Source organism: Anastrepha obliqua, chromosome 5, assembly GCF_027943255.1.
Source record: "Anastrepha obliqua isolate idAnaObli1 chromosome 5, idAnaObli1_1.0, whole genome shotgun sequence".
NCBI lineage: Eukaryota > Metazoa > Arthropoda > Insecta > Diptera > Tephritidae > Anastrepha > Anastrepha obliqua.
Window position 1 is genome coordinate 108,364,147 of NC_072896.1, and position 72,089 is coordinate 108,436,235.

The following is a 72,089-nucleotide window of genomic DNA, read 5'->3' on the forward strand; positions in this document are numbered from 1 at the left end:
AATGTGAAAATCCCGATACCCCAATCGTTGACGACAGGACTGTCGTTTCGCTATCCGACCATGGCGAGGTGAGAATAGCGATAACGTGGCTAAAGAACAACAAAGCCGCGGGAGCCGACGGACTGCCGGCTGAGCTCTTCAAACATGGCGGCGAGGAGCTGGTAAAGTGCACACATCAGCTCCTATGCAAAATATGGTGGGATGAAAGAAGGGTGATCCTGAAATCTGGGCCAATTACGCAGGATTTTAAATATCGTCCATAAGGTTCTAGCGAGCGTATTGTGCGAAATGCTGAAGCCCACCATCAACAAACTGATTAGACCTTATTAGTGTGGCTTTAGACCTAGGAAGTCTTTCTTTACCATCGACGAAATATTCACAACATGCCAAGCCTTGGAAAAGACCCTTGAAATAAGAATCGATACACATAATCTTTTTGTCGATTTTAAAGCTGAACTCCACAGCACGAAAAGGAGTTGCATATATACCGCGATGCCGATATGCCGCGGCCGCCGTAGCTGAATGGGTTGGTGCGTGACTACCATTCGGAATTCACAGAGAGAACGTAGGTTAAAATCTCGGTGAAACACCAAAATTAAGGAAAAGTTCATTTCTAAAAGCGGTCGCCCCTCGGCAGGCAATGGCAAACCTCCCTGTGTATTTCTGCCATGAAAAATCTGCTCATAAAAAATATTTGCCGTTCGGAGTCGGCTTGAAACTGTTTGTGGAACAACATCAAGACGCACCCCACAAATAGGGGAGGAGCTCGGCCAAATACCCAAAATACCCGTACACGCGCCAATTATATATATATGTATATATATGCCGCGATGTCTATGCAAGATGACGTTTTTCAACACCGGCAACGCCGTCAGAATGGGAAGGACTTCTCCAAGCCGTTTCATACCAAACGAGGTTTCAGACAGGGTGACTCGCTGTTATGTGATTTCTTTAAACTGATGCTGGAGAAGATCGGGCCAGAGCCGCAGATTTTAATCACTCAGGCACAATCTTTTATAAGAGCATACAATTCGCATACGTCGATATTGGCATCATCAGCCTCAACAACCGCGCTGTTAGTTCAGCCTTTTCCAAACTCGATAAAGAAGCAACGCGAATGGGTTTGGTGGTGAACGAGGACAAAACGAAGTACCTCCTGTCATCAAACAAACAGTCGGCGCACTCGCGCATTGGCATCCACATCACTGTTGACTGTTATGATTTCGAGGTTGTAAGAGACTTCGTTTATCTAGGAATCAGCATTGATACCGACAACAATAAAATACGCATTCCAGCGCCACCTAGCAGTAAAATATTTTCCGGAGTATTTCTATTTCTATTACAAAAACATATTCCGAATATGAATAAAATCGAACTATAGATACTGGTTATAGCAACAAATCTCCTCCAACGCTACCTAGAATTAAAATTTAAGTGTCACATACCGGACCCAATTATGAATATAAATCATATACGGATTAATCCAAACACACACGCAGAATTCAGCAATCTGTTCAGATTTTTACGGGAAGTAAAGTGACAAAGGTTCGAACAGAATAATTTAATATGTATAAATAATTGGTGCGTACACCCTTTTTAGGTGTTTGGCCGAGCTCCTTCTCCTATTTATCGTGGGCGTCTTGATGTTGTTTCACAAATGGAGGGATCTACAACTTTAAGCCGACTCCGGCCGCAGATATTTTTTATAATGAGATTTTTCATGGCGGAAATACCCTCGGAGGTTTGCCATTGTCTGCCGAGAAGCGACCGCCATTCGAAAGAACTTTCCTGGAGATTCGAGCCTATGCATTTCCGAATGGTAGCCATGCACCAATTCATTCGGCTACTGCAACCGCCTGTATATAAATACTTTATACCTATACATAAATTTAGTTTACTGACAAAAAATCAAACAGAGGGGAGCTACAGTATGAGTACGTGGTTTATATTTGTAAAGGCTGGTTAAGTTTCAAGGGCCGGTGTTGATTTTGGATAAAATACAATTTTTTACGAAATTATTGTCATTTCTCTTTATTATGATAATATTGGTATGGCACACCTCCATCCGATGATCCAAATTTTCGAAGACGCTGAGGCATAATTGAGGTTCTATGCCGTTAATGTGCCGAATTATCTCATCCTTTAGCTCTTGAATTGTTGCTGGCTTATCGGTGTACACCTTTTCTTTCAAATAACCCCAAAGAAAGAAGTCCAACGGTGTCAAATCACATGATCTTGGCGGTCAATTGACATTGCCGCGACGTGAGATTATTGGGCCATCAAATTTTTCGCGCAAAAGAACCATTGTTTCGTTAGCTGTGTGACAGGTGGCACCATCCTGTTGAAACCACGTATCGTCCACATCCATATATTCCAATTCGGGCCATAAAAAGTTCGTTATCATCTCAAGATTACGAACACCATTCACAGTAACTGCCTGACCGGCCTCACCGCACCAAACAGTCACTCTTTGTGGGTGCATTGGTTTTTCGGTAATCACTCAGCAATTCTGCTTATTGACGAATCCACTGAGGTGAAAATGTGCCTCATCACTGAAATCACGAAGTGCGCGATATGCATTTTTATTTGAACGCCCGTTTTCATACAATAATAAACCTGAATAACTTTAACGCGTTGCTCGATTGTGTATCTTTCCATGGTTCAAATTGAGTTAATCTGAAACTGAAAAATGTCATGAAATGTAGAAAAAAAAACTTGACGTTTAGCTGTGGTTCACATTTAATATCGGCCCTTGAAATTTAACCACACTTTATAAGAATGCCCAATATTCATACGAAGTCTCTATATTTCTCGCAACTGCATTCATAAAACATTTTTTTTTCTGTATGCTACTGCGATCAAATTTAAAATGGCTTTCCAATTTGAACTTTTCAATTTGAAAAAGGAAATGGCAATTTATTAATTCGATTGTTAGAAGATCTGTATTATATCATCATCATCATCATTCATAGCTTTACAATGCGGAGTGCGTTAAAGGTTCATTCAAAATGTTCCTCCAAAACCGCCGATCTTGAGCTTTTGCTTCGTAGTTACGAATTCCCAAATCTTTGAGATCGTTTTTCACTGCGTCTGGGTCTATCCATCGGTTCCTCAGTCTGCCTTTGGCCTTCACGCCCATTAGCGTCCCTGTCATGACTTGGCTTTCTTACGGTACAATCAGCAGGCATACGAGTAACTTGACCTAGTCATCTTATGCGCTGTGCTTTAACAAATCGTACAGCCTCGTTCTGAGTAAGATCGTTTAGTTCCGAATTCTACCGGACTCTATAGGTCATCATCATCTTTTGGCTCTACAGCTCTTTGTGAGCTTTGGCCTGCTGCACGTGGGACCTCCATACGTCTCGAACGCTTGCGACTTTTTTCCAGTTCGTTATCCTAAGGACTCTATAGGTACCGTCATCCGTTCTTATTGGACCAACAATGTTTGTCTAAATTTGTCTCTCCATGTTTGAAATTTGTGCGCAGTCAGCAACCTTCGGATTCGCTAAAATTCGTCGGAAAGGGTTTTGTACATAGTTAAATCTGTATTATGTAAACTATGAAAGATAAAGCAAAACTGTTCACTCGTTCTCACCAGCTATCAAGTCCAGTATCAAGTCCATTATAAATATACTACGTAATTATCGTTCATCGAAATCACAACTCGAATGCTCGTGCCATATTTTTTGCCCTTCATTCCTACTCGTATGAATTTGTCTTTATTTTAAAAATCGTAGGAAACGTTGATTTGGCCGAAGCCAAGAACAAAATACCTAACAATTGTATCTAAAAAACGACACAAACAATGACACTAATAGCGCTTTCGTTTCTACCAAAAAAATGTTGCCTTTTCATTGCGCTCTACTTTTTTCGTGTTCGATTTTAAAATAACTGTAATACGGGGAGAAAAATCTGTATTCGATTCTAAAAATGGTACCCTTTACAAAGGTAAAGGGGGCAAATTTTATGCCTTCAGAAGCTTTGTCAAGAGAGTAGGTTGCCCTGAAACTACTTAAAACTACAAAAACTTGCCCCAGATGACTACTTAAAACATTAATTTTAAGAAATGCGTGTGCCAGACAAAGTTAGAAACATACTCGCAGTGTTTTGTGCCCCTTTCTGAGTAGGCGAAAATATGATTTTTTACAAGGTTGAGTGCAACATTGTGCAATTTGCATACCGTGAAAGAGCAACATTTTTTCGTAGAAACGAGAACGCCATAGGAAATAGCCCACAAACAAAAAAAGATACTAATATTCGTATATTACAACTGTAGCAAGCCGAAAAAGCACAAATGGTAAATTAGAAATGATTATAAATAATAATAATAATAACTGTATGACAAAAATTGTTATTTGCACACAATACAAATAAATAAAATAGAAATCAAAAGCCGAAACTTCAATAATCAGAATGAGTTCATTGACATGCGTTTTCTTTGAAAATATTTTTTTAAGTTAATTCCAGCCGATTGGCATAAAAACTAACTAAAAATTAATATTAAAAGTGTTAAGCATTAAAAATTGTTTGATAAAATTAAAAATTTAAGCAGAAAATGCTAAAAGAGCGGTAGGTAGGTAGGTTTGGCAGCCGTATCGCGCATAGAGACAACGATGCCACTTAGACCACGGAATGGGTCCGTTGTGAGCCGCGGGGGCTGGGCTACATTTCCCTTTTCATATTGAACCATCCTGAGCTTTTGACAAAGCGTAAAAGGTTGTTGATACCTAAAGTGTATAGATTATCTATATTCGTTAAGAAATAGGACTTTAAAAATCGGTTTCTGCTTCTGGCTAGAGCCGGGCATGTGCAAAAAAGGTGTTGAATTGTTTCCAATTCCTCCTCATTTCTGCAGCTACGACAGAAATCATGCGTGTAAACGCCTAATCTCCTTGCATGATTTCCTATGAGACAATGTCCTGTGAGGGCCCCTACTAAGGTCCTGATTGTAAGTCTACTCAGTTTTATAATACTCTTGGACAGACGTAAATTTAGCCTTGGCCATGTTTGCCTAGCAATTTCACAGGTGTTAGCGCTAATCCATCTTTGATTTGCAGAACTGATTAGTGCGTCCTTAATGAGAAGCTTACAAGTTGCGAGAGCTATCTCCATAAAATTACTTATGTCTGGCATACAGGTACCTTCTCTTGCAAGTTGGTCTACCCTACAGTTCCCTGGTATATCTCTGTGGCCTGGGACCCAGCATAATATTATACGATATTGTTTGGCCATCTCATTTAGAGATTGGCGTCAACGTAAGACACTCCTTGATGTTGTTTGGAATGCATCCAGGGCTCGTAGGGCAGCTTGGCTGTCTGATAGAATGCAGATATCCGTTGATGATATTCTGTTTATCTTTAGCCACTTTAAGGCTTCATGAATAGCGTTTATTTCCGCTTGAAAAACGCTACAGTGATCCGGTAATTTAAAGGATTCACTAATAGAAAGCTCTTCGCAAAATAACCCTGATCCCACACCGGTGTCCATTTTGGATCCGTCCGTGTAGATCTTAACGGGTGTGTTGGGTGTTGGATCTTCTTCAAGCCATTCCAGTCTAGAAGGGATTTTCATTAGGAAATTCCTTTTGAAGCAAAGAATGGTAGGGTGATAATCACAGTCACCGGGTATATCCGTGTAGGAGTCTAAAATGGTTGAATGTCCATGTGTGACAGTTCTCCATTGTGAGCTCGCTTTGAGCCTTAAAGCGGAGCAGGCCGCTGAGTATTTGCAGAAGAGATCTAGGGGTGGCAGATGTAGCATGATGTCCAAAGCCATGGATGGCGTGGTTTTCATGGCGTCACATATTGCTAGTTCCGCTGATCTCTGCACCTTATTCAATAAATTAGAATAGGTTTTTTTCTGCATAGCACACCACCAGACAACATTTCCATATAGAAGAATGGGTCTGACGACAGCAGTGTAGAGCCAATGAGCAACCTTAGGTTTAATTCCCCAGGCCTTACCTAAAGCTCTCTTACAGGCATAAAAAACTAGGTTCGCTTTCCTGACTCTTTCTAAGGTGTTTGACTTCCAAGTCAGTTTCCTATCTATGTTTAGTCCCAAGTACTTGGTTTCTTCCGAAATCACAAGAGCTTCCCCTTTGAGCATAATTAGACTTAGCTGAGGGATTCTGTGTTTCCTAGTGAACAATATGTGTTGTGTTTTGTCTGGGTTGACTCCTAGACCACACTTTCCTGCCCACCTAGAAAGTATATCTAGAGCATTTTGTATTACGTCTCTTAATGTAGATACAAATTTACCAGAGACAGCAATGACAACATCATCGGCGTAAGCTATCACCTTACAGCCCACCGATTCCAGTATTAACAGAAGTTTATTTACAACTGTGTTCCATAAAAACGGTGAGAGGACTCCACCTTGCGGTGTACCTCTACTTACCAATCTCCTGAGCACCGATTCTCCTAGTTCCGCTTCAATGATTCTGCTATTTAGCATTTTGCCAATGAAGCCTACCAAGCCCGGTTCTACCCTAAGATCAGTGAGTGCTGCAGTAATTGCCCCCCCCTTCAACATTGTTAAAGGCCCCTTCAATATCTTCAAAAGAGCGGTAAGTAAACTTAAAGTTTTGGCTGCACTGAAGGCCCTGGAGAACGCGAAGCAAACCTCGAAGATTGTTCAAGAATGTAAGAAGAAGCTTAATTCTGTCGCAAGACAGAACAGGCTTGTACTTATATGGGTTCCAGGCCACTCCGGTGTTCAAGGAGCCGGGGATCAGCGGTTCCCTCACAAGGGCCAGAGCCAATAATCGGAATCAGTTTCGCAGGAATCATAAATTGGATCAGCGATTATGTATACAATTTACATAAAGAGCGATGGTCCGGTGTAGAACGCTGCAGAACTGCAAAGAGTTTTGTGACAAGTCCGAACTGTCTACTAAAATTTGGAAGGAAAGACATTCGGTTAATGGTCGGTATTATTACAGGATACAACCCATGGGGTCAGTGCCTGTCTTTCTTGGAGGTGACGGATAGCACTGAGCACTTTCTCTATGAGTGTCCTGCCTTTGCTAGAGCACGGCTACGAGTTTTGGGTTCCGATGTCGTGAGAATGAGTAATACTCGTTCTCTAAAACTGGAGGATATTTACAGGGATACCAAAGAATCTGGAAAATTCTCACATGACTAACTATCTCTATCCCATCGAATGTCCGGGGTTGACGCATAGAAGGAAAAGGTTTTTAAACAAGTTCGTGCTTACAGATGAAGACCTTCAATCACTCCCTCAGAAGGAGCTGGTACAATTCATAAGCATAGCAATAGATCAATATGGTCGCAGTGCTAAAGGGCCATACCTTAACCCTTTACAACCATTAACTATCTCTATGTCTATCTCTATACTTTCCTATCTCGTTCTCTGATACTTTTCTTCTTTTCTCCTTGACTATCTACCCTCTTTCCAGAGCTCTACGTACAATGAGCTTTTTAGCCTGAGTGTTTTGGGAGCCACCGAATGGTTGGTGCATGATTACCATTTGGAATTCACAGAGAGAATGCAGGTTCGAATCTCGGCGAAACACCAAAATTAAGAAAAACATTTTTCTAATAACGGTCGCCCCTCGGCAGGCAATGGCAAACCGCCGAGTGTATTTCTGCCATGAAAAAAGCGCCTCATAAAAATATCTGCCGTTCGGAGTCGGCTTGAAACTGTAGGTCCGCCCATTTGTGGAACAACACCAAGACGCACACCACAAATAGGAGGAGAATCTCGGCCAAATACCCAAAAAGGGTGTACGCGCCAATTATATATATATATATATATTCTGGAGGTTGCTTTGAAGTCGTAGACAGGCAAACATTTCGGTGGCAGACCATGAACGTTTCAACAGGACTCGGCACCAACTCACAAAGCTCGAGTGAACCAAGAATGGCTAAAAAACAACGTTCTGAACTTCATAACGTCCACACAATGGCTCTCAAATTCAGCAAGGTCCGAACTAAAAGATTCACTAGTCTCGAGGCGCTGAAAAAAGCCATTTTCCGCGAGTGGGCCAACACCTGTAAGTCACATTCGGGCAGCTTGCAATTCGTTTCTGGACCGCCTCAAGATCATAGTCAAGGCGAAAGGTGGTCACATCGAGCAAAAGAAAATTAATTCTTATTTTTGTATTATTTTCACACATTTTTTACTTTGAATTGAATAAAAGTAATTTTCCAAACTAAATTTATGGACTTTTTAATTGCTTACACTTCGAGTGCCGGACCCTGTAGCTAAAATATCTTACCTCTTACAGATGCAAATATAAAGAATCTTTCAAAAGTGACGCCTAGATGTCAGTAGTGAACAATTCCTTGACGGTACCTTCTTTTTATGTCATCTTTGACATTTTTCAAGTAGACAGATGCACAATTTTACACATTTGAACACGCGTTAAAAATATTGAAACTTATTAAGAACAACACATCGCAAAATTCGTGATTTTTTTGGTGGAAATAATCGTCCGAATGAGTCGACAATTCCAAGCTTGGTGAAAAAATTTCAGGAAACTGGTTCAGTCAAGGATAGAAAAAGCACTGGCAGACGAAAAACTAGGCGTTCTATTGATAATATAGCTGCTGTTGCGCAAAGTGTTGCTGAACAACCTTTAACATGGATGTATCGACGTTCACAAAAATTGGGCATGCATTAATCGACTTTTTGGCGGATCTTACCTGTAGATCACCTGTGCCATGGTGGACATTTCAATGATGCCATTTTTCAGTATTAGGTACTTATATACTTATAATTACAGTAGAAGCCCGATAAGTGCAATACCGATAACTGCAATTTCGCGGAAAGTACAATTCGATTTTGAGTCCATAGAAAACTCGAAAAGAGCAGTAAAAAATTGCAATTTTCGGGCGCAAAAGAATTCTTGTTCGAAGAAATTTTTTACTTAATACGGCAATATATTTGCGTTCATCACGCGCGAAGACACAGCTTTATAGCTATGCACAGTTATGGTTCTCGGAATTATTGCGACCAAAAACACTGTTCTCACGCTTTGCGATTTTTGATTTTTACAAATAACTGTACAATGGTAGCGCTGATATCATAAAATATGGCATCGAATCGTTTGTGACATTCAACACGCGCTAGTTTCAAGCTGGTTCTTGAGAGTAAAACAATCGTTCGGAGTTTGAATCATTTTTTTTTGCTTTCATCAAATCAAATCATGGGAAAAGTGAAAAAGAATCTACATTTTCTTACATTGAAAGAAAGAGATGAGATTCTCCAAAAAATTGAAATAGGCGTTAAACAATGAGATCTTGCATTCGAATACAAAGTTGATTGCGCAACGATTTGCCGAAAAAAAAAACAATCCCGTTCATTAAAAGAAAATGCATACAATTCATTTTCACTTGGAAATAAACGGAAAACTTTGCGGGTTGGCAATCATCCAGAGCTCGAGAAGCGTTTGTACCAGTTTTTCATGAATCAGCGGCGACGAAATGCTCCTGTTTCTAGCTTGATATTGAAAATCAAAGCATTAAAAATATTATATTTGATGAAATAAAAAGGGATGGAGAACAATTCATTGCAAGTGATGGATGGTTTTCGCGATTCAAGAAACGCTTCGGACTTCGCTATTTGACTGTGACTGGTGAATCATTATCTTGTGATCCAGAAGCCATCGAGCCATTTAAGGAAAAATTGACGGCGAAAATCGCTGAAAAAGGATATGTAACATCACAAATATATAATGCTGATGAAACGGGGCTCTTTTGCAAACTTTTGCCAAATAAAACCTACGTTTCGAAAGATGAAAAGAGTGCTCCAGGCAACAAAGTTTCAAAATATCGAATCAGTGTTCTTTTGTGTGCAAATGGTGATGGCAGCCACAAAATAAAACGATTAACGATCGGCAAATCTATGAATCCGCGTTGTTTTAAAAATTTTCGTCTACCGGTGAATTATGCTAGCAACAAGACTGCTTGGATGACGCGGGATATTTTCAAAAAGTGGTTCTTTGATAATTTTGTCGAAGAAGTGAAAAAATTCGCCAAAGAAAATGATGTTCCATCCAACGCATTACTCTTGCTGGATCAAGCCCCATCTCATCCGCCCGAAGAAGAATTAGTTAGTGGTGAGATCGAAGTGATGTATTTTCCGGCCAATTGCACAGCGATTTTACAGCCAATGGATCAAGGTGTTATTATTATAACTTGACAAAAATTCAATACAAAACATTGCTAATGGAAACCATAATTAGTGAAAAATTAATTAAAATCATTACATGAACTATTGAAGAAAATTGATTGGAAAACCGCCGTGATCATGTTGAGCCAAGCATGTGGGAAATTGCTCCCTGAAACGATCGCTAAATGCTGGAAAAACGTATTGGGTACAAGCGCAAAAGTTGACGCGATTATTGAATCTAAACCAGACGATATGCCATTGGATATCGAAATTGACGACCCCCTTCTTGTTGGAGGATTACAACGGCTAAATGAGATGGTCGAAAACTATGTGGGTGAAGCAGACACAGATAAAATCCGCAATTGGGTTTTGGAATTAGGAATAGATGAAGGTGATAGTGAAGCCCGTGAACCCGAAGATACTACTCAAAAAGAAACAACCGAAAAAGTCCAGCATGCATCCATTTTTGGCTGTGTCAATACAATTTTGAAATGGGGTGAACAGAACGATGTACTGTCATTCAATCAGATCGCTTGTTTGCATGATATCCGATCAAAAGCACTTGAAAAGTGTTACGAGAAAACGCAATCGAAAATAACAAAGTTTTTCCAAAAAAAATAATTGAATTTTGGAGCACACACTCATATGTCCTTCCGCATTGATCTCTTTGTATTAATTAAATATGTGTTCATTTTTCTTGAATATCGACCTTTTGAGCTCATTAATTGCATTGAATAGAGTTAAAATATTTTTCCTTAGGTATTCCTCGATCCACAGGAGAAATTCGCAAAAGTGCAATTTTTCGCTAAGTGCAATCATTGCTGAAATCTTCCAATTGTACTTATCGGGCTTCTACTGTATCTAGACTGTCACTCCAGCACTTGTATGCAATACATACCAAATATTTCCATAAGTTCCTTAAACCTCTTTGCAGAGTTTTATCAATTTTTTTCTTGATATTTTTCCCAAGTTCACCCTGCGCTCCTGGAATAGTTGTAACACTTATTCAGCCAAAGATTTTTGTCGTTCTAATTATTTAGAATATTTGCAAGCAATGCTTCCAAGTGAGCATTAATACAAGGTGGCGCAAAATTAATCACTCAATCAGAAGATTTCTAACTTGTGCAACTTGTGCCGTACGTCAATAATATTATGTTTGACACTTGAGAATTAGGCAGCTCCAGTATATGGTTCGTAGGTTAGGTTAGGTTATGGTGATAGTCAGTCCGTATGACCAACTCACTTAGACCTCACAGGTCCGTTGTGATACCACCGTGCGACACGTGAACCTTGTTTATTTACTTTCATGAAACTATTTGGAGGCTCTTATGAAGCGCAGGATTGTTCTAATCCCCGCGCCAGATAGTTCTGTAAGAGAACTGAAAAAGTGTTTACCTAGACAACCTGCTCTGATTTTAGCTAAGGCTGGACAATTGCTCTACAGTGCTCTACTGTTTCTTTCTCCTCCTCATCTCTACAGCTTCTACAATATTCATGGGAGAATATCTACTCCTAAACTCAAGGAATGCCTGCCAAATAGCCAGTGGCCGGTGACACTAGCTACGACCTTCAAGATATCTTCTCTTGAGAGGCTAAACAATTCCTTTGTCCTTTTCTTGTTTATTTGCGGCCATAGTAGCCTGGCTGTTACGCATATATCTTCTTCTTCCCATGACCTACTGGCCTCTTGGGTAATGTTGTTTTTTATTATTAATTTAGTCGTGGCCAAAGGTATTCCAATGGTACTTTTATCACGGAACAGTTGAAGAGCAGTACCTTTTCTGGATAGCTCATTAGCTTTACAGTTTCCCTCAATATCTCTGTGTCCCGGAACCCAAATAAGGCTGACCTTGAATACGACGCTAATATCATTTAGGGCTGCTCGGCATTCCTGTGCAACCTTTGATCTTAGTACAGTCGCATTCATTGACTTAATGGCCGCTTGGCTATCCGAGAATATATTTATAGTCGTTTTTGTTACGGCATGCATATTTAGGTATGTAGCCACTTCTTTTATGGCTGGAACCTCTGCCTGATAGATGCTGCAATAGTCTGGTAGTCGAACGAATAGTTCCAGTCTTAATTCTTTCGAAAATACTACATAGCCAACTTTATCGTCTAGCTTGGAACCATCCGTATAAAAGTTTAATTCCCCCCTTCTCCATAGCCTTGGTGTTTGGCCACTCCCTTCTTGACGGTATACTTGTCTTGAAGAGCTTGTCGAAGGTATGTCTAGGAGTAGAATAGTCTATTTCTTGTTTGTGAATATTCAGAGTTCAAAATAGAAGCGTGGCCAAACCACCGGTCTTTCCATAGCGCCATACTTTTGAGTCTACGCGCCGAGGTGGCGGCCACGTTTTTCCCTTCTAGCCCTTTGTTTGGGGTAGTCCTTAAAGCACCAGAAATGCATAAAAGAGCTGTTCTTTGGACCTTACTCATGATATTACCGTAACTCGGCTTTAGAGTAGATGGCCACCATAAAATTATTCCATATTGTATGTATTAAGATTGGTCTAACTACCGAAATATTATATATAGCCAATGAATAACGCGAGGTGTTAACCCCCATTTAATACCGACCGCTCTTTTGCAAGTATATAATGCAACATTGGCCTTTTTTACGTTTTCCCTCAATATTAGGTTTCCATGTGAGTTTTCTATCTAATATGAGTCCTAAGTACTTGACATTCTAGAAAACCAGCGGGGAGTTTATAGGAAGCCTATGTTTCCTTGTGAAGAGAATTATTTCAGTTTTTGCGGGACTTACAGCTCCTAAGCGTGGCCATGTTAGATCGCAGACTGTCCGTGAGGGTGTTAGGATATCTGCCTTTAACAGCAATTGCTAGGTCATCTGCGTATGCAGTGACGTGGTAACCCCCTCTACCCAGGGTCAGCAACAGAGACCTGTAAGCGGTTGTATTTTTCTGACTTGCGATCCACTCACAAAAAAAGCGGTATCAATATGTACGACCAACGCAAACTAAGCGGTGTTTGCGCTGAGCGGAACCGCAACAGAGCAGTAAATGTTCTATGTATATCGTTTGTACATCCGAGTCTTTCTTTGTTCAGTCTTTGCTTCGTTTATAACTACCGCTTGTGCGATCACTTCGGCTATGCGGTGCTGCATATGACCGCTACCGAATGACAAAAATACTGAAAACACCGCCTGCACAAATAGATCATAACACACAAGCAAAAGAGTACCGCTAAAAAATATCTATGCCATCGCGCGTTCACTCAATACATAAATGATTAGCACTCGAAGGAGTCCACTTTCTTATTTATGTTTTTTTATCTTTATTTTCGTCGGCAGTGCATTAACAAAGGGCACGAATCACTCTACTTGCAGATATGTATATTAATGTGTGCATGTGATTATATGTTTATTTTTAAAAGATTTATAATGGCGGAGAATTCAAATTTTATTGCTGAGAAAATTTCTATATATGTGTCTTTATACTTAAGTATCTTTAGAAGTAAGTTAAAAGAAAAATTATTATTTGTTTTTGTACGATAAGTAATTTGTAAAAGAATGAATTTGGTTTTCAATTTTTATTTTAAAGTTCATTTTATTTTCTGTCATAATTAATAGTAATATACAATAATATAATAAAATAATATCACTGCTTCAATAAAGAAAAAACTTTTCATTTAAAAATACTGCTACATACATATGTATAAAAATCCTTTTTTTCCGTGCGCTGCTATGAATTATAATATACTGCAGACAATCTCACTATTTGCAAGGGATGACGACGCGGTGTTTGCGGTGTTTTCCTCATTTGACAGATTTCACACGTCACACCGCTTAGCCGAAGTTGAATATACGATTGCTTTCAAATCTAACACCCGAGTATACGAGATATTAATACACTCAACAATCGCGGTAATAGCGGTATTGATCAGCACACACACCGCTCTTTTGCTTTCCGCTCAAATGCGTGGAGTTTTTCTGAAAATGTACTGTGAAGATCGAACAAAAAGAGAGCAGGTTTTGCATTTGACCGTCATGGAAATGAATGCTTGAGCTCAAATCACTTGGCGTTTGAGTATGAGTAGTGGTCTTGAAATTTTATTTGTGGAATTTTTGCGTTTCAGTTATAGAAAAACAGAGTATTGAAGCGGTGTGCAAGCAATAACATTACACCGCTGCAGTTCTCTGGTCAACAATAGCGAGTTTACCGCCAAAATCCAGAGGAGAGGAGAGACAACACCACCTTGAGGTGTACCTCTGCAGACCTGTCTGCTTAGGGTAGTACTGCCTAAATTTTCCGTTACCTTCCTTCTGACGAGTGTTGCTTCTATCTATGGCACGTAAAGCTCAAAATAAAGCTATGTTCCTATAACTGGCAAAAAACATGTAAATGCATAGAAATCCGGGCCCTAGTCATAAACTGAAACGGCACAAATTCATAGTAGGTCTCTTTTTTCGCCAAGACTTATGTCGGCAACGCGGGAAGAGAAAGAGAAGCTTCAAAAAATCGATTTTTTTTTTTTGCATAAATGTCTTCCCAAACTATCCAAGAATGTGTCCTCAAAATTTCAGAAGGAAATTCAAAATATTTTCGCAGTTACAGAAGAAATTCTGAGCAAGCGTCGAGCAGGTATACGAGCGGATTTTTCATATACAAAAACTTTGACGCGCGATTTCTCGGTTTTTTATTTTTGGGATTTTTCCTAATTGGCGGGAAAGATAGGGAAAAAGTTAAACGTCCTATTGAAACGAGATAACATTGATTGTATTCAGAATTAAATTCTCTTCTCGTTGAACCTAAAAAACCTTAAGAAAGTTATGATTAGCCCACTTTTTAAACAATCTAAAGTGAATTTGTTTTTCCAAAAAAAAATAATTTTTTTTTAATTAGCGAAAAATTGTTGAATTTCTCACTTTTTGTTTAATTTTCTTGGTTTAACTAGAAGCTATACTATACCAAAATAAAAATGTTTGGGTTTTTGGTTTCAGATGAAAATTGCGACCTGCATCTTTCCCGCCGTACGACACACCCGAGGCGCCTCGGCAAAATGCTTGTACCAGGCATAATATGACATATATTTTAATGAAAAAATTTGAGAAGACTGTTGAAATATAAAGGGTTTTTCAATAAGGGCGGGTAGATGTTGAAATGGAATAAAATGGCGTTTGCTGTGTGGCACGTAGCGCCGTCCTGCTGGAACCACATGTGGTCTAGGTCCATATGGTTCAAAATGGGCCATAAGAAATTGGAAGGGCCACCACGTCTATTGAAAAATGGGGCCAATGCGCGCAACGTTTACGTTAATGAACACTCATTTTCATAATAAAGTTTTATCATTTGACCGTCCTGTTCAATCGTGTAACTTGCCATGATGATTTGTCATAAACAACTGAATAATAAACAAAAGATTTGACAGATGTCACCAAAACAAAATGGCTGCCACAGGGCGCCAAAATCGACCCGTGTCAATTGAAAAACCCTATATAACAATAAAACCAGAAAGTTTCGTTTCAATCGAATGTTTCTTTCCTTCCCAAAAAAATCCACGAAAAAATCTATTTTTTGAAGCCTCTAAAGCAGGCTCCCCCCTTAAAGTACATGTGTTGGTAAGGCAGTTCGATATAATGAGCCATAGCCATACTCGCTAGCGGCGAATCTTACTCGATAACTTTGTTGTTGCTTTCGCATGCAAATGTTTCGTCAAGTTAATCGAGCATAGAAGAGGCCTAGTAGCTCCCACTATGACGGCATACTATTTTTACAGGCTCCTGTGGAGTCTCCATTTCTACGTCTGCATTATCGTCTGCGTTTTAGTGCTACTTGGCGAGTGACAGTCTGCTACTTCAACCATTTCACCTACGTCTGCATTTCTTTTAGCGCAATTGCATTTTAAAATAGGAATTCACATAAAAACACGTTATTTTAATTTTATATGTAAATTATTTTCTTGCGAAAATTTAACTTTATTTTTGAGTGTAAACACTCGTCTCTAGTTATTTTTACTATATATTTTTTGTACAATCATTTTTTTTTTTTTGTTTTTATCGACTTTAAAAACAAAAATCTTACAACAGTGGACTATTTATTGAGTAACTGAATTGGTGGCATTTATTATTTTTCGTTGAAACTGCTGTGAGCTTGAATTTCAAACTGCATACATACATATAAAGTTTACTTAACAATTAAAAACAAATGTAGTAAAATAATTATAATTTAATGAAATGTTGGCTGTAGCTAATTTGTAGTTGTAGTTCTTTTCGTTTTTTTGTTTTTTTTTGTTTTTGCTTTTCTCTGTTTCTTTTGGTTTTCTTATATAATTAAAATGTATGGATAAGTATTTTATTTGAAGTGGTTGTGTTGAATGATCTATGGTGGCTGATTGGTTAGTTATTTAAATGGTCAATTTAAGTTTAAAAAAAAAACTTGTGGAACACAGGCTTCCTCGGTCATTTAGTAGCCTATGCGCGAACGTGTGGACTTCGAGGTGCCATATAAACGCTCCTCGCGTGTGCTGCGGTCACGTTCGAATTTCTCATGTGACCGTTCGCGCGTCTCGCTGCGCATGTGTGGCGATTTTTCCTGTAAAATTAGTTAAATTAGTAAAATAAAAACTTTTCACATGCAGGTATGTTTTTTGACAACATAAAAACTTTAGTTACCCTTGTATGGTATTTGTCGCGCTCGCGCAAATCATCATCGCCATTTTGCACTAAAGAAAGTAAGAAGAAAAAACACAAGTAATAAGAAACACGCTGAAATTATATGCTTCACAAGTAATGACCTACCGTCTCTTCGCCGCTTGTGCTCCGAGCTGGAACTCTCCTCGAGCCGTTCGCGTTTACGTCCCAATTTGCGTTCTTTGCGTGCATCCTTTTCCTCTTCGGTTAGCTTTTCCTTGCGCTCCTTATTCTTGATGCCGCGTTCTTTCTTTGTACTCTCCACCAAATCATCTATAACCTGTTTCTGCAATTAGACAAAATTAAATTATATCATATTTTTATAAAATTCCGCAAATCACGTTGTTGTTCTGGGTGTTGTTTTTCTGCTTTGATTTTTGCTTTTAGGCTGATTTGTTAGTAATAAAAACCTAAGCGTAGCTAAGTTAATTTATTTGTTAATCGATTTTTGCTTTTCTTTTTGTAATGAATACAACAACTATTGCATTTGGCTATTTCCCTTTTGTTATATATTCAAATGGTGTTTCGTTTAGTTTTAACTTCCACCCACCCGCTACCCACTTACCGACCGCTCGTTCACCTCAGCTCGCTTACGACCAACGACAAACAACAAAACAGCGATAGAAGAATTAGGAATGCAGGCAGCGGAAAGAAAGACACCTCAAAATGCTTAGAAAAGAAATGCTGATGATAGGTTTACGCGCGACAGGCAGAGCGACTGAATTGTAAGATTCCGTCTTCTGTTTACAGGTCCATACTAGTTAAAGGTGCAAATGGCTTATTGGATTTCAGCTTCTAGTTTAGGCTCTTACAATCACAAAATTAGGTATTTGTTATGATTTAAATTGGAGACTCGACGTATGTCACTTTTTGGGTGTTGCTTACAAAAAATATTGCCCAGCAGCTGCATAAAATTTAGTGTTGTTTAAGATTGTCTGCTTCAGTTGCCCCAAAAATTCGATTACTGCATAATTTTTAAGGATGAACCACACGTAAGATGGCCAACAGTTCACATCTTCCAAAAGTTTAATTCCAACTGCCAGTGCTCATGTGTAATTTCGTCAAAAATATGGTCGCATGAATTTCTCATTGATCAAAAGAATTGCGGCATTTTAAAATACCCCACACCAAAACAGTAACGAGATAATCCATGAGCTAGTTCATATCTGCGGTGTATAGATTGTGGGTATGTATGTATATGAACAGCTCCCCAGCCTTGCGTGAAGTTCCTCGTAGAATTTGACTTGCAAAAGTAGTGTGACCATATCCCCGTTAACATCGCATGGGTTCTCTTACGTTAAATCCAAGTCATCGCTGTGCTTCTTCACTTATTGTCGTGCCCATTCCCATTGCGTGCGTCATCTCTCACGATTTTCCAGATCTCTTAAGCCTACAGTTGTGCCGAAATGCTGTCCAATCCTGAAGCGATTAGCTGTGCTGCTCCTCGTGCATGTTACGCGTGTTAATTGGCTCTGTGAAGTTGATATTTTCCAGTTGATATGAGTCAAGCATAGTTCCAGATGTGCTCCAAAAGACGTTTCATAGAAATTGGGTTAATAAAAGTATACGCGCTTCTCTTCTGTTCTCTTCTCTTGTGCAAATATGGTGGGAATAAACCAGACTATTCGCTGTTATCATCTGCTTATCATCTGAATAATGATCTAGGAACAGCGCAGTTTTGATAGATTCCAAGCTAGTGCAGAGGGTTCCAGAAGGTTTACTACCAGTTTTATTTTGAATGGCCGTCTTTGAATTTTACTTCCTGATCCCGTTCTCATACAAGTCGTCAAAGTTTCCCCAGTGTCTCCAAAGTATTGCCTGTCCTCCGTCTCTTGCAATGAGCGATGTGTTGAAAATCTAGTCGCGTTAAAAAAAGAGGAATTGATTTTGGAAGTGTTGGAAAGCAGAGCTCTGCTGATAGATAGACGTATGCTGATCCATATTTCTCTCGTTGTTGTTGTAGCAGTATAAATATTCCCCACACTTATACGGGGAATGCTGCTGAAGAGACAGCTCTTGGCCGTATATAAATCCGGGTCGTTCCGGTTACGTAGAACCGACTGTCGTGGTTTGTGAATATTTCAAGTTGCTTTATTGTCCTTTATTTGTTCGCTAACTTGGTGCCTCCTGCTGATTGAAGTTCTATTGTCCAATTACCATCTATTGTTCAACTACCGGAAACTTTGTTGTTAAACCACTTATTTCTATGCGCTGCCTCAATAGAAGATCTTCCCTCGTTCGTTGTTTATGGTAGAAATTAATTTTGTATTGTATTTAACACTGAAGTCCTTGTAGTGCTAGTTGATTTTGCCCCGGAATTCATAGCCTGGCGTATTTAACAAAAAATCTTTGCCGGAGTAAGATTTCTAGGTTATGTCAGCTAATGCTGCTGTTTCCTTTGAAGATTTAAGTTGCGCGCCGCTACTACATGCGCGAGGTAGACGCCAAATCATACTAGTAAACGATTATATTTATGTAATAACTGGTTAAGCGTAGAAGTAAATCGATCATTTCGCTTGTTTTTTGTTTCTTTTGCTACTAACAGCTCCTCGATGACCGGCAGTTTCAATTGTCCGTTGCTCAGGCAGTTAGTCCACTGTTGCTGCTATGGCAGGTGTATCATACTTAATACCAATTGCAGAGTTGGCCGGCATTTATATCACAAACAGACATTTTTGATTAAAATTTAATTAATACTTATTATCTAGTATGTCAGCTTAAGTACAAGAGTTTTGTTACAGTTAAGAAAATCCTACGCTTCTCCCTCTACTTAATTTGAACAATAAATGTTTGTTAATATATCACATTCGGATGTGTATGATTGGCATTTTTTATAAAAAAAAAATTAAAAAAATTATTATAATACATTTTTACACTTGTAGAAATTACACTGATTTTTTTTCTTTTAAATTTTTTTTATAATATTTAAACCTACATTAAACTTAATTCTTTTCTTCATTAAAATTATATTTTTTTACACATTTTTAAATGTTCACTAAATTCTTCCTACTTTTTTTACCTCAAAATGTCTATATTCATTCAAAAAATTAGCATTCCTTTTTGTAAGTTTACATACATAATAAATATCATTTTTTTTTCTTTCATAAAAATAAAGCAGTGGATAGCACGTCGCGTGTGTTCGTGTGCATGTGTGCTCGCGGTGGTACTTGTACAAATTATTCATAGCATTTGAAAATATGCAAGATAATCACATCCAAATGTTCATTTCTTCGCGCAATCTCGTATAAAGATGTATGTATGTACTGGTTTCATTGGCTGTGCTGTCTTATAGATCCGCTGCTCGATTTATTGACGTAATTTGATTACACTTTTTTTTATGTTTTGTTTAATTTGCCGATTCGTTTTTTTTTTTTTTTTTTAACATTTTGTTGGTTTTGTATGCTACTTTTATTCGTTCACTGACGTCACTACAAATTACTGTTGCTGTCGCTGTTATAGTTGTGCGAGTATCACTTAGTTGTAGTGGTGGCTCTTTGTTGCTGTTGTGTATTGCATTTGTTATTTACACCACTGTAGTGTCAAATTGTTTGGCTGTGACCCTTCGGCTGCACCTCCACGCAAAGGTCGTCTCTCTGTCTTAGCAACTACGTTTGCACCAAAATACTAACCTTTGAGTTTGACGAAGAGGTCGTCGAAGATTCCACTTTGCGGCGTTTCGCATCTGTAAGAGTTTAAGGCGGTTAGATAAATCCACTTATAGTAGTAGTATTTATTGCAAATAAAAGTAAAATATAAAAAAATTTGATAATTACTTATTCTAGTGTTAAGAAAAAACCGGTTTTTAAAACCAGTTAAGCTCTTTTATTAAGTTATCTATGTACAGGGTTGGCCATATTAAACTGACCCATTGAGTAACCCTATAACTTTTTACTGTAATTTGAAATCTAAGGTTTACGTCAACAAGCCAAAGACACTAGGCGCACTTAAGGCCAATATCCGACGGGAAATAGCCGCCATATCGGCCGAGACGCTGGCCAAAACTATGGAAAACGCCGAAAAACGGGCACATTACGCTATACGAGCTAAGGGCGACCACTTGCGCGATATCATATTCAAAAAGTGATGTAAACGAATCTCCTTGAACTAAATTAAATGTTTTTCACAATGAAACACAAAAAAATGTTTCTTTTTCCATATTTTTTTAATAATCACATGGGTCAGTTTAATATGGCCAACCCTGTATTTGAAAGCATATTTAATGTAACGCAAAAGTTTCTCCCAATGATCACTTTACCCATTGAGAATCTCAATCAGTTGTGAATCATTTAATGTAATTTTCCCGAAAAGTAATATATAAAGGACTAAGTCCTCGGCAACCCTCTTTGCCACCTGGACAAAGGAGGTCAAACTACAACTCAAGGTTAAAGTCGACGATACACCACCAAGTCGACAACAATAAACCACCCCAAAATGTTGGGAATTACTTCGATATTTTGATGTTCTTCTCTGCGCACACAACTGCAATTGCTACTGAAGTCCAAAACCGCAACAAGGTCCTCAAACCGCTAGCTGGCAGTACTTGGGGCAAACACAAAGAAATGTTGCTGGCGACATTTAAAGCAATTGGCCGGCCGGTTCTGAATTATGCTGCGCCTGTCTGATCGCCTGGAACTAGTGATTCGCAGTAGACAAAGCTACAAACATGCCAAAACCGTGCAATCAGGACCGCCACGGGATGCCGCATGATGTCCCCCCTACAACATCTACCATACAAGTTATGTTGCCATACACCACTACACTTCCCAACGTCGCACCCTGTGATCACATTGCACTACACGTGAGTTCATTGCTCCAATTAAAGTTCACACAAGAACTTTCGCTGACGCGACACACGCGCAAGCGATCAATTGCAATATCCAATGCTTGGGAATTGCAAGGCCAGCATATTGGCCAACACGCGCAACCCAACGATTGCGAAATACCAGCAAGTGGTGGGAACTGCAACGTTGGCGAATTAGCTTAGGTTAAGAAGCTAGTTGGTAAGAATTATAATTTGTAAAGTTTAGTTAGAGTCAGAACCGCAACTAGTGCGGAATAAAATTTATTTGTGAAAACCTAAAATCGCGTTTTTTATGTTATCGGTGAACAGTTGGTTCACCGCAACTTTAATTTTTTCAAAGCCCCTATCGGTCAGGGCTTAAGTGGCGCCCGAGCAGTCGGTGTAAAGTGACTTAAAAAAATAAACGATAATAATAATAAAATTTTCCATGGCAAAGTCGAAAACGGAGTCAAAATCGAAGTCAACAACAAATCGGCATAGGCAGTTGCTGTAACATAAAGTGCAAATTGAACTAAATTTTACGTGGTTTGCCACAAACGAATTGAAACAAGAAATTTGAATAGAATTTTCGTTTTTTGGATAAAAATTAAGCTTTGTTGGAATGCCAGTTGGTGCTTGTAAAATCAGTCAAACATCTTTTGTGAAGTGCAATACTTAGCTGTGTGTGTGCGTGCTTTTGTGCATATTTGCCAATTCAACAGCAAATTTCGTGTAAAAGAAATCAAGTTCAAAAAAAAAAAAAGGGAAAAGTTAATCGCATTGATTTATTTTGCATACCAAAAATCAAAAAAAAAAAAAAAAAAAAAAAAAAAAAAAAAAAAAAAAAAAAAAATAATAATAATAAAAAAATTGACTGAACTCTGAATTTGGAAACATTTGGTACCGCCGTTTTTTCAAGAAGCCCAATGAAATATTGGTTTGTGTAAGTTTACAAATCTATTCTATCTATATATATTTCTATTTTCAAAAAAAATGAACTCCGACGAGATTTCGAGGTCCCTCACAGAGATGAATGGCGCTCTGAATGCCATTCTTGGTAAGGTAAAGAAGTTCGAGGAGCGTCTCAATAGGGTGGAAGCAACGAACAGAGATGACTCCTTGCAAGGCCTTACACAGGACCTGGAACGAATAGAGAGGGAAGTACTGGAGGTACGTAGACAGTCCACGGACACCAGGCCACAACCAGTCGAGCCACTAGTTACGCCTCGAACGGAAGATGAACTAACTCAAGTGGCCAAGCTTCCGGATTGTGTCAAGGAGCTGCAAGTATTCGATGGTTCACGGGAACACTATGGTTCCTGGGTGCATAGTGTAGAGTTAGTAATAAAAGACTACGAAATTGTGCGGCACAAGCCGATATATACCGCCATCCTAAGGCATATTAGGGGAAAAATTAGGGGGGCGGCTGATTCTGCGCTACTTGCGCACAACATCCACGATTCAGACTGGGCAAAAATTAAAGAAACCCTTTCGCTGCACTACGCAGACACTAGAGACTTACAAACGTTGGAACAGCAACTGACGTTAATGTCTCAAGGGCGGCAGAGGTTATCCGACTTCTATTCGCAAATCCAAAAACAGTTATCCCTAATGATAAACACGATAGAACCAGAAAAGTACGCACATAAGGAGACAATTGAAGCGCTGACAGAGGCGCACCGTCGAAGAGCCCTAGATGTGTTCATTAGAGGTCTCAACGGGGATCTACCAGCCCTGCTCCTCGTTCAAAATGTCAAATCCTTACCAGAGGCATACTCTGCTTGCCTGAAGTTGCGGAATGCGGACCGCAGAAATACATTTCACCGTCCATCTCTAGCAAATAGAGGTGACGGGAATATTATTGATACCCCATCCTTCTCCCGTAACAGGCGGGATTACAATGGCCAAGGCTATTCTGGCCAGCAACATCCACGCCAGCCGAACAACAATCGAACGTGGCAAGACGGCAACCGGAAAGTACCAAGACCGTCTTACTCAAATTCAGGGCAAACAAGACCGCAAAATTGGCGGAGCACTCCGTCGGCGTTAGTAAAATCAAATTACGAGCCATCTTCCCAGTCGCGAAACACTAGATTTACCCCATATGACGGCGCAAATAGGGGTGCAGGTTCCACGGGACACATGAACCAAACAGCTAGTAAACAACAAAAGCTGTTCCATCTGATACCGGTAGATAAAGAAGTTATCCCGGATACAGAAAACAAAGAACAACTCACGGAGGATCAGGTAAATTTTACCATAGGAGCCTCATGTCTGGCGTACCATATTTAGAATATGTTACGCATGATCAGGGTATGTTAGAGTTTCTAGTCGACACGGGGGCAAACAAAAATTACATCAGTGAACGCGTAGCACGCAACACCGTGCCAGTGGAAAAGCCATTCAAAGTAACCTCTGCCGGTGGCGACATAAAAGTAGACAGAAAAGTATGTGGATATTTTTTTAAGTTTGTAGGCAAGGACACTCCCACCACATTTTTCGTCCTCCCAGGACTCAAATCGTTCGACGGGATCATAGGCGACGACACGTTGACTGAAGTCAAAGCGGTAATAGATAGAGAACTCAACGTCCTTATGCTGAAACCAAATGTAGTATTGCCCCTTAAGCGAAAAATAGCGCAACAAGTTAATAAAATAGAAACAAACATCCCGCTGGATCCAAATATCACTAACCTTACTAAAAATAAGCTCTACCAAATATTAAATAAATACGAAACCTTGTTTGGTCCGGTTGACCGCAGTATGGAAATCCAAACCAATGTCCAAGCCGAAATAAGAACTAATACCGGAAACCCTATCTACACAAAAAGTTACCCCTACCCTGTAAACATGCGCGAAGAAGTTGAGAAGCAAATCCAGAATTTACTTTCAGAAGGAATAATTCGTCCTTCAAAAAGCCCATACAATTCGCCCATATGGATTGTGCCGAAAAAATCTCAGTCTGATGGGGAAAAGAAATATCGAATGGTCATAGATTTCAAGCGGTTAAACGCAGTAACTGTCCCTGACACGTATCCTATACCTGACATTAATGGCACCATCGCGAGTCTTGGTAATGCTAAATATTTCACAACACTTGACCTCACTTCGGGATTTCACCAAATTCCAATGAAGGACAGCGACATCGCAAAAACGGCATTTTCCACAATGAATGGAAAATACGAATTTTTGCGGCTTCCTTTTGGTCTCAAAAATGCACCCTCTATCTTTCAACGAATGATAGACGACGTGCTCAAAGAATTCATAGGTCGTACATGTTTCGTATACATCGACGACATCATAATTTTCAGCAAAGACCAGGATACTCATTTAAGGGACATCGAGACCATTCTCCACAGGCTTTTGAACGCAGGTCTCAGAGTTAATCTAGAAAAAACGCAATTCCTTAAAACAAGCGTAGAGTTTCTAGGTTATATTGTGACCTCCGAGGGAATACTCCCAGACCCAAAAAAAGTAGATTCAATAAGAAAAATGCTTCCTCCTTCCAGCTTAAAGGAACTTAAAAGTTTCCTAGGTTTAACATCATATTATAGAAAATTCATCCGAGATTACGCTAAAATTGCAAAACCGCTTACCAACCTCACACGAGGAGAGCACGCACAGGTAAAGGCAACGCAATCCAAAAAGGTACCCATAAGCTTGGACACAGAAGCGCTAAAGGCATTCATTGATCTCAAGGAGATACTGACGACATCGGAAGTCCTAACCTTCCCCAACTTCGACAAACCCTTCAATCTGACAACTGACGCCTCCGACTTCGCTATTGGTGCCGTGTTGTCACAAGATTACGATGGTAAGGATAAACCAATAGCATTTATATCAAGAAGCCTAAGTACTACGGAAGAAGCATATGCGACCAACGAAAAGGAAATGCTCGCCATTGTTTGGGCATTGGACAATCTCCGGAACTACCTATATGGCGCTAAGAGAATACGAATATTCACCGACCATCAACCATTGACGTTTTCCCTCAGCAACCGGAACTACAATGCAAAACTAAAGCGATGGAAGTCTAGGATCGAGGAATATAATTATGAAATAATATACAAACCAGGTAAATCAAACGTCGTGGCAGACGCTCTTTCCCGCTTAAAAACTCAGGCGAATCCCCTTACATCGATAAGCGACGACGATTCAACAGGCAACACCGTCCACAGTGCGGAGCAAGACAATTCGGATCTGATACCGTTCGTGGAAGCGCCAATAAACGTATTCAGAAACCAACTTGTATTTGGAGGTAGGTTGGAGATATTCGAGGAACCCCATCCCGGTTACTCGCGACACTACCTAGGGTCAGAGGGAATTAGCGAAGCAGAGCTTATCGACGTCCTCAAGAAAAAACTAAGACCAAACGTAATCAATGGTATTAAGATTCCAGAAGCTCAATTAGGACTACTCCAGAAGGTATATTTAGAAAATTTTATGCAATATAAGATCCGAGTAGCTCAGACTATGGTAGAAGATTTGAGGGATCCGGATAGGATTTGCGATATAATATGGGCAGAACATAAAAGGGCTCACCGCAATGCCACAGAGAATAAGAAACAACTCCTGGAGAAATACTACTTTCCCAGAATGAACAGTATAATCAAAGGATATGTCTCGTCCTGCGAAACTTGTAAGGTCAGTAAATACGATAGGCATCCGAATGCACCAGAGCTGCAAAAAACACCAATCCCATCACGTCCTTGTGAGATAATCCATTTGGACATTTTCGAAATTCAAGGGGAGAAATTCCTCAGTGTTATCGACAAATTCTCAAAATTTGCGAAACTTTTCCATTTACGTAACAAGTCCACTTTGCACCTTAAAGACAAAATAATAAAACTCCTACACTATTTCACAACACCTGATATTCTCGTGACCGACAACGAGCGCGGTTTAATTAGTCCAATTATCCAGAACCTGTTAGACTCTTTAAGAATAAAATTGTATCGCACACCATCCCAAAGAAGCGAAGTGAATGGTCAGGTAGAAAGACTCCACTTTACCTTAATTGAAATAATTAGATGCCTGAAGATAGACAACCCAAAGTTAAGGACAAAAGAATTAGTTAACATAGCAGTGGATCGATACAATAATTCAATTCACTCGGTTATAAACCAAAAACCAAGTGAAATATTTTTCAATCGAGCAAAATCCTCTAACTATCAGGAGCTGTTAGAAAAAAGTAGAAAAACTAATAAATATTTGAAAGCCTTGCTGACAAAAAAGCAGCTAGACCAGATCAAACGTCACAATAAGAAAAGATCTCTTCCGGAGCGTTATGACGAAAACGATGTCATATACGTGAAGGATAAGCAGATTAAGGGAAAGCAAAAACCCGTGTATAAAAAAGAAATTGTTGCAAAAGACAATAAAGTATCAGTCACCACGCTAAGTGGCAAGAAAATACATAAAACTCACATAAAAAATGTGAAACGCAGGAATACGTATCCTAGCACTTAAACAAAAAAAATGAAACACACAAAAAAAACATTAAAATAAAAAATAATAAAGAATTATACAAAAAAAGAAAAAAAAAAAAAAAAAAAAAAAAACTTGGTACTAAGGGGTAGTTAATCTAACAAGAGCGGGCTTGTAAGTGGGACAAATCGTGCCTTAACCGGATAACGCGATTCTCCATAGCTGGTTCGAGAAATGATAACACCTCTAGTCCAAAACAAAAGGAAATGGTCATTACTACAAGAGCGGGCTTGTTAGTGGGATGAATCGTGCCCTAGTAGGCTCGTAGTGCCATCGAATTTGACAAATGGCTACACTACTTCCAAACGGGATTCTGGCGATCTCTCCGTAGCTGGTTCGAGAACAGTATGGCCCTCTGTCCTAAGCAAAATTTAAAATGCCTCCCCCGCATAATCGGCTGGAGAAGAAATAAAAAAAAATTTTTAAAATGCCTCCCCCGCATAATCGGCTGGAGAAGAAAGAAAAAAAAAAACAAAATTTAAAATGCCTCCCCCGCATAATCGGCTGGAGAAGAAATAAAAAAAAAAAAAAACAAAAAAAAAAAAATTTAAAATGCCTCCCCCGCATAATCGGCTGGAGAAGAAATAAAAAAAAAAAAAATTTTAAATGCCTCCCCCGCATAATCGGCTGGAGAAGAAAGAAAAAAAAAAAAAAAAAAAAAAAAAACAACAAATTTTTTTTAAAATTCCTCCCCCGCATAATCGGCTGGAGAAGAAAGAAAAAAAAAAAAAAAGAAAAAATTTTTTTTTTAAATGCCTCCCCCGCATAATCGGCTGGAGAAGAAAGAAAAAATAAAAAAAACACAAACCCAACATATTTCCCATTTTGTTTTTTTCCTAATTTTTTGTTCCTTTTCATTTCTATTTATGAATATTTTTGTAATAACAATATAAAGTAAATTTAAACAAATTTTTCTTTTTAATCTTCCCTCCTAATCATAATAAAAAATCGTTTTATCCAAAAGAAAAAAATATACTAAAGGAACATAACTTGTAAACCACTTGTAAACTTTAAACCACTAACACACTAACAAAATAATATCGCAGGAAAAGCTAAAATCCTAAACCAGGATAGTAACACTAGTTTAATGATATTCAATCTAATCCTGAGAATTCCGCTTACTAATAATACCTTCCTACTATCAACAACATTTTTCGCTTTTTACGAAATACCTTCTTAGAACCTAACAACTACTAACTTACTAACTACATTAAAATAGAATTAACATCTTGCGTTGCAGATTCCCACTGCTGGCAAATGCCATCAGCGGTCTGAACATTTTCAATTACAAGGCTCCGATCGTAACAATCCAAAATGGAAACGGGTGGATCATTGGCGGGTCATTCAAACTGGTACACGTCATCAATCTACAACAATATGCTACAACCTTGAGGCAAATGGAAAACTTAACAAACCGAATTGAGGACCAGATATTAACACAGCACTACATCAATCAAACGCTAGAACGACTTCATGAACTAATGGGCAACACAGGTAGAGCAAGAAATACTCGATCTATCGACTGGCTAGGCTCAGCGTGGAAATGGATAGCAGGATCACCTGACGCAACGGATTGGAACAATATCCTGCACAGTCAAAATCAAATAATTCAGAATAACAACCATCAGTACAGGGTTAATAAGAAACTATTCACGGCTACACAGGAGGTATTGGAAAAAATCGACGAGGTCGTGGATCGCACGAATAACGTGGTAAAGGAAACAGAAATCATGGAATTCAGACCAAACGCACTTCACAACATTTTTCTTCTTCGCGAGGATGTAAACGAAATGGTGCGGGGATGTCAGTTGGCAAAGAATGGAATTGTCAACACCAACCTACTGGATATGGACGAAATTAACCAAATTCTATCAGAAATAGAAACGCTCCCATATCAGAATATAATAGAAGCAATCGAATATGGCCAACCGTCGGTACTGACTAACGGGACACTTCTCCTCTACGTCCTTTCAATGCCAAAAGTAACAACTAAAAAATATAATCTCCTGGTTACTCGCGCTGGAATCTATGGAGGTAAGCAACTAAATCTCCCTTTTGACAGGATGCTTGTCAACCAGGAAGAGACGTACGGTCTAACAAAGAATTGCCTGGTAATCAGCTCGTCCACGGTATGTAAATCAGAATCCTTGATTAAACTGGAAGAAAGCAGTTGCCTACCGCGACTCCTAAAAGGTGGAGAAGCCCACTGCGAATTCATCAGACAGAATGGGTCACAAATAGAGCTGATAAACGAGAACACCGTGTTTATATCAAACTTCCAAGGAGTAATCAAAAATAGCAATGCCTCTATTACGATAAATGGCACCTACGTAATCCAATTAAATAACGAAACAGTCACCATTGGTGACCAAGTATTTTCTAGTTATGAAACTATTACCGCACAGGCCCTTCCAGCAGTACTATCAAAGGTGAAGAGCCATACAATGAAGGTCAACCTAGAATACGTCCACGACCTGACCATGGAAAACATAAGGTATCTTGGGTACGTTAATGAAAAGGTAAATTTCTCTCTCGCTTCAGAAATCCTCTCGATATGCGCAATTGTTCTTATTGCCGCCATGCTGTGGAGATGCTACAATAGAAAGCTAGACCTTCCGCCAGTTGAAATCCCGACTGATTGGTCAGATAACACTAACAACAGCAAAATCATTAGAGGAAAGTCTGCTCCTGAAATTCATCGCCTGGACAATAGCCTGCCAGTCACACCAGTCAGTATCAACATGTCACCAGGAAACTGTAGTTACTCTCTACAACATTTTACCCCCTCGCAATTTTCGTCTTTTGATCTGCGAGACGCAGATCTTTAAAGGGGGAGGAGTTATGTTGCCATACACCACTACACTTCCCAACGTCGCACCCTGTGATCACATTGCACTACACGTGAGTTCATTGCTCCAATTAAAGTTCACACAAGAACTTTCGCTGACGCGACACACGCGCAAGCGATCAATTGCAATATCCAATGCTTGGGAATTGCAAGGCCAGCATATTGGCCAACACGCGCAACCCAACGATTGCGAAATACCAGCAAGTGGTGGGAACTGCAACGTTGGCGAATTAGCTTAGGTTAAGAAGCTAGTTGGTAAGAATTATAATTTGTAAAGTTTAGTTAGAGTCAGAACCGCAACTAGTGCGGAATAAAATTTATTTGTGAAAACCTAAAATCGCGTTTTTTATGTTATCGGTGAACAGTTGGTTCACCGCAACTTTAATTTTTTCAAAGCCCCTATCGGTCAGGGCTTAAGTTACATAATAAGGCACAGGTGCCTCCTGATGTCACCCATCCAACACCTTCATAACGAGGCACAAATGCTCCCAGTTGCGGAGCACAACAAATTGCTCAGCAAGCAGTTCCTGCTCGGATGCTACCGTAGGTCTCATCCCTGCAGACACCTGCTTGAGCCCGAGCCGCCTCCCAGGCACGTCAGGAGACACCTCCTTGACTACGCTGGCGAAATTCAGGACAAGACTGACCGTAACCTACTGGACCGGACAGTATTTAGACAGTCTATAAACGACATTCACCGGGATACCGTTACCACCTTCATGAACTGCCGTCCTGTGAATGCCGTAATCGGAGTCCAACCACCACCTATTGCAGATGAAGAGCTCCAGCTTCCCCGTGAGACCCGTGTAACACTGGCACAACTACGATCTGGATACTGTAGCAGGTAAACTCCTACTTATCCAGAATCGACCCCGACATACCAAACACATGTCCGGCATGTGAAGATACTCCGCACGACACTAACCACCTCTTCACATGCCCCCTCAAACCGACTCATCTAACCCCCCTCTCCCTCTGGACCCAACCTGTCGAAACAGCATGTTTCCTGGGCCTACCCCTAGATGAGCTAGACGAAGACGAACGATGATGTGCCTACACTGACAGGGCTACCTATACTGTTAACAACAACAACAGGCACAGATGCTACCTGTCACAGAGTACAATAAACCGCTCCGTAAACAGTTTCTACTAGGGTGCTACCGTAAGTTTTACCCCTGAAGACACCTGCTAGAACCTGAGCCACTTCGCAGGCACGTCAGGAGGCGTCTCTTCAACTATTCCGACGACGAAAACGAACCGACAACTACTGGACCGGACAGTGTTTAGGCAGACACTTAACGACATTCATTGGGAGACACTTACCACGACCACACCAACGACCAAGAGCCCCAGCTACCCCAAGAGACCCGCGCAACTTTGGCACAATTACGTTCTGGGTACTGTAGTAGACTAAATTCCTATCTATCCAGAATTGACCCTGACATACCAAACAAATGTCCAGCATGTGAAGGCACTCCGTGCGATACTAACCACCTTTTCACATGCGCCTTCAAACCTACTCACCTAATACCCCTTTCACTCTGGACCCAACCTGCCGAAACATCAAGTTTCCTGGGCCTACCGTTAGATGCGCAGGACGAAGACCACCGATAACTACATTGCACTGACCGAGTTTAGTAATGTAGCAGCTTACTGCATTCACATGGCAGCCGGTTCTGCGTTCCTGTCATAACTAGGATATTTCCCGACCAAGGGCTACCGCCACAGTAAACTAGCCCTGTCTAATGCCCCGCCTTAGCAGTCTAATTTTTATACATCCTGCTAATACTTAAGCCTTTTTGTATCTGCACATTCACCCTCGCTTGGTTGTGGTTTGCCAAGCGCAATTTTGCATCTTTTATCCAGCTTTCTGATTGTCTGTTATCTGTTCGCCAGATTACAACGTTTTTACTAAATAAGTTCCATAAATCTCTAATCCAGAAGACGTATATGTATGTACGATATTTACTCAACTAATTTGCCATCGCTTACCTTTGTCGTATTCAATAACATCCTGACTGCGTCGATGCATCGATGAACCGTTGCTCTCATTCGACACGGAACTCAAATCTCGTGCACGTTCCCGTTCACGCTCTCGCTCCCTCTCACGTTCGCGTTCATATTCATGGTGTTCATGCTTGTTTTCCAATAATTCGATGGACTCCAGTGATGGCGACTCCAGTCGGTAACGTTCTTCGCCCCGTCGTTTTTCGCGCTTGGAACGTGTAGAGATTATAGTATTACTGCCACTGATCACACTGCTGCCAATCCCGCCACCGGCGCTGCCACCAGACAAATCCAACTCATCATTATGGCTACGATGTTCACGCTCTCGCTCTCGTTCACGCAGTTCGCGCAGCTCACGTTCCCGCTCACGCTCACGCTCACGTTCACGTTCTTTTTCTCGTTCCCTTTCGCGTTGTTCGCGTTCCTTTTCACGTTCTCGCTCACGTTCACGTTCGCGCTCCCGCTCACGTGTGCGTTCCTCCTTCTTGACATCCTTCAACGAACGACTGCTGCTACGTCGATCACTGTGTTCGCTGCGATCATTGATCACAATTGAAGTGGATCTCGTTTCCAGCTCATTAATCGGATTGTTTGATGTGATGCCTGATATAGGCTCGCGCTCCATTTTAATGATCTGTTTCACCACCTTTTCCTTCTCGCGTTTTTCTGCTGTATTGCAAAATTTAATGTTTATTTGAAACATTTTCTAAAGCAGCATATTTCAAAACTCACCACTCCTCACATCGCCGTTGTTCACTTGCTTGGCCAAAATGGGCGCAGCTTCATGTTGTACGGTTGGTATTTGTTGCACCACTGGCGCAGGTTTGGCAGTAGCATCGCCCAAATTAATTATATTCGCATTGCCGGTTGCATTGTTAGTTGTCGCTGCAGGAATCACACTACTCTGCGTGCCTGCGCTAGCTAATGGCGCGATAGCTGCGGCACCCGCTGCAGCAGTTGCTGCTGCCGTAGCGGATTCTACGCGCAACTGCCTCTCGGTAACCTGATGAAAATCACTTTCCTTTATCATCTGCGCAGCCCTTGTTTTGAGTTGCCCAATGTAACTGGAGGCGATAACAAATAAATCTGGGCGCTTATTCTTTTCCTCTTCCCGCACTTTCTCCACTTTTCTTTCAATGATCTGCGCAAGTTTGGCGAGTACGGGATAGTGCGGTAATATGCGCATGAGAATAATAAGTGCGTTACGTATTTGCATATAGTCTTTAGAGTCCAAACAGAAGACAATAGCCTTAGTGATTTTATAATGCCACTTATGGCAGACATGTCGATAGTTTTCATAGCCGACGTGATCGTTTGCCTCGGAAAATTGATTGCTAACACGGAACTTTGTAACAAAGCCAGGATAATTTGCGCATTCCTTATTGAAGACAGCCTGGTCGGCATGCCAGCGCATTACCGTTTCCAGCATGGCACACAGGAAGCGGCCATAACGTGTGGCCTCGTTTTCAGTGCAGGATGTGACCGAGTAAGTGATGTCGCAAAATATCTTAAAAAAAAGGGTATATAAATAACACAAATATTGGGAATAAGTGTTCGAAAATCGCTGACTCACCCGATCATAGCAAAGCAGTGTGGAAAAATTGGCAGCCTTTAAATTGTGTATGGTGTGTACGAATTTCGCGCAATAGAGCGCATCGAGGGCAGTAAAGGTGCACCTATGGAGAGAAACACATTGTCATTGGCTATTTATCAACCGCGCAAAACATTTTTATGCCAAACAAATTTACCTTGGAAATAGGCACAACTGCAGGAATTGTGTAATGGTTTCATTTTTCGCGGACTTGGCAGAGCGCGAAAGGAACCAATTGTCCTTTTGCTGTTGTAAACGTTGCAAAATCTTATCGACATGCTCCTGCTGTTTCTTACGCTCATCCTGCAGCTTATCCATCAGCGCAATGTAACGTTCCTGTTCCTTCTTATTCTTAGATGCATTCTGAAAGACAATTTTATTCAAATTCAATGCATAAAATTATTATTATTTTTTTTTCATTATTACCGAATCCTTTGATTCTGCTGCTTGCAGCGAAAGTTGCTTTAATTTGGAAATTTCCTTCTGATAACTGTCGGCGGGTACTTGCAAGTCATACATACTAAGCGACCAGAAGGTCACCAAAAATTGCGGACTAATATCCTCCCAAACCTTCGGCCCGTGTAGTGGACGCACTGATTCCACAATAGGATTCATAATTAAATTGGTGGCTTCCAGATATTTTTGTAATTTTTGATTAGTAGTCAATTTTTTGGCATTAGGATCGGCCTTGCGCAGCTGATCGTACTTTTGCTGTTAATGAAAAAGTAAATAGATTTACTTTGAAAAAAAAAGTGGGTTTCATGACATTTACATTGATTTGATGTGTGAACATTGGACGCGCCAAGAAGAAGGCCACATCTGCATTGATGTGATACTCCTGCAACATGGCAATGATCGATGGCAAACGTTCGACATATTCATCTACCGAGTAGGTGGAGCCAAGGAATGTGCCGAATTGTACCAGAGTATCCTGACATTGATCGTAAAGCTTGCCAACCAGCTTTAGATGGCTTTGGGCAGTCTCGCGATAGATCACGCAGTGCTTTTGTTGGGCCATAAGCAAGCAAATAGCAACAGCCAAATCGTTATTGGCCAGCGCATCTTTCAGGCGCTGCGACGATTTCTTCGTATTACGCACTTGGCTAAAGTAACCGGCCTAGAAGTGCAAAAATTTCGTTATTTATAAATAGTTTGCGGCCGTGCACAAACATTGCAGCTGTGCACAAACATTAGCAGACTCACCTCGCCACGTAGTAATTCCCCACCGCACATAGCATTTAACTGCTCATTAGTCATTTCTTCAGCCGACTCCACGCCGGCCATTTTTTGCACAATCTCCTTTAGGATTAACAGATCCAAGCTTTTTTAAGAGCAATAAAAATTAGTTCAACATTTGCATATGCAACCATCAGCTGTTAATATAACAAACCTCTTTTGTGACTTCAATTGATTAGCTACATATTGCAACAGACCACTCAGTTCGATGTTGTACTTTTTAAAAATCGCCCCACAGAAGGAGGCTAAACTTTGCAGCCACAAGGAAATCGAGGTGCCATCATGCTTGAAACGATCTCTATCAGCCATGGCAAGTGCCTCAATGAGGCAATAGCCCAAACAGTCAAACGATAGAGATGTGAGATATTTCAACGAATCCACTACTGGGCCTATTAAATTGTCATAGATTTGAATTTGTAGCAGAATCTATAAGAAGAAGTAATTTAATTATTATCTGACTTCAGTTATATTTATTTAAAACCTACATAATCAAAGAGAAAGCCGGGCGCACAATGACTCAATTTGCCAATAAGGCGGCCAACTGGCTTCACATTCTCCTTACTGACACGCTTCATTAACGCTTTTATATTTTTATGCGCTAAGCCACGGCGGCGTATTAGCACCGGATGCACCTGATATGTGTCGTTCTTCCAACGTGCATACAAACTGTAGCTATTTTGCAGAATGCAAAGGGAATCTATTAAACTATATTACAAATAAAAAAAAAATTAATTTTTATTTACCGAAAATGGTATGGGAAGAACTTCAGTACAGTCCAAATCTCTTCGGCCATTGGGCAGTTGCAGTCTAGGTAGGAGAGTGCTGGTAATATAGCTGCGTCCATAATAGTCATCACCTCGAAGTAAAGCGTTTCCGATTCAGTATTGGGGGTGGGTGCGTTCAGGCTATCCACACCCATGTCGGTCATTATTGTGCGCAAAATTCGTATTAGTTTATACATGAGCACCGTGTCGAAATGCAAGGCAGGACCAAGTGCAATCACCATTGGTATGGTGTAGTTGCGCAACTGGGAAAACTCACGAACTTGCAATTTTTGTAGCAATTTTTTATCCTCAGCCAATTTGGAACGACGCGTATTAGCATTAAAGCACTTTTCCGTGTACACATAATCAATGGAGATGTGTATGAGCTCAGCGAGCGCGCGTGCGATTGGTTCATGCACTATAACCGATTGTTCGGGTAATTTTTTGATAATATTAAGCGCATTTTCCCAATCTCCCACTTTTAAGAGACCTTCACACAAACCGAACTTCTGGTTGGCGTAGTACTTCTCCTACATATAATTTCGCGTTAGAAAAATTAATTCACATTATATTGAAAAAAAAGAAGTCACCTCATTGTATGGCTTCTCCATTTCTGGTTCAACATGTTCCTTATCTTTATTCGTTACAATAATATTTAGCTTGCGCACAAATTCTTTCGCCTCCGTTAGATCGTTCTCCCATTCGTTTATTATCATTTTATCGATGGGTGTGAGCTTTAAAAAGAAAATCCATGTAATTTTTTTATTTGCTTCAACAAAGCAGCACTGTACTCACCCATTGGTAAATATCTTGTAGCTCAATGACGCCATATTTCAAAAGTAGTGAACAAACGTGAAAGAGTGAACGTGGCGTTCTTGTATCGGCGAAGTAGCGAAACTTGTAGCCGAGCACTTCACATATAATCGAACCATTTGGCATGTACGCACGCAGCAGTGGTATGAACAGATGGCGTCGCTCTGGACGTGTTTCAAATGATTCAATTATTATATCAAGCACACGATTTGGATCCAAATTGAAGCAGCCTGTAGGTGTGACAAGAAATTTATACAGAAATTTACAAAAAACCATTGAAATATATATTTAATCTCGCACCTATAAGCGATTTAATGATATCCATTATACTTGTCGCCGTCACACCTTCCTCGAAATCCTGATTCAATTCAGTGATTAGTTTGGCGTAACCTTCGCTCTCCTCGCGAAAGAGATTGAAGCGGCGCTGCTTGTAACTAAATATATTAAAAAAAGTTTATGTTTTCAAAATTAAACTTCTATGCAAATGCTTACTACTCACTAAAGCTTAGTTTTTATCTTGATAAATTTGGTGTAAAAGACCTTATTCTTTACAACCCCGACATCCTGTAAAGTATCTATTTCTAAACGCTCCTTTATCAGCTTATCCGAAATCACTTTGTCCAGATCTTTTACAATCTGTGTGAACATAAGACGCTCCTCCTGTATGCCATCGGTCATTAAAGAAGTCTCCGCATCCAGTATATTCACAATGTCTAGTATGACTGAGGGGAAATCAGTATGCATTGTCTGCGGTAGTAAATGAAAAGGAATAATTGCATTGAATATTAGTACCTGCCTTTCAGTTGATTATTCCATGCTCTGTACCGCAACATATACAGAAATGCATGCATACATACATACATAAGCGAGTATTCGTTTACTTACCACAATATCCGCCAAAGTATTCAGCACCGAGTCTTTTTTCAACGTGCAGCGTAGTCCTTGCCATAGTAGATCGTAGATGGCCCTGGAGATTCCGAATTTAAATTCATCATTTTTGCCAAAAATGGGATTATCATTCTCCTTCACTTGTTGTTTTAAGAACTTCAAACTAAAATGAAAATTTTTTCGTTTAAGCAATGTTATAGTAAACGCATTTCACTCCGTTCATTATTTCCGGTCACATACAATTCACTCTTCCCCGACTTTTCAAAGTTCTTAAATACATCCGCATTCAACTTTACGTCCATGCTGTGCTTTTGGCGTCCCGCAGCTGTTGAAGTGTCTGCTATTGTTGCAATGGTTGAGACGGCTCCTGGATCACCCGTACTACTGCTGGTTGTCAAGACACCAACACCACTTCCACTAAAACTGCTGTTATATGTATTTTTACTGCCCGCATGCGGTGTTACTAGTAACGATGCTGTTGATATACTGATACTGCCACCAACACCACCGTTTCCACTTTTCGTTGTGGTTGTCGCTGTCCCAGCCGTCTGCGCCTTCGTAGAGGTCCGCAGTCGCCTCATACAGTAATTGCTACAGATATCGCGAAACTTTTATTTAGATCACAGCGTTAATGTACGCTACACGTTTTTCTACACTTTTCCCGTATAATATGTATAAAAAAATTAGCGTAATTTTTCCCAATCATTTACCACAAATCAAGCGTTTGGTTTGTCAAAATGTAATTTCTATACTACCTGACATAGACAGAGAACGCAAGTGTCAAATCGAAGAAGAAGAAGAGTGTGAATTGTTTCGTATTGGTTTAAGTCTTTGCTTAGGAATGAAAATAAATAACGTTATATTGAGTACAAACGCTTGTTTTGTACAGAATATCATGATAAAATTTTTAAAACTACTGAAGTAAATATAGACAAACTTATAATTCTTTACAAGTATGAATTTTATTATAATTTGCGAAAATCATTTATACTGCATTGTGAATAAAACTCGCTGTTTTGCGACAATTCACAGAAAGAGGGCGCTGTGCATTGACAAATGAAAAGAAAACGAGCAACTCTGCAAGCCAGCCACATATATGCAAGGTGGCGTTTTTCATCAGTTAAAGGGATCCTGAATGATTCCTCTTCTTCCTTTAGTGAAATTTGACAATAAACCTCTGAATTTTTGTATTTGTAGAAATGGTAACACCTCATTCACCTTGGCCGAATTCATACAAACAGAGAAGTCTTTACTGTTTCACACTTTGTTTGATTTTGACGCTTTTACAATATCGAAATCGAGAAATTCTCTTACATTAATTTTTCAACAAATAAAGTGAGTCCTTTACTTTTGTATTCAGCTCTTGTCTACGGTAGAGAATGCCTTGCTGGCGTGGTGAATTTCTTCTTAATCGGCGTATCCATGCTGGATGTTCGCGATTACATACAAACGTCATTATGATCTTAGTCGTACGGTTGTCAGGTCATATTATTAATGATGTCGTTATATTTTTGTCTGTTTTTCGCTGCTGCTGTTAGTTCGCCGATTATTTTGAGGCCTTTCCACTCAATTTACTGATATCAAATTTTCTGACACTAAAATTCATGCATTTGTTAGACATTTTAGCAATAATATCAAAACAAAAAACATGTCAAAATCATTTTTGAATTTTTCACGTCATGTCCACTCGTTCTAGAGGTCTTTTAATTTATACGTTTTTCGGTCTTCTTCTTGATTATTTTTTTCACTAGCCCTGTCAGCTTGGCAATTCTTGTTCGCCTCACAGCTGTCAAAAATCTACAATCGAGAGTAATTTTTATCAATTACCAGATGCCCTTAGAAACAAAAAAAAGCTCATTTTACATTTGGGCCTTCGCATTTCCCTTCTCCCCCGAAAATGATCTGTGCTTTTTTATCATTTGTTTGTTTACATTCTGATTTAATTTTTTTAGTGCATAAGTGCACGAACATAAATTTGACTTCTTGCCTTTGCATAATTATGTCCACCAGTCCAAATTCCAAAAATTCGAAAATTCGAAAATCTAAATCTGCAGAAACCACTAAAATTCCGTTCATATATTCTAAAAGTGGCATAAGTAACTTATAATTTTTTCTTTCTTTAAGGAAAATATCTCAGAATCGGTTAAAAATTTAGTTATATTTCCTTTAGGAAATGTCAAGAAGAAAGCATGTCTAACACTCTTCTGATACAAGTAATCAAACACTGTGAATTATTTTTGATAATGGGCGAAAAAATAAATTGTAAAATGTGATTTACGCTACTTTTAGAAATGTGGTTTTAAATGCACGACAACGCGTGTGGATTTACCGAACCACGCAAACGCATGTAACTGGACGGTGTAGATGTGGCATTAGATTAGCAATAACTACCACTTCCCTAAGGGAAAACATTAAAAGCAATTTAAAAGAAAAATTAACATCACCAAAGCGATTAAACCTTTGTCCATTGATATTTTATTGATTTCGTGTTTTCCTTGCATTCCTTCAATTTCACTTACGTGACAATAATAAAATAACAAATTATCTCTCCTCTCATATCCATTAATAAACAAGAATTTTTAAAACTGTGTTAAACTCTTCTTAAACACCAATACTTTCATAAAGAAGACCAAAGCTTTCAATAAATAGTATGCTAATAAAATCCGTAGTTTGATTTTTTATTTGACTTACATATTGACATTTTATACCCTACATACATATTTATAAAAAATAATGCACTTAATTAAATTTTTTATATTTAATTAGAAAAATTAATTCTCAAAGATCTTAATTAGATATACATACATCCATACATACATACGCGTACATAAATGTGTATATCATATTTCATAATCATATCAAATTTCACTATTATTTGCCATTTCATGCATCAAGAACCACGCCCACAACGAACCACATAAATTTTCTGCTCAGTTGCTTCCACACCAACTTGTCAGCCATAATTACTCCCCTTTAAGTGATACTCGTGGATTAGAGAGGTTGTGAGAAACGTTTAGAGGGGTACAAATGAAAGCGAATATCAACACTTGGCCAAACAACAAGCCAATTTGTGCCGAGAATATACATATAATAGAATTGTTCTCGTCACCACTAACAACCATTCGCGTCAATTTTCCATGCCCATAAGCAGAGGGGTGGGTAGAGCAGTAGCCATTCAATAACGTCTTTGATTCTCTAAAGCGGGTGGGAAACATCCATAGCACGTTCATTCGCATTCACGTAGGTATGACGACCGTCCGAACGAACATCATATTCATTGCCATGTCTCAATTGGGGTTTGGCACAGCATAAAAGAACAAATTACCGCTTGTTATGCAACAACAAAAAACATTGTGCGCATGGAAGACACACCACCAACGGACGCCGGTTGGATTTTGGGCTACGTTTGCCGTGCCTTCTAGCGGCCGAACCCAATAGCGAACAGCGAACGAGACCCCGCCAAAAGAGTTTCGCTTCCCTCTTTTCTACTAGGCGAACAGAAAATGAGCACATGTCTTGGTCGGCAATAAACGGAGAAAATGACTGCAAGTTGTTTGTGTGCATATGCACGAGTAGCCAGATTATGCGAAAGAAAATGTGGTTAAAATTTCAAAAACGAGAATTGAGCATAAGCACTGCATTCTACTGCATAATTGGAAACAAATATTCTAAACTCTAATTTCCTTATTGCATATTTGCTTACTTATTACATATTTTTGCTTATCTAAACAAATATATACAAATATTGTGTTATTGGGTAATTATTGGTAATTTAGTAATTGTAATATATTTTAATCAAATATATCTGGCATTACGAGCTAACTTTTTGGCTTGGTCTTTCACGCCATGTGCAAGAGTGAGAGTGTTGCAGAGGCGGAAAAGGCGTTGGCAAAAGCACAGAGTGAATGAGATGACATGTGGGGCAGTACTATGCTACCGAAGCGCATCAGCTGAGTTGTTATTGTCAAAGAGGAGACGTAAGGAGCGGCACAGAGCAGTATACGTATTGTAAGGGGTTTGGTTTTATATGTCTCTAACGGCTGGGGTCGCCGAAAGTAGCTACGTAAAGACGTGTTGGAGAAGAGTGTGCGAGTATTAGATTTTGAAGCGGGGAAAATGTGCGCTTTCTAGCTTTGTTGTATAGCCCTCAAAATTGATGTTTGAAATGTGTAAAGGAGAATGAATGGGCCATATGAAAACCAACTGTTGCTGAGACGGTGTATTGTTTTGTCTAGTGGTGGGTGAGAAAATATATAGACGGTCGTGATGGAATTTGATGTTAATGTGGGGTGAACAAGTTTTTTTTATATTAAAGGTTCAGATATTCGTTATTATTTATTTAGTTTTAGTAAATGTCGTAGTTATTTTGAGTTTTTGGATAGGTTTTTTTTTTCATATTTCTGAAGCTTATGTTTATGCTCATACCTTAACAACGGCGAGTACTGTGGTGTCTCCTTATCTATTTACTATTGTTTTGAATTTCTTCAGTTTGTAAGTGAGGTTTTGGATTTCGTCATCTCGAGTATTAATTGAAATTTAAAAAAAACACGGTTTCGCCAAATTCTATAAGAAATTCGTTAACTGAAAAACTTACGCATTCCTTTAAGGGGTTAGGGGTAGTCAGAATTTTCAAAAAATCGATTTTTTTTTGCATTTTCTTAAAGTATAATGTTTTGAAAATATTGTGTAAAAATTTGAAGTGAATCCGACAAATACTTTTCAAGTTATTCAACAATTAACAAAGGGCGCTCGGCCGCTCCGGAGCCGATAGCAAAACTTTAAATGCGTTTTTCTCAAAACTATGTTTTTCAAACTGGTGAACACTGTAACTTAAAAACCGCTACGTAGATTTCAATAAAATTTATACAGCTTTTGAAAAACATAAAAAACTTGTGCCTGATCGAAGGATTTTTTTTTTTCAAAAATTTCGATTTTTTTTTAACAATTAACTGTTGGTTTTTTTTTCTAAAATCTGTAAAAAATTTTCTGAGGCCGCCATTTTGTTCATTTTGAAAAAAAAAAGCTTCTATCAGGCACAAGATTATCTATTAATAAAACTAATTTTTCTTGTCCGATTGGTTTTAGATGAATCTGCAAGGACTTGTGATGTTCACCGCAAGGGACTTCTGGAGAAACGGGCTTCACACAAACAGCGATAACTTTTGCAATTATTAATTTTTTTTTTTTTTTGAAATTTTGGTGAAGTCAAGTTAAAACATGATGTTTTTATGCTATGTTTTTATTTTTATTAAATAAATTAATTAAGTAGCAAAAAAAAATTCGTGAAAATCATCATTTTTTCGGGCCTCTGACTACCCCTAACCCCTTAAGAACATAAAAGCGGTCGCCCGTCGGTAGCCAATGGCCAACCTCCGAGTGTATTTGTGCCATGAAAAAGCTCCTCGTAAAAAAATATCTGCCGTTCTGATTCGGCTTGAAACTGTAGGTCCCTCCATTTGTGGAACAACATCAAGACGCACACCACAAATAGGAGGAGGAGCTCGGCCAAACACCCAAAAAGGGTGTACGCGCCAATTATATATATATTTAGGTAGCTGTGTATGCTTCGTTCCCATCACTCGACCAGCTGATTAGGTATGAATTTGATTACTAACCTTATTATCTGAATATTTCAGAGATAGGAGGAGCGTTCAAAATGTTTCTTAACTGGGAACTTTACATTGAACCCACTTGCCTACATATAAACACGGCGATTGAATTAAATTATTTCATATAAAAATAAATAATAAATTATTGAAAAAAAATACTATAAATTAGGTATATGTATACACACATATATGTATATATATGCCATTTTTATCGTAAACTCATTTTTAATGTTTCAATCTAATTTAATTTATTTTATTTTGTAGATAACAGCGAAAACAATTACATTTGTTAATTTACTTTATTTCTTAATTTTCAAAAATTTTTGTCGCAGTAAAATATTTATATTTACATTTATTTTGAGATAATTAAGTTAGGGTTATATTGTATATATCCCCTATAAATGCTGATAATAATAAGTTAGACCAATAAATATATGTATGTATATTATATAAATATTTAATTAATTAATAGAGGCCAATTCCATGTCATTCATTTATTTTATTCGTAAAATTTTTTCTAAGTTGCATAATTTTTTTATTTTTTAATTTCTACTTCCAATTGCACCATTTCATCGTTGGGCTTAGCATCCAGAGCGCATGTACATACATACACCTAAGATATACACATTTCGCGCTATGTCAATATTGAAAACCAAATGAACCGAAACTTTTTCTCCTCTTCTATACTCACTCATGAGTGCGCCCGCCCCTTCCTCTGCATATTTGTTGTATGCAAACAAATCTCGTTAAACAAATATTTGTTGGAGGCTGGAACACCGATTTCCTGGCAGCATGTTTGTCCGCTGTTGGCTGAGGCGACACATTCGCTTCATATGTGTGATACCAGAGCAACAAATCCGACGGTTTATTGCAACGACGAGTAGTCATTTTGTTTGTCCGTTTCACAGGCGAGCAGAATGAATTACTTGCACTCTTGCTCGCATATGTACGAAAAGTTTAGAATAAAGCTCGAATTCCAAATGTGTAGGGTAGTAGGTAAGCATAGTGTGCGCGTACGAGTATATTGGCGCAGCTCTAATTCCCGCCAACGCAATGCATGGCGAATCAGTTGGTATGCGTAGAGGTTGTGGGCTTTATTAATGCGAACAAACGGCAAAAACAGCTGTTTAGTTGAGAAAGAGAGATTCAATTAAATAATTAACAGATAAGTGTTATCCTCAAGTGGTGACAAACAAGATTACTATGCCACAGTAAACACTTAGCACAGTTTTAAGCAACCAAGCACACGAAATTTCTGGTTTAATTCAATTTAAATCCGCCATTGACGGAAATCGCCTCCATTAGTGAAAAAGTGGCATTAGGCAAATGGCGTCTGCATGACGGCATGGCCAGTTGCAAAAATCATTGCTCCGCTACCACACAATTTGGCCCCATAGCGGAACTATTCGATTCGACATTTTGTTTCGTGCCCGTCATTTTGCTTATAACATAAAATACGACTAGGCACACAGCACGAAGCAGCAAGCGCCAATGCAGCAAGCGCCAAAACAGCAAGCGCCAAAACAAATGAAACTACTAGACGATGGTTGACTGAGACACATGCGCGCAAAAAGTCTATTGCATAGCGAAATTCAGATTTTATGGCAACAATATTAAGCGCGCCGTGTGCGGATTGTGCGATGCTTAAATAATTTCCTGGTCGCTTTTATTATTCATTTACTTGCTTCGATTGTCTGCCATACTGCTTAACTGCTGACTGAGTACCTATAACCTAAACTCTTCCCAGTAAGCACACGACGGTGCACTGTAGAAATAGATACAGATTTGTGAAGCTTGTTTGAGGGTTAACAGCCAAATGATTAGTGTGAGTGTGGGTGGGTGTGTGTGTGCCAAAATGGGTGGAGTGTGCGGCATAACAATGAAATAACCTATAATTATTATTTACCAACCAACCAACGTGAGCGAGGCGGTTAATATAAAGAACCAGCACAAATTATATTGTGGGCGTTTAACACTTTTTCACAATCAAATTAACAGGCACACAGCAAAAAGTGTATGATTAATCGGCCCAACAGCCGTGGTAAAGAAATATTGTGAAAAAATTATAAAAACGAAAAAGAAAAAAAAAAATTAAGAAAAAATCGTCAAAGAACAAGTGGCTGAGGAGCATAACTGTACACTCAAGGGGACAAGTGCAATGCTCTACAGATATATACGAGAGGCATACACATCTGCACACAACTACACGCCTATGTATACACTCGTAACCATACAAAAGTTTGTGTATTACGGCGAATGTGGCGTTGACCGCGTGCTTTGTCCCTTGGTCAGCGCTCTTTACTCAAAATCACATGAACGCACATATACACATGCACACATATGCATAGATGTAGGTATGTTCATAAAAAAATGTGAAGAACAGTGCAAGGAGCGCGCTGTTTCCGATTCTCAATAACCGATTAATCGCATTCATGTTAAGCGGTTATCCAGTATTTGCTGTACAAAAAGTAAGGAGTTACAGAGCTGCTTCTGCAAATAAAACATCAGAAAAATCATTGAACTTATAAATAAATACTTTGTTAGGCTTATGTGCCTATATATAATTGCCGCTTTTTGGGCGCTCCTCCTCCTATTAGTGGTGTGCGTATTGATGTGGTTCCACAAATGGGGGGACCTACAGTTCAAGCCTACTCCGAACGTCAGATATTTTTTTTTATGAGGAGCTTTTTCATAGCAGAAATACACTCGAAGGTTTGCCATTGCCTGCCGAGGAAAATGTTTTTTTTTTCTTCTTAATTTTGGTGTTTCACCGAGATTCGAATCTACGTTCTCTCTGAATTCCGAATGGTAGTCACGCACCAATCCATTCGGCTACGGCGGCTGCCTTTTGTGTTTATAAATAATTTCGTGTATTCGTACCCTGGATGGCGTGAATGAAGACCATCAAGATGGTCTAATTGTGAACGAAAATCATTTGTAGCCATTTGAGTTCAAATCGGTCAAATTTTGCGTGGTGAAGTTATTTCGAAAATAGTACTTTTTCTTCAATAATCTTCAAGACTTATTAAACACTAGCTTTAACCCGCGGCGCCGCTCGCGTAGGAGTAGTTTTGAGGGATTTACGATATGTATATAAAAGAATTACAAACAATAATTTCATAGAAAATATTTTTTTATTAATAACGATAATATAATAATAGCCGGCATCCGTTGCTATGCCTCGTTGAATAAAATCAGAACAACAAATCAGAAAAATATCAAGCAAAATTATTTTTATTAATTTTCTATCTGAAACCGTTTTTTAACTTTACATTTGGGTCATAATTGAACAGCTTATGCGGATTATGAAGTCTACAGTGTGCTATAAATAGTGGGAAATAGAAAAAACTAAGATTTTTTAGTTTAAATTTAAGCAAATATTCGATTATTAGTGACGAATGAGAGTGGTGGCGCAGCCTGGGGGCTGTGTGAAGGGAATTCCATCATAAAAACATGCCCAACCTTCATTGGGTGAAAATATGAATGTATAAAAATTTTTACGTCATTTGGTTATGCCGTTTCGTAGTGATGCGCGGACAACGTACAGACATTCACCTTTATAGTATAGAAGATTACATATCTTTAAATTTGAGTTTTAATGGTCTTTACTTACTTAACTAACTACTACTTACAGTCACTCAGTGACTGTCAATTGTGACTGTTACATACATATGAATGCCATTCATTTCCATGAAAGATATAAAAAAGCAACATAACCGGTTAATCTCTTACGAAGTAGCAACACCAAAATTTATTGGATTTCCACCAAAGGGTAGACGCTGCCCAACAAACTGGTTTAATCATCCTATCATAAATGCTAGCCGCCTTGTGTGTATGCTGGTCATTTGCCATACGCAGTGGCCGCCACTGTGCCCACAGAATGTTGGGTTATTTGTGGTTGGCATGCGCCCAACTTTTGCTTAAGCAACTCGTTTCTGCTTTAACTGTGCGCCCCGGAGCAATGAAACAGGGATAGTTGTTGCTGGTGCCGCTGCTGACGTGGTGCTGTTCTTAGCGAAATTGAAAATCATGGGGAGTGACCAATGCAAAATAACAAATAAGCGCAACGAGTATGTATTTGGCAGCTCCCCAATTATTAAAGGGCTTCGTGCTGTTTATCGTTTTTGTTGTTTTAAGTTGGGGCCAGTGCTGTTTGTTGCTTTACTTTCTTCATTTTTATTATTGTTCTTGTTGTTGCTAATTTTGTTGTAAATTCCAACGATTAGTTGTATGCCCCTCGAGCATAGAACACTTGCCGAGAGTTTTGTTCGCCTGTTAGTAAAACTGGATTGTGGGCCCGACTGACCGCACGAACACGTTACTTGTACACCAACAAATAACAGAAATCGGATCAAATGCAAAGCAAAGAGGAAGAAACAAATAGCTTCAATACTTGCATTTGTGTGTTTAGCAACTAAACAACAATAAAAAGCGAAAGAGTTAGCATGAATAAGCTTGACCACTTAATGACCAGGCTAGCACTGGCACTGCCAATGTTGTCTATCGTACAACATAACAGTAGTGAATTTTCTGTTGTTGCGTTCGCCATTGGCGCTCGTTTGTGGGGAGTACACTCGAACCCAACGAAATGCAAAGCACTGCAAATCACACCACAGTGGAACATTCACACCTTCTTGCAAGCGCTTGTATGTACATACATACATATGCTTGGTGCGGCCCCACAATTCGCCGATGCCAACATGTTGTCGTAGGTCAGTTGCGGCGCGTTTTCTTGACACAACAAAGTTAAAGCTAGAGTGCATTGTACGCGTTAAAGGTCGCGCGGCCTGGTAATACTGCCAGGCGGTGGTGGGTCGTTGGTTTTTTAACTCGAGCGGATAGACGTAAATTGAGTAACCTTAACCTTAGCTTCCAAAAAAGCTTAAACTTCAACCTGTGCTATAAGGCGCCCAAGAAAAACAGTTGGTGTATGACTAGAGCGGCAAAATTCACAATCAACCACCTCAGATTCAGCAGTCAAAATTTCCGTCATCGAGCAGCAATAAAAACAAGCCAGTCGACGGCACCAGCAGTTGATGAGGAAACATCAGCAAACAATGTTCAACGCGTAGTACAACAATAAAGCGGAATTTCACAAAAGGCAAAAAGAAGAGGAAGAAATATTCATGGAAATGAACGCAATCCCCAAAAACTTGTGCGCATCAGAGGGGTCGATGACCGTTGTTGGTGCGGTTGATGGCTTAGTTGGCTTACTAACTGACTGGTGGTGGGTTGTCATTGCTCGCTCACTTGATGTTCAATGTTGTGGCCCGTTTGCTGCCGCCGATTCGTGTGAAGTAGGTTTGTTGATATTGGATCGATGCATCGATATTAACGATATTATCAGCGTAATTTTTTTTGGATAATAATATAAATTATCGATATTTTACGTAGAGAAAAAATTTCCATATTTTATATACATATTTAGGGGCTATTTTTACATCAGTTCAACTAACTTTAAAATGTGTGGTTAATCTTTGCAATCAGTTCACTATGAAGAGAATTCAGAAGGTATGGCCAGCATCAAACCGTTAACCGGCTCTTAGCCATTATGAAGGAATCAGCAGATTTGCTGACGTAGCAAGGGATGTGACAGCTGTTGGTTTATGACATGCGGTTTGAGAAAAAAATTAACGCAAACACTATACATATTAATGTGAGAGCGCGCCCAGGAACTCGTTTAAATACTTAGCAACACTGTCAATCCCTGGGCAGATGAACAGCTGATAGACGAAATGGTCGGTTGCCAGAAATAAGGCGCCAAAAATAGAGGATAAAAATAATTCGTTTTTACATCAATGGAAAAGTGTCACGATTTACTTACTTGTTTTAAGGGGGAAGTCTACTGTGACAAGGGAAAAAACAGGCTTATTTTCCGGATTTTATTTCTAACAAAATATTGCTCGTACATAAAATCTATTTAAACTCTTATCTTTATTATATATTTAAGTTTTTGAAAAAAAAATTTTAAGTCAAAATATTCAAAATGGCCGCTGTGGCACTTCTGCAAGCGCAGGTCCGCTTTTCTTAGGTGCCTAAACGGTGTACATGAAATCTTACGTTTCGGTGATCTAAAACAAAAAAACAAAATATTGTTATCATATACATAGTATTGACTCTCGTCTGACGTAGGATTATGTCGATAAAAAATTTTGGCGTTGAAAAAAAAATTCTTGAAATTTTTTTCTTTTTTTTTTGCCTAAAATTGATGTTACTATTGTTTATAACAATTTAACAAATAACGATATCAAAAAAATCCTATGTCAGACGAGAGACACTATTACAGAGAATATATAATTAAATTTTTAAGCTGATTCATTTATCAGAACTCGAGATATCGTGTACACCGTATACAAAAACTTAGTTTCGAGAAAAATGCAAAACAGATAGGAATGTGCCGCAGGTACGCGCTTTGGAGCCCTTCGGGAAAAGGTCGAAATTTCAACGAAGAAAAAACTTTAGCCAGCTGTAACACATATTGTTCCTTATTTAAGAGGGTTCAAAGTATTTTTTAAGCTAATAAAAAAAATCGATTTTTTGAAAAATTCACAGTAGACTTCCCCCTTAAAATAAATTCCCAAACCTTTGAGAAAATCTTAATTAATTTGATATTCAACACTATTTATCATTTCAATTTTTCGATTTCAGTTTCAATTTATTTCAATCAATAAATTTTTTAATTAATTTAATGAAATTGAATTTTTCTCAAATATTTGTCATAATTAAGTAATATACATATATAAGCTGTATACAAATGATTAAAAACAAATTATGTAAAAAATTAATAATTAACAAAAGTGATTAAATTCTTGAACTCTTATAACAATAACCAGCCATGTACTTATCTTTTTCCTCTATCAATAAATAAATTTTGCTTTTGTATTCGCCCATTCGATGCTCATTTTCAACTGTTGTAATGATCTAATCATTCTCTGTATTACATCTACATACATATGTACATACGTATCATATACAATACTCGTACAGACTTGCCTTGCTCAGCAACACTTTATACCCCAACACACCCATTTCCCCACACGAGCGTTTCTCACTGACTATCCCGCGTCGTAAGCGTGTCTGATTGCCCTTGAAAGCAATATTTTAGCATTCGCAAAATTTTAGTGACCTCCAAAAGCTAGGCCGATACATTTTCGCAAACCAAAAATCCTTGAAACTCAAGGTAGCGTCCTTCAATTTGCAGTTTGGCAATGAACGCGGTCGTTTAGCTTCTCGTTTCGCGGTCAAGGCAACCCCAGACGCTAGCAACAACCTCGATTTCACTTATTTGTGAGTCGTTGACATCATCGCAGTTGAGAACAGCGCTTCCCATGCTCGGTAATTGACTTCATATCCCCGCGTTTCGTGTGGCGATTAGCTTTTACAGTGTTGGGAAGCGCAGATGACAAAAACCAAATAAAATTATTTTAAATAGTATAAATATGGCAATTGTACTGCCTGCAGATTTATTTTACAAAGCAATACAATGTATAGTTTTGTTTATCTAAAAAAAAAAATATCTAATTAAATATAAATATTTTCTAAAAAAAAGTTTAATTGGCACAGGAATTTCACCCCAAGAGCACCCAAAACAAGTACAAGTAAAAACATTCAGAAAGGGAAAAGCGTGTGATTTGGTATAATTTTCGTTCGACCTTCTTTTGTTCTCATGGCGCTCTAGGTAAATGTAGGTAGTAGATGTTTTAAGAGGGCCAACTTTTCAAAAATAATATTCAAACGTGTATACAATAAGTATTACACTTATCAACACTGCTATTAGGCGCACGTGTACCCAAATGAGCTTATACCTACAATATACTATATGCATACATACATACGTATATAGTCATAATACCAACACATCTAAAGATAAAAGTGACCTTCAAACAGCAATAACGTTAATAATTTCTGTAGAGTTGCCATTTACTGGGTAGTGTCATATCATTACTTCCTGTTAGCTTTTCTATAATCCCGTATGCAATGTAACAATGAGAGTAGAAACGATATTTTTAATGAAATATGCAACATAAAACGTTTAATTAGTTTCATAAACTCAGTAAAAAAAATTTGCTATAACTAATTGTCAAAATAGAATTAAATGCGGTAATTTTTCTTCTCCCCAAACTTTAGCTATTAAGCAGCAATCGTCTACTATTGGCAATACTGAGACTTTTTGGCTCCCCACACCCCCATTTTCTTAACAACCGACCTCATTTTAATCTATTTTGTGCTCAATGGCAATTTTTTACTCTTGTTTAAAGGGGCATACAGAAATAAAAAAAAACAACTACACTTATGAATATGCGCATTACTCACTTGGCGCGCAAATATGTGCTTTGTTTGTGGCTTCTGCTCCCTTCACACATCCATATGTATGTACTCTTAAACCTTTCGTCTTTATCTGAACAAACAAAACAAAATTGGGGAGGAGGTGCTGTTTGGCAAGTTGTCTCATTTTTCTATTTGTTTATGCTGTTGGAACTTTATTTATGTTTGTATGGGGATGTGAGCTCAATTGTGCACACATATGTATGCATATATACATATGTATATGAATATTTCTTTCTGTCTTTCTTTATTGTGTATTCAATTTCAGCTTATTTATTTAAGCGATTGGCGCTTTGTCGCTAGTCTCTTCTTGTGCCATTCTGCTGGCCTAATCGAAATGTTGCTGTTGTTTGGTTTTTTGTTGTTGACAGACAACAGACAACAGACATTGCTGGCAAAATGACGCTTGCTTACAAGCAAGCTTCTTTGCCTTGCACTGGCATATGGATGATAGCTGGCTGCTAGCGTGCGCGTTGTGTTGCCGTGAAGGCGGAAATCATCGTTGGTGACGCAGACCAAACTTGATTTCAAAGCCACCATTTTGTTTAAGAGGAAATTCAACGTACGACATTTTAACAATCTTCTGCTACGTGTGATGTGGGTACTAACTACTATAGATTTTTTCAGGCCATGTATGCTACCTACCATAAAGAAAAGAGGGACTCTTGTGTTGCGCAGAATAGTTTGTAGGATTTCGTCAGCAACTTTGTCGCTTCTTCAGTATGTAACAAGAACTTTTTAGCTGCTTTGTTGCTGACGCTTTCTGTCAGCGGCATTGAGGAAAATATAAAACGCACAAAGCCGTGACCACCATCACTGCACACCATCAACGCTGTCGTTGTGTCGTCGTCGTATCTGTCGTCGTTTTTGTGTCGTAAAGGTGGGTCATTGTGAAATGACAGCGCCGAACTAACCCGGCAAACAGCGGCCACAGCACGTAAAAGGTTGCTGCCGAAATGCCTCCGCGAAACAAAGTTGTGGATGGTGAAAAAATTAATGGTTTTGTTGTGCCATGGACATTGTTGTTGACTAGTTGAAAATGCTTAAGCACAAACCTTAAGGCGTTGATGTACTGTGGTGTGCGGCGGAAAAATATCTTCAATATACCACAAACAAAAACTCAATGAAACTCTAGCTTATATCAAAACGTTAATAACACTGTGTGACAAAAAAAAAAAATTAAATATACTTTTATGGAGACCTAGCACAACTTATGGCTATAGAAAAACTAAACAAAATGGTATAGGAGAAATTTCCAATACACCCCCAAAATCTCATTTTATGGCCATAAAACCGTTTTTCAGTAGGTTGATGTGAAGAATCACTCCTAACTTCGCCAATTTCTATCCGATTTCGAATTTGTTTTTTTAGTTCAAAAGAACAAAAACAAGCCTTTTTGACAGTGTGTTGACAATTTTTCTGAAATGACAACTGACGAGACTGTAGACGGAAGTATTTGGATTTTTTTTATTTTCTCTCTATTTTTTCAACTTTGGCATAATTTTTACGATATTATCCGTTATTGAGGATTTTTTTTAGTAGACTACTGTTATAGTAAATTTAATTTTGCGTCGAATGAGCTATATTTCACTGTAATTGAATTAAAATTAATAGAGTTGTGTGAGTTTTAAGATTTTACTTTTTTTTTACTAATTTGGTATTTAGGCATCGAAGCATGAAAATGATAACAAGTGTCATTATAAACACATAATATTTATTGGAGTATTGTGCAGTGCAGCACTGTACGGTATGGTACGGTGCGGTACGGTGCAGTACACAACGGAACTGGTTCCAAACTTAAAAATGCATTGGAAACGGCCCTTTGGAGTTTAGTATGGTACGTTACATTTGTCAATCTCTTCATCAGTTTTGAATACTTCTCTGTAAGAAATTCGATCATCATCATTGATCTGAAGTCGTCATCAACTAAATTCCATTGTTTAAATCGAGAAGCGAGCGTTTCAGATTGTCTTCCCGATAGAAGTAAATCACGAGAAAGATCCTGAAAATCTGAATTTGATACAATGTGTCGTTCTGAAGACTTAAAACCAGACGGAAAGTACTCTTCATCATCAGGTTTATTGTTATAAGTTTGATCATCATCAGCAATGAGTTGAACTTCCTTCAGTTCCTGCAGTTGAGTCAATCATATCGTCCAAGACTACGGGGTTCTTAACAGTTGCAACATCAGCATACTTTATGTGCTTTCGAGCTTTATAATGATGACCGTTTACGTCCGTTTTATAAAAATAACAATCATCTGGTTTATGATAAGGCTGATGATGTCACATCATCGGAGAATATTGAGAAATTTGACTTTTCTGGCAACATTTTGATTTATATCTCTTGAATTTCAATGAAACAAACAATACAACTTTGACGTTTTAATAAGGTTAAATTATAATAACAAACTTCTTTTGTTGGGGAGCTTGGGAGCTTTTCCATATTTCCATTGAAAAAAAAAGTGCTATAATATGTCAGATATTTTCATAAGTTCTAACCAGTTCTGTTGTATGCAGTACAGTGTACTCTTATGTATACATATATACTCCAATAAATATTACGTATCTATAATAACGCATCAAAACACGTCCTTATTCCCATTTAGCGTAAGTTATACCTACATACCAAATTAGTAAAAAAAAAAAAAAAAATCTTAAAACTCACATAACTCTATTAATTTTAATTCAATTACAGTGAAATATAGCTCATTCGACGCAAAATTAAATTTACTATAACAGTAGTGTACTAAAAAAATCCTCAATATCGGATAATATCGTAAAAATTATGTCAAAGTTGAAAAAATTGAGAAAAAATAAAAAAATTCCAAATACTTCCGTCTACAGTCTCGTCAGTTCTCATTTCAGAAAAATTGTCAACACACTGTCAAAACGGCTTGTTTTTGTTCTTTCGAACAAAAAAAACAAATTCGAAATCGGATAGAAATTGGCGAAGTTAGGAGTGATTCTTCACATCAACCTACTGAAAAACGGTTTTATGGCCATAAAATGAGATTTTGGGGGTGTATTGGAAATTTCTCCTATACCATTTTGTTTAGTTTTTCTATAGCCATAAGTTGTACTAGGTCTCCATAAAAGTATAAAATCACTGTCGCACAGTGTAATATATTCGGGCAGGCTATGTAATTCACTTCCGAGTGTTTTTCATTATAATTGCCACGCAATTTCACAGTGGTTTTTTAAATTTATTCTCAAGCATTTCAGCAACTTATCGCACCCTCTTCAAAAATTGGACAACTTAAAATTTGTCACTTTTCAGAAAGCGCTCAAAACCGTGTTTGAACTTATAAAATACTTTATTTTGTTTATTGGGAGAAAAGGTCTTTAAAAAATCATTAATTCTTTAAATAAAATTATAATTCTTTAATAAAATTCGCACGCTTTTCTTATTGAAATATTAGCAGTTACGACTTGTTTGGTGATATTCAAGGTGGCAAAGTGAAAAATAAATTTAAAAAGAAAAGGTAAGAGGAAGAACTCGAAAAAGATCAATTTTCAATAAATGGTTGCGATCAATGCACTTCGAGCATCACAACAAAACTAAAAATATAAAATGTTTGGCAATTACAATGCAGTGTCAAGAATGGTATAACACAAGATTGCGCCTTTCCAAGCGCCGTGATGGGAGTAGAAAAAATAAACAAACTGGAAAAGAGGAAGAATAAGTAAAACCGAGGGAAAGCCAAGAATTTGGATGCACGTGCATACATTTGTACACAAAGGCTTCTTTATTTTCTGTAATGGCGTCACTCCATCGTCAAATTGAAGAAAAATAAAGTAGTGGCTTTCGTTAGGCGCCACCTTCCGTACAACGTGGTACAGTGTCAGGGACGTAACTGTTTTTTCGGAAATTTATAAAGAAATATCAAATAGAATTTTGCGTATATAGTATGAACTTAAAATTGAGAAATTTTGAATTATGCCCCTATTGAGAAGGTGTTCGATATAGCTTTATGTTTTATTGTTGTTATAAAATTTAATTTTGATGCGGATTTCTCGCTAAACATTAATGAAAAGTTGCTAAAGCATTTGAGTATTTCTGTATAGTATTATATTTGGTGGTGTAACCTACTATCTCTCCATGTAGTATGGACAAAATCGCCAATTAACTCTTTCCGGGGCGCTGGTATAAAATTTAGACCACTTATTTAAATGTTTTTCCTGCATTTTATGCGCATTGGTATAATTCTTTTACCACTTATACAGGCAAATTTAAGCTTATATTTTCTAAAAAAAAAATATAACAAGTGTTTGAAAGAGATAAATAAATATGTTTTTTACGCGCAAAATGAGTAGAATATTGAAGTATTAAAGTGTTACTCAGAATTTATCATATTTTGTAAATAAAAGCACGAACAGCATAGGTTTCCTACAATTTTAATAAAATAAAGTGTTAATGAATTAATTACTCAGCCAATGGAATAAAAATAATCAAAAGACTTAGTGTGGAAAGTGTTAAAGTTCCTGGTACAAAAAGTATACCACTGCGCGGTATATACGTATGTAAATGACAATGGCTAAAAAACTTCAGCAGGGTTCGAGATATACTATATACGGGTAAAAAAGGAGATCTAGTCGAAAAAAAAACTTGGAGAACGGGTCGTTCTCGGCTTAACTACTGATTTTGGGGGGAAATACCATAAAGTGTTTTTCGATCATTTTTTCACTTCGTTCAACTTGATTCTTGAACTGAAAAAGCAGTTGATAAATGGATGCGGAACAGTGCGAACCAATCGAAAATTTTTTCCTACCGATATTAGACCTGGTAAGCAATTAAAACTGGGCGACTATGATTGGCAAATTAGTGATTCTGGTATACTCTTTATGAAGTAGATTGACAAAAGAGAGGTTACAGCTACTTTCATGATCTGAGAAAATTTGTAGCGGTACAACAACGCCAAAGCAGTGGTTCAATAATACACATGAATAACGTTGACAAGTTAGATCAGCTAAAGAAGTACTACTAAGCCGCAAGTGGTGGCACCGAATATTTTTTCACTTTCTTGATATTGCAATCGTGAATTCTTTTATTATTTCTAAAATCATAGGGTACCACTTATCCCTTAAGGACTTCAAACTTGATTTGATTTCAATACTATGCAGTTCAGCCTCACCACCTACTCTTGGAACCAAAAATAAAAAGCAAGCTAGAGTCCGCATAAAGAAAAATAAACCGTATGTAGATCCAAGCCTACGATCCTCGTCATCTCACCAACCAGTCACAACAACCGTGCGTAGATGTGCGTACTGCAGCACGACAAGCCACCAAAGAAGGACTCAGTGGATGTGCTCAAGTTGTAATGTGCCACTTTGCCTCAGCAAAACAAAAACTTGTTTCAATGAGTTTCATAAATAATCCTCGCACTCCATGCTCGATGGTATAAAAGTCGTACCACATCCTTGTACAAAATCCTGCAAGGATAAACATTTTTTTTTACATTTTCTTCATTAAATGTCTCGAATAAATGAAATAAAAAAATCTTTGTGTTTAATTTTTAGCGATTTTTTTCAGTGCGCCGGAAAGAGTTAAATACCCCTCAAAGAGGCAAGAAATTATCGACAGCAATACCCCCAGAACATGTCAGTTTTGTAACTCCACCCCGATCTCCATTAATCACGTTATGTCCGAATGTTATTCCTTCAACTCACTAAGAAACCATATATTCCATAACACCGATCCCATTCAATGCATTTCCAACCCCACAATCGATAATATTAAAAAAATTATAGCTTTCTTAAAAATATCAAAATTATATTACGAAATTTAAACAAACATGTCGAATAAATTTATTATAATATATCTCCTAATTTATAATGAAATTCTAAACGACGCATAAGCACTTAGTATTAAGCAATAATTTAGCACTAATTTTACATCATAAGAAGAAGCTGAAGGCCTTAGCAGCCATAGCTTTCCTAACTAGGCTTATAATTTTAATTATAAGCTTCAGTTTGTAATAATAATAATAATAATATTTTAGTTACTTTGTTTGTTCAAATTTGGGACAAAAATTAATAATAAAAGCGAAAGAAGGAAAAGTATATAAATAAAAAATTGCTTTGGCGCCAAAAATTTTCAAGTAAAGTATATTCCATAAACAGTGTATTGAAATAGAGCTTGTATAATCAAGATTTGAAAAATAATACAATAAAAAATTGCAGAAACACAATGGAATAAAACCGAAAAAACGAATATTTTTAAAAAGCGCAATTGATATAAAATTTGGTCCCTTCTATGCTTGTTTCTCTTTTCTAATTCTTCAAGAGCGTCGGGAAACGTTTAATATCTTCTAGCGTTCATGCGAGAATATAATGAGATTCCATCGGAATCCCCAAAGGGGATGCTGAGGAATCTCAAGAGTCTAGCCGCCAAGGCCGGACATCTGCAGAGAAAGTGTTCCACAGTCTCTTTCTCTGCAGGATCCCCACAGCTTCTGCAATGGGGGTTGTACGGAATTCCAAGCTTCTCCGCGTGAGTGCCGATCACCCAGTGGCCAGTGATCACCGCAATGAGTTTGGAAATTGAATGGCGGGGGGTTCCCATCACCTTAAGCGTTCTGTTTATGTCGTATTGAGGCCATAGTGCTTTTGAAATGGCACACGATGAGACAGACCTCCATCTGTCTTGCGCTTTTCTTAGAAAGAAGTTGTGTAGTTTCCCTTTAATGACGGCCAAGGGGATACCGATGTCTGAGAAGAGGGCAGCTGGATTCGGTTCTGCCGCCCCCTTCCTGGCAAGCTCATCAGCAATTTCATTTCCCTCTATATTCCTGTGCCCAGGAACCCAGATGAGGGAAATGTTTCCTGCACGTTCGAGGCGTTTAAGTTCCTCCTTGCAACAACCTTCCTTCCTATCCGCAACAACTCTCCCCTCTTTCCAATCTTGCCTGCTCGGAAAGATAGCCCTAGCACAACCCTCAAAGCACAGTTTGCGGATGGAGAGGTCGGTGCGAATATCAGAGAAGGAAGGGGAGATCTGCTTCAAGATGCTGCTATGCCCAACAGGGAGTTGTCTCCAAAGGCCAAACTCCTTCAGTCTAATAGCACTCTAAGCAGCAATGGATTTAACCTGCAGATCCACAGGAATTAAGTGGAGAATAACGTTGAGCGCAGCGGTGGGACATGTCCTACAGGCACCAGTTCTCTGCACTCTCTCTAATTTAGTGAAGTTGTAGCCCTTCTGAAGAGCTAACCACCAAACTAGGCAGCCGTATGTCAAAATTGGCAGAACCACTAAGTTGTACATCCAAACGTGGCTTCATGAAAAAGTACTTAATAAAAAGCATCTGCCGTCCGGAGCCGGCTAAAAGCTGTAGGTCCCTCAATTTATCCAAAACATCTAAACGCACCCCACAAATAGGAAAGCTCGGCCGAATACAATAATTAATTAGTTTTAAAATATGTATACTGGAGAAAAACGAAATTTGCGGTAACGTGTTGTTATGTCAGTTTTGAAACAATTTCAGTTTTTAACCCAATTTTATTTCTTGATCCGATCTTCTCAGTTATAATTACTTTCAATTTTCATTTGATAATAAAAAAAAGTTCGGATTCCTTTCTAAGGGTGTCATTTTATTAATTATATGGTTTAACATCAAACTCATCATGGTACAGTGAAACCTCGATATAACAAATCGTGATAAAACGAAAAACTCAGTATAACGAAATTTTTGCTCAGCCCCCTCGCTCGTTGGTGCGAAATGTTCCATACAAAAATGCTCCATAGATGAACGAAGAAATCTTGAGCACGAAAACCTTCACTTTTCAATGCGCCTCTGCTATTTTTATTATTTTTCTACATAACGAATTGTGTAGTTTGTCGAGTGCAGATAGCCAGTTTTGTGTAATTGTTGCCAAAATGAGTTATCCAATGGAGCGCAATTGACTTTCGCAACAAAACTGCAATCAAAAAGCTGTAGACATTTTTTCGAAGGGAAGCATTCTACACCGTGTTATATGTATTTGAGGATTTGACGTCTGTAGACAGATTAGTTGTTGTGTTCATTAACCCTAATCCCATGTCGATGAGTCGTTGTTGTTGTTGTAGCAGCATAAACATTCCCCATATTTACATACGGGAAATGCTGGAGTGACAGTCCTTGGCCGGATATAAATCCGGGTCGTTTCGGTAACGTAGAACCGACTGTCGTGCAAATGTCGATGAGTCGTTCGCGTCCGACGCTTATTTCTACTATATAACGCCAACAGAAAATTAGAAAAAATTCATAAGTTATTAGTCCAGTCAAAAGAAGATTTAACTTAGTAATTTTAGGAGTATGCGAGTTTATGGTTTTATTATGTAAAGCCCATCACTGTGAACTTAAGTTTGAGTTTTCGGGGTCGGGGGTTGTGTCCCGCGGCCGCCATCTTGGAAATAAGGGTGCAACTGGTTTTTTGCGTTTATCTCGTGAATTCCGAAAGTTACGAACATTTTGTAAGATACTTTTTTGTAGACAATAATATTATCTACAACTTTCATTCAAAACTTTTTATTGTAAAATTAATAATAAAAAAGTTATAAACAAAATTACGCGAAAAATTAAGGGATGAATTGTTTTAAAGCGTAATAACTGTTTTTTTATAGATTTTATGGAAAATATACTTAAGAGCTTTTTTATAGAGCATTCTTTTGTGAACATTTTTGTCTATAAGTTTTTTCCGCTATCTTTATTAAGTCGTATGATTTCGAGCTGCTAAGCGGAGCAACCAATACATTAGCGAAGCGCGTACATGATTACACAGGCCGACAAAATTTAACCAACATTCAGACCCAGAAACCAGACTATATATTTCCGAAGGTTTATGATGCGCTGAATCCAAATCTGGCCTCGGAATTGCTCTATCTGCTCTGGTTTTCGAGATATCCTAACTTAAAAGTGCAAAAAACACCATTTTTGCCCATATTTGAGGTTATGTAGCCTTGCAGATGTTTTCTTTCGCCAAAATTAAAGGATGGCATCTTTAAATACAATCCTTCTTTTTTCAAATGGCGTTTTGTTTGCTCAAATATCATTTTTTTTCGTAGAGATTTTTTCAAAATTTTTTATTTCAATAATATTTTATCATAAACAAATGGTATGAAACATGCACCGTGCAGTAGCTTCATAAAAAATTCATGATTTCTCAACGAATTGGCCAGATTGGTCAAAAGCAGTGTAGGTTTTTCTTTATTGTTTGATCTGGAAATAAAAACTAAGAAAAAATAGTTTAACCTATATTTATTACCAATTTTTTCAAAAACTTTACATTTTTCGCTGTGATATTTTATAAATATAAGGAAACTAAAGACACAGCGAAAAATTTTCCAACCTCTTTAACTTTGTTATATTGAGCTTTTATTAGAAAGCCATTACGCAGTGCGACCAGAGCTGATCTATTGTGAAAATATTGAGCTTTTACTATAATTGGAAACGGTAGATTAATAAGAGTAAAATTTAATAAGCTTAACTTTTTTTCGTATTCATTGCTTACGAGAAAGCACTTTTTCCTAAAGCCTGGCTTGCATTTTCGCCTTTATCAAGAAAAAATTGCAAAATGTACAAATTTTTCTCTTTGTGGACTTCCATTGTTAACACCCTACAACTCACAACTGAATGGAACAAACAAAAAATAGCAAAACAATTTTTTAATGTGGAATGTCACCTTGACAACGACCATAAACTTTTAATTGTTTGATGGATGCTTTACGAGATATCGATGACCACAGCAATCTACCGAGAAAATAATGAATTTCTTTTTCCCCAAACTAATATTTTAATTCAAAATAACTACTGATCCTACTATTATCGTCCGCTTAGTATTAAAATAGCCTATAAATTTTTTGATGTTTTGAGAAAATGAATTTCAAACTTTTTGTCGAAAGTGGCTCTCACTCAAATTTCGATATGTCTGTAAATATTTATTATTTTTTGACTGACGTTTTGACCCACTTTGTGGAACTAGAATTTGAGAAAATTTTGACCACATATAAAATCGACGATGGAGAATCCAAAAATTCAATAAAAAAATAATAGCCTATGAGCACATATCGTCACATGAAATCAAAAAAGCCCTAAGTTACATTTTCAAAATTTTACAGGAGAAGCAAAAAACCTTTTAAAATGAAAAATAAGGCAAAATTTTTCAATATTTTCTCAAGTTAAGATTATTTTTCATAAAAGAATCAGTATTTGAAGAAAAAATATTACTTTTCGTATTACTTACAGATATATGAAACTTACGCCTTCTGCACTTAGTTTTTTCTGAAATCGAAAAGGGCGTAACTCAAATAGAAAGTTTGTTTTTTGGTAATTTTCTCAAAATATTTTGCTTATTTCCTGCATTAAATTGATTATAATATAATAATATATTATAATGGATATTATCCAATTTATTGTTATATATTTTTTATTTTGATAATAAACCAACAAAACAAAAAATTATTCTCAAGAAGAAAGTTAAACAAAAAGAAATTGAATTCGTAAAAAGATGAAAACTTTACATAAATCTTCCTATTCATTTTCATAGGGCAAATTAGTATAAAAATCATGACAATGTGCTGGTATATTATAAAGGACTTAAGATCGTTAAGATGATCCCACTTTTTTTTAGAAATGTTTAATCTTTTGGTATGTAATGGAGCAAGTTGGGAGTCATAAAAATTTTTGGCACATCGGTGTGGAAGAAGAGTATATTCGTCTTTGATGTTTGTTTTAAAATAAATAATTCCAAGCGGATCATATGCCAGTACTCGAATTTTGTTAACGGTAGGATCACCAATTTTTTTGCCTGTAAAACACATTTTATTCTAAAAGTAGATCGTGAAAGTTGATTTTGATGATGTTACCTGGACGAATAGAAGAGTATCGCTTAGGAAGAGAGTCGTAATCCCGAAAATATGAATGAGTAAGGTGATGAGTGTTCAGTGGAAATGGAGTCTTTCGAGAATCCTTAACATACTGAACAAATTCAGACGGAAGATTAATTTTTTTATTTTTAATTTTTCTTTGGATAAGCGAATGTGTTGAATCGCACTCCATTTGAGTGTGTCCAACTATTAAATATTTATGCTCTATCGTTATGTTTTTTTCAATGCATAAAGATAGCAATGCGTTTGACAATATGACATTGCGGTTTTGATAAAAGCAGCCATCAGAATATATTATGACATGGTTAATACTCGTATCTGGTGACTGAAGTAAACACTTCTCTAAGTATTTAACAATACATGTGGCGGTAGTAGACGCTACAAGATTCCCTTCTGACTCATCCCAAATGTAATTATCAGACTCGTGAGTAATGATATTATAAATAGTGAAATTATGCACCTGTAATTTCATTTTATAATATGAGGCACTAGCATTTGTTTGGGGAATCAGTGTCACTGCTTGCATATCCATGCATAATAATAAGCACAGTCCAGACTTGGCACTTTCGATATCGTTTTCTTTTTCTTTTCTCATTTCATTGATTTGTGATCTATGACTATTATATTGATCCTCAGTTATGTTTTTTGCCTCAAATGATACACAAATATCACACATATCGTTCCTTGGTTTAAACAAGGAAATATTTTGTTGTTTTATGGTAAGCATAAATTTTGGATACGATACTGGTAAAATTTCATCGTCATTATTACCATCGCATTCTTCACAATATAGTTTATAAAGTTGGTTGTATGATTTAATATCTGTTTGTAAATAATTTTTTGTACTGTATTGTCTTCGGTAATGGGATTCAAGTTTTGGAATGCTGTTTAACCATTTCTTTAAAAAGTTAAGGCGCTTTTCGTATTTTTTAGCATTTTTCGACGTTCCTTTTCGCGAGCAATATCCAATTGCGTGTGTTGTAAAATGTTCGAATCTACCCAATTTCTTATCATTTTTTCATGTATTCCATGAGTTGACATAAACATTTGCCGGCAAACCTGGATACGAGGAGTTGCTTTTGCTTTCAAATAATACCGTTTAGATAGCGATCGCCTCGAAAATGTGTTACGGTTTCGTGCTTTTTCTTCTAATTCTACTTGACTTATTACATAAATCTTTTTTTCTTTCTACGACATGTTCCAAAATCCATCAAATATTTCTTGGCGTGTATTTTCATCATATTGGGAGCAATGACGCAATGTGCTTTTTTCACAATATTTAGACTGACATCTTAAGCCCATTTTTCGAGGATTCTTTTCACACACAATTCCCTTATTAAGACCTTTATAAATTTTGCCGGTCATTCGGTTATTGTATATTAATTTAAATATGTTTTATTCACCGTTTTTTTTAACACTGACTTATCAAAATTAGTTTCGTTAATCATTTTTAGAGATTTTTAGTTTTAATTAAATAAACTCTAACTCAGTAAAGCCTCTTAGAAACATACAAAAGAATCGTCAATACTTTTCGTCAGTAACTGATAAATAAGAACACACACAATGGCATGGCATGCAATGCCTTCTTGTGTTTGTTGTTTATTATTTCTTTAAAGGCGTAAGTTACAGTTTTGGTTGGCAAATTTGTTACGCTTGCACTTAAGGCTTTTCGAATATTGTTTATACCAACGTCATTATTGGTTGTTGGATTATAAAATTTTAAAGGAACATGTATTATGATACGGTACATGATAATCAACTAAAAAGTCGATTTTGAATTTTTTGTAACTTAGGGCTTTTTTGAATTCATATGACGATATGCTATTGTTATACTAAGGGGACGATATATGCAAATCGGTTTGATTTAGCACTGAACTTTATTTGGGCAATTTAAAAAATTATGAATATACTATAATTATATACATATAAATTATAAATCAAACCATTTGTTTAAGTTCTTTGTTTTGTACCATATAAAATAAAATTAACAATTAAAAAAATTCACAAATGTTGTTTTAATTTTAATTAATTATTTGGGTATTAATTCGTTGTTTCAACGTAGAAATCATTTCGGTTTAACACAGGATTGCATTTGGAAAATATAAAAAAATAGATTGATTTCAAAACTATAGGTGAATACTGATTTGTTATTTTTTAAGTTATTCTATTTTGTAACACCTACATACTTAAATATAAACTAAATAAAAAAACCCACAGATGTTGTATATTTTACGGCTGTGAAACAAAAGGTAATGTTAATCAATTTTGTATGTCGCTCCAAATAGTGTTCTGCTGTTGTCTGAATTCGTGTATTTATGATATCGAGAAACGCCTTATTCGCCAAGGTCACAAGACATTTTTTGCCACTTCGAACCTACTGTGTACGAAAATGCGGGCTATTGCCCTGCGAACAACTGAGATGGCTAGCTGCACTCGCGACTCTTTCCGCTATTGCTGTGCGCCTGTTGCCTAGATAGTGTTTGAAAGAAACAGGTTGATTTGTCTCGAGTACACACGAACGACACGACACCGCGCACACACTGCAACGTGGCCGCACTGCCATGTGCCATGCCGTGGCGTTGGCGTGTATGCGACGACTACAATGGCATTGTTTCCGTCACGCGGTGTTTGTTGTTTCACGTTTTCAATTGCATGCGGCGGATGTTGACGACACGCGGATAAAACAAGTCCGCAACTGCTGAACAAATGAACAGAAGAGCAGAAATGCGCAGGAAGCAAGTTACCGATACAGGAGCGTAGTGTTGCCAACTCATGAATTTTAAAAGGAACCAAAACTTGCAAAAAGACGTTGGCCCTTATTATGAGCAACATTCGATCTTCGACTGTAGTCGAAAGTGCTGAACGAACGAATTTTCATTTGGTATTATGGTGGTCATTCGTTGAAGAATAGGACTATTGTGAATTTTGATCGCTCGGCGCATTTACAATAGATAATTTTTTCTCAGCTGATACAGCAAATCAAAATAAAAGAACAATTCTTTGCTAACAACATTTTTAAAAGTTAAAAAAAGTATTTTTTGTGAAAATGAGTACAACGGAGTTGTGGTTCCACGATTCATCGGACGATGAAAGATTAGTGGAACTAGCTAGAAGTAGAAAACAGTTGAGGGGCGCATCCAACCCCCTAGAAATGGCTTCCACTGAATAAGTTTAGAATTTTCAAAATGTGTTGACGTACTTAATATGACAGAAATTTCCTTACAGATTTTTAAAGAACTTTAGATTATCTAAAGAGGCGTTTATGAACCTACTGTCCAGTACAGAAAACCAGTTGCAGCAGTGCACCCGAGCCAAATCCATTTCAAATATTTTAAAGCTAGCCACAGTTCTGCGATTTTGTGCTCAGGGATCGTACCAATTGAGTATTGGTAATGAAGGTATGCTAGGACTTGCTCAACCCACAGTGTACGATGATGCTGAAGATATTGAAGTAGAGTCAAATAACGCAGAAGCAGAAAACATAAGAAATGAAATTTTGAGAATATTATAGAAAAATCTTAAAAGTATTAAATAGAAACCTTTACGCCACAGTTTATGTTTTATTTTTGTTATAAATTTTCTTTATTCAATTATTCGTCATTCGAAAAAATATATATTTCAGTTCCTCTACGTATGTATTTCAGCCCATGCCTGCCAAGGAAAAATAAAAATGTATTTCTATAAACATCACAAAAAAAAAACCATTATTAATCTTAATCCATTTTGCTGCCGTTCTAACTGGTGGTCCCAAGCAATTAAGCTCCGTTGTAAGTTCCTTACATTTTTTTGCTGCTTGAACTTTGGTGCAAATCCCTTTTGCGAATTGTGGATTCTCTTCCATTAATGCAACTAGCATTTCTAATTGCTGTTTAGTACTCAAGACTTTCGACCTGCATAAAATTAACAACATTAGTATATATTTATTATTTGGTTACTATAAAACCATAAATAATCGCAAGCAACTTAGATTAGGTTAGGTTAGGTTAGTATGGTTGCCCAGGGAGTGGGCACACTTGGACGAAGAGAGATTCGTCCTTTGTGATACCATTGTCAAGGAAGTGAGGAGAGGGGAAGAACCGATGAGGTGCAGGGAGAGGGCGGGGAGAGGTGGTGATGGGAAGGTTAGGCGCAAGCAACTTACATTTTAACAAGTTTTCCCACAATACGCTACACAATCGAAAGCAAAATTGCATTCGACTCTAAATTCGGTATACAACGAAAATTTCGACAGCATTGCACCGCTCATAATACCAAATTGACATTCGATTTTCGATCTTCGACAACCAACGAATATCCAAGATCGAATCTAACTCATAATAGGGGCCATTATACCACACTAAAAACAGAGATATTTTTTGAATCAAGACATACTTTTTTTTTACTACGTAATGGATGTAAAACGTGAAACAGTAAAACATAGAAAGAGAAACATATAATGCAGCATATAATTCAAAAACGCTAAATTTATTCGCTCATAACGATTCTGTAAAAAAAACTTTAAAATGTGCAAGTGGATCACAAACGCGTACTTCTTCTGCACTTGGTCAGCTGATGGCCTTGAGATAGTGCTGTTCTTTTTTCCTGCTACTTTCTGTATATTCCTATACTTAAAATAAGACATGATTCCGATGCTTTTGCACTTGAGTTGGCAATGTCAAAAGTTGAATTGCCAACTTTTCCACATTTTGAACAGTTCAATTTATACAGACCAGCTGAGTCATTGCACGTCTTAACTTATATCCATTTTAGTGCATTTAAAATGTAAATTCTTGTCAATTTAGAGCCTTCGCTGCAGTAAATATTTGAAATTATTAATGCTGTTTTAATGCCATGAGAAATGCATTTAGAATAAATTAAGTTCAGTGGCACAAGGCACTACAGAATTTTTGTTTTGGCGAAAAGCACTAAATCTAATACTTTAAAGAAGAAGTTGGCAACTATGCCCTGGCGGACAAAAATTCCATCGCTGGCTAAACAGGGACAACTACTGCTTACATATAAACTGATGTGTGTGCTAGCATTGGGCAACGCCCACTCGTAGTTGTTTACACGAATGCTCCCAACTACACGCATATGCGCGCGCCTGCCATGTTTACCCAGCTCCGTAGTAAAATGTTCGATTGTGTCGCCCGGCATTTCGTGGACAGTTGCTGTCTGCTTTGCGCGCCTGGTGCACAGTGTCATATTTCGCACAGAATTCGGACTTTTTGGTTGCGCCGGCGGTCCGCGTATGCGCTCATCGCACCCGGCTTGTTGCGTCCGCTATGGCGTGTTGGGTGCGCTCTTCAAAAAGACAAGATGCGATGGATGCATTCGCTTTTACATCGAACGCCGTGGCGTTCCAAGCGGCTACATGCGCCAGCTTCGAGCGAAAAGTATCTTTCTTGCCTGCTTGCCTGATTTTCATTTCATTTATTTTCCATAGCGATGGCGCGGCGGCGGATAGCTTCTCTGGTAGCTTGTGGTTGGTTGGCGGCTTACCTGCCGCTTGCTGTGTTGACTAGCACGTGCTTGGCAGCAACCGACACGTTTTCTCGGTTTCGCCGCCGCCGCGTTCCAATGCGGCAGCGTTTTATATCCGTCACCTGCCGGCGCACGCTATTTTATTAAGTCGTTCGAATTTTGTTCGGCCTTTGTTTTATGGCTTGCGGTGAATTATAAGTATCGCATATCCTCTTCTGTTTTTGCCATTCAAAATGCTTTCATGTGCAATGGTCGGGCGCATAATAGTGGCGAGATGACCGACGACGCTTGTCTGACGACGGCGGCGGCAACCACTCGGCGAAGCCAAGCCGCATTTCAACCGTCGAGCACGTCTATTGTTCCACATGGTAACAAGCGCCCAGCATTTCCAACACGCGGCGCATAACATTTCTTTGTTCGATTGTTTCGTTTGGAATTGCTGGGAATTTCAGCCAAGCTAACGGCGGTGTGTTGGTTTGTGCATACATACACACTGCACCAGATGATGTGAATGTATGGGAGAAGTAGTCGTTTCGGCGGTACAGTGCGCGCTGATAAATTAGGATGGTGGCGAGTGAAATGTTTTGAAAGACTATTCAGATTACGAGGGCTTTTGCAACTGTTCTTACCGCAGGTACCTGCATCACAAAGCCAAGTAATTATATGATGGAGGTCATTGCCACGACATATATAGGTATATATTTACATATATTATATAATATGTATCCTTTGACGGAAAGCCAGACAAAATCTATACTTTTTTGCCATTAACCTAATCTTGCGAGATTCTTCAATAAATTTCGAAGAACTGGTTTCTCCGTAGTGGATTACTAGGGCGTCTTACAGTAGGTACCTACATCACAAAGCCATCTAATTATTTGTTGGAGATCGTTCTATTGACATATACAGGTATATATTTACATATACCCTTTGACCGAAAGCCAGGCATTAGAAAATCTATACTCTTTTACCATTAAGCCTAATCTTGACCTCGACCCAAAACGCTAATTAAATATAATACGCTGGATAATTATGCTTCAGCATACTGTTTTATTTAAATTTTATATAGAAATGTAAATAATTCTACAAATCTTTCTGAATTTTTGTTTTTTTTTGTGATAAAATGTTATTTACGACTGTCATAAGTAAAGAGAGAAGGGAAGAGAGAGAAATAATGCAGTGTGTTCGGTTCGAAGAGATAAGTTAGATTAGTCCAAGTATTTTTGCTACATACATACTATACAAATGATAAGTACGTTAAAAAGCAAGGGAAACAGTACAATTACTTAAATTAATAAAAAAATTTGAAACACATAAATTAAATAACAATGCATGTTGTTATAAATGTATATATGAGCTTCAACACGACGACACACGATTCATATGTCCAGCAACAAGCGCTTCATTTGCTCTTGTCACAAATCTTATATACGTTTTGTTTTGTTTTGCTTTCAGCTTCTGAAAACATCCCGTTCGGTAGTGTTGATTTAGTAGCGTAGTTTTTTCGTGCTCAGTGGCAAAACAAACTTGCATTCATTGTACTACTCTATGAAATCTGATCAAACGTTGACCAATGATTGTTTTGTTTGTTGCTGTTGTATGTTGTATAAAATATTGCTATGGACATTACGCCTCCAAGTCATTCACAAAAAGCACTTCTCGGTGCTTCAAGCCGGCTTCAGCCAATGTGGTGTCATTTCCATTGCCATTGACGTTGGCGTTATGAGAGTATGAACTAGCATAAAGGACACGTTTAGGAAAATTCGTTGTTATCTCGAATTCATCAGGTGACGACGGGTGACAAAAGAGATAATTGTAAACATCCTGTTGATAAGAGTAAAGGAAGGAGTATTAGAATATATAACATTTTAATTAACAAATTATACTAACTACTTTGACTTACAATTAATGAATTGGAATTCAGAAAGCGTCGTTCAAGTCGTGCGCCGTTGGGCAGTTTAAATACGACACTGATGGCATCCATTGTACCGGCCGGTGGCTCGTTTGGTACCCTTTCAGCTAACTCAATTTTGAGTCGAGCAATTTCCTGAAATTTTGAAAATGAATTAATGAAATACTTTATATCTGCTTTAAGTTACTCACTTCTATTCTACGTGCTTCTTCCGCGCGCTCCCGTTCGATAGCCTCTTGTGCTTTGCGCTCTGCATCTCGTTCCAACTGACGCAGCCGTTCCTTCTCTTCGTCTGCACGCAAACTAAGTTGATATGCTTCGTCTTGTTGCTGACGCAGAGTCTGTGTGAGATTGCGCTCCAAGCGATCAGCACGCGCTTGACTTAACCATATTTCATTTGCTGAGATCACAGTATGCATACGCCGTATCAATTCTTCAGGAGTGCAATCGCCTTCGAAGCGACCCACAACAACCATGCGGTTGTTTCGTAGTGTAATTAACACCATCGTCGGATAGATGTGCACATTTAAAGCGTGTGCTACTCTATAACCTTCCGGAGAACATACGTCACAGCCCCAGAAAAGCATATTACGATTAATATAATCAATCACCGATTGATTTGATAGTGTGGTGCGGCACAATGAATCCACATCTGGATTTTTTGTGGCATCTTTGTGCAGGTATATGAGCAGGAAACGCAGCTCTTGTTTAGCATCATTCAGCGCTTGCGCATATGTGCCTTGATAGAAGACCGGGTGCGATGGATAACGCTCATTGTAGGAGCGTATAAAGCTCATAACATCCCCGAGTGGATCAGTGACAACTATAATAAATAAATAAATATATGTATATCAATTAAGCCGATTCACATACAAAAATTTGCAAACGCATACTTCTTTCGTCATTCCGTCCAAGACTTAGTAAAGCATTTAGAACACCCGCGAATGTTGAGTAGCAGTACTGAAATACAATGTTGATCACATAGCCGATGATGCCGGAAAAGCTGCGCGGGATTGGACCTGAACCAACACGCGCCAATCGGCCACCGGGCATATTTGCAGAGAACACTTGCTGCAAAAAACGATCATCGATAACAGCGGGTGCGCGTACATCTCTCGAGGCAGCATAGGTGGTTGGAATGCCTTCGCGTATATTTAATTGTTCTTGGAACGCCACCTGCAAAGATGAACAATTTTAAGTGTGATTCCTAATATTGTATAATTGTTTTGATTACATACCTCAAGGTCCCACTGATGTCTTATTAAGACGTCCCGACATACGTTCATATCTTCAATCCCTGTGATTTCTTGGAATTGTAGAATCTTTTCGGTTTGTTCATTTGTAAGTCCGTCCTCCATGACTGTGTAAGTTTCTTTTGTAGCACAGAAAGACAACAAATCAAAGGAGATTTTTCGTAGTTTGTTGTTGGTGTAATCGAATGGACGGTTCAAAGAACGTAGACCTTGCCGTCGTTGTCGTTTTAGTTGCCGTGAAAAAGTCGTGTTCCCTCGACGATATGAAGCGTTGCAGTATTTGCATTCCCAATATTATACACCCACCCGCCTTCTTTTCACCCGTTGCTTGGATTCGGGCAAAGGTTTTCGGAAAATCACACGTTGACGCCGTGATCCGTTTTTGAAAAAAGCCTGTGTAACTTTAGAAAAATAAAACTAAAATGCTAAAGTCAGACCCGTCTCACGATGAATTCTCCTTTTTATCTGACTTTTCTTGAATGACAGCTGAGGAAAGTTGCCACGGTATTTTATACAATTTTATAAGTATATGGCACACAGGGTTGTATTTACGTAGGCATACAATTTTTAAAATAAGATCTTTTCTACTCGATATTTCTCCGCTTGCTATTTCTATGCTCGATTAACTTGACGAAAAAATTGTATGGGAAAGCAACAGCAAAGTTAACGAGTAAGATTCGCTGCCGAATTCGCCGTGTCGTAATGCAGGTTAAATAAACAAGCTACAGGAAGGGAAACAAGTAATGTTTGTGAAGAAGAAGAGCAGGCGAAAGTAATGGAAACAACCAAACATAAGAAATTATGCACAAATACACACATACTTTCTTTTCACGGCGTTTTCCGCATAAAATCGCAAGCAAACTGCATTTGGAGGTTTTATATTAATTTGTGATTTCACAATTTTACACACGGCACTTCGTTTTCAATCGTTTGATTAGTTTAAATGTCACAAATCACAATATTATCAAGCCATTCACTGAATTTTCACAAATATGTAATATCTCCTACTTTTGATTGTTTTGTACTGCGAAGGTAGCTGACGTCAGACTTGTCAAAATCGCGAAAATAAAGTAACTTTTTGCTAAGGCGCCACCTAAGGTACTCAATTAGCCTTGCTTCCTGCCGGGGCTTCGAATCTGTGCACTTCCGATTTGCATTCACGCAATGCCATTCGTTGCGTTACCACGACAGTCAGTTCTACGTAACCGGAACGACCCTGATTTATGTATATCTGTCTTTTCAGCAGCATTCCCCGTATATTTTTGGGGGATTTTCATGCTGCTACAACAGCAACCACAGTGTTTTTTATCATATACCACAGCAAATTTAAGTGGTAGTCGCAGTAGCTCAGCTGATTTTATTTTTTTATTTAAATTATGTAGCCTTTATTTATAGATTTCGACATTCTAACATGACATCATTTTGTAGTTGGCTCTTCCTGCTGCATTAAATATTATGT

The 72,089-nt window shown here is 38.1% G+C and overlaps 2 protein-coding genes across 3 annotated transcripts; both read right to left on the minus strand.

Annotated features, from left to right (window-relative positions):
* Positions 1-16,076: 16,076 nt before the first annotated feature.
* Positions 16,077-37,955, minus strand: LOC129249405 (THO complex subunit 2). 2 transcript variants are annotated; one of them, XM_054889207.1, is made up of 20 exons: positions 37,443-37,955; positions 37,200-37,365; positions 36,814-37,061; positions 36,615-36,748; positions 36,297-36,544; positions 36,092-36,235; positions 35,481-36,031; positions 35,223-35,409; positions 34,892-35,163; positions 34,705-34,822; positions 34,274-34,618; positions 33,928-34,212; positions 33,659-33,864; positions 33,484-33,586; positions 32,643-33,417; positions 31,896-32,576; positions 20,419-20,471; positions 16,898-17,075; positions 16,772-16,821; positions 16,077-16,691 (listed from the first exon to the last, which is right to left on the minus strand). In XM_054889207.1, the coding sequence occupies exons 1-20, from the start codon at positions 37,781-37,783 to the stop codon at positions 16,563-16,565; spliced, it is 5,214 nt and encodes a 1,737-aa protein (XP_054745182.1). In that variant the 5' UTR covers positions 37,784-37,955; the 3' UTR covers positions 16,077-16,562. The 2 variants fall into 2 exon arrangements, with proteins under 2 accessions (XP_054745182.1, XP_054745181.1); XM_054889206.1 differs by having other exon boundaries at positions 31,896-32,579; positions 37,443-37,954.
* Positions 37,956-68,495: 30,540 nt separating this feature from the next.
* LOC129248316 (FAS-associated factor 2) lies at positions 68,496-71,094 on the minus strand. Its single transcript, XM_054887812.1, has 5 exons — positions 70,616-71,094; positions 70,271-70,553; positions 69,569-70,200; positions 69,369-69,512; positions 68,496-69,289 (listed from the first exon to the last, which is right to left on the minus strand). Exons 1-5 carry the CDS (start codon positions 70,733-70,735, stop codon positions 69,092-69,094), a joined length of 1,377 nt encoding a protein of 458 aa, XP_054743787.1. The 5' UTR covers positions 70,736-71,094; the 3' UTR covers positions 68,496-69,091.
* Between the last annotated feature and the right edge of the window lie 995 nt (positions 71,095-72,089).

Bases quoted from the DNA above. Each gene is read 5' to 3' on its own strand.
- LOC129249405 (XM_054889206.1), bottom strand. From the start codon at position 37,783: ATGAGGCGACTGCGGACCTCTACGAAGGCGCAGACGGCTGGGACAGCG. The intron at 35,410-35,480 runs GTAAATAAAAAT...TCTGCAAAATAG, and splicing joins TTCTTCCCATACCATTTTCG to CTACAGTTTGTATGCACGTT. The intron at 16,692-16,771 runs GTAACTAAAGTT...CTAATTTTACAG, and splicing joins GCGACAAATACCATACAAGG to GAAAAATCGCCACACATGCG.
- LOC129248316 (XM_054887812.1), bottom strand. From the start codon at position 70,735: ATGGAGGACGGACTTACAAATGAACAAACCGAAAAGATTCTACAATTC. The intron at 69,513-69,568 runs GTGAGTAACTTA...TCAAAATTTCAG, and splicing joins AAGAAGCACGTAGAATAGAA to GAAATTGCTCGACTCAAAAT. The intron at 69,290-69,368 runs GTAAGTCAAAGT...TCTTATCAACAG, and splicing joins TGAATTCCAATTCATTAATT to GATGTTTACAATTATCTCTT.